Source organism: Leopardus geoffroyi, chromosome A1 (assembly GCF_018350155.1).
Source record: "Leopardus geoffroyi isolate Oge1 chromosome A1, O.geoffroyi_Oge1_pat1.0, whole genome shotgun sequence".
Taxonomy (NCBI): Eukaryota; Metazoa; Chordata; class Mammalia; order Carnivora; family Felidae; genus Leopardus; species Leopardus geoffroyi.
In genome coordinates, this window is record NC_059326.1 from 190,627,699 (window position 1) to 190,699,787 (window position 72,089).

The 72,089-nt window shown below is 40.6% G+C and overlaps 1 protein-coding gene and 1 long non-coding RNA gene across 4 annotated transcripts; both read left to right on the top strand.

The window, feature by feature from the left end:
• Positions 1-11,213: 11,213 nt before the first annotated feature.
• LOC123605057 lies at positions 11,214-15,865 on the top strand. Its single transcript, XR_006715570.1, has 3 exons — positions 11,214-11,403; positions 11,766-11,859; positions 15,801-15,865. It is a non-coding gene; the product is annotated as an uncharacterized LOC123605057 (long non-coding RNA).
• A 3,075-nt stretch (positions 15,866-18,940) lies between these two features.
• On the top strand, positions 18,941-50,939 carry TIMD4 (T cell immunoglobulin and mucin domain containing 4). Of its 3 annotated transcripts, none has more exons than XM_045436297.1 (9): positions 18,941-19,064; positions 23,267-23,605; positions 25,934-26,161; positions 27,513-27,596; positions 28,948-29,031; positions 45,746-45,828; positions 47,301-47,394; positions 48,678-48,717; positions 49,616-50,939. In XM_045436297.1, the coding sequence occupies exons 1-9, from the start codon at positions 19,007-19,009 to the stop codon at positions 49,698-49,700; spliced, it is 1,095 nt and encodes a 364-aa protein (XP_045292253.1). In that variant the 5' UTR covers positions 18,941-19,006; the 3' UTR covers positions 49,701-50,939. The 3 variants fall into 3 exon arrangements, with proteins under 3 accessions (XP_045292253.1, XP_045292262.1, XP_045292270.1); XM_045436306.1 differs by having other exon boundaries at positions 45,782-45,828; XM_045436314.1 differs by lacking the exons at positions 45,746-45,828; positions 47,301-47,394; positions 48,678-48,717; positions 49,616-50,939 and adding an exon at positions 38,997-39,155.
• Positions 50,940-72,089: the final 21,150 nt, after the last annotated feature.

Below are 72,089 nucleotides of genomic sequence, written 5' to 3' on the forward strand. Positions count from 1 at the left end.
ATAATGTGCAACCAATACTGAAGACATGAAGAAATATTCAGTAAGAAGAGTGCTTGAATACAAATTTGAGAATGTGACCCATGTTCATATTGTGGTAAATGAGAAAAGCTGGTCGCCAAAGCTAAGATACGCCCTGCGTGAATATGGGTGGTAGGATCTACATCACAACCCTGTTGATTAGTGCTGGGGTTCAGTAAGCTATTTGTCCTGTTTTTCCTTTGTAGGAAATAAAGAAAAGAAAGATCTGTAACGATCTTTCATTACTTTGTAATAACACTAACATAAAAGCAATGGAAGTCATCTTCCAGTAGATAATCAAAAGAATAATAAAAATAATAAAATTTAAAAAATTTAAAAATGTAAATAAATAGCTTAAATGTACACCCCAGAAATAAGATGGTGTAAAGAGGATGTGAACCTCTGCGGTTTCCTGTAGGTTCCTCAATGCCTTTAAACCACCTTCTTTAAAGAGGGAATGCAGAGTGAAGCAAAGCAGCACATGACTGGCTTTAGGAGTCACTTACACTTGAAGCCCAGAACGTGGGAAAGGAGGCAGACAAGACACATGAGAAACGAAATGTAAGGCACATGGGTGGCTCAGTCTGTTAAGCATCCGACTTGGTTTTGGCTCAGGTCATGGTCTCTTTGGGGGTTAAAGCCCCACATCAGGTTCTGCGCGACTAACACGGAGCCTGCTTGGGGTTCTCTCTTCCCCTCTCTTTCTCTCTCTCTCTCTCTCTCTCTCTCAAAATAAATAAAGAAACTTTAACAAAAGAAACAAAATGGAAACATCCCCCAGTTTAATAAGTAGGGTTGGCAGCTGCTCCTTCTCAACCCGGAGCTTCAGCGAGCCCTCGGCATGTGAATGCCCCACCCTATGACTGACACACACTGGGCAGTCACCCTAGGCACAGTCCAGGCCATGTCATGTGGACAGCCCTCCCTCATGCCCATGGTAAGGGGCACTAGAGGCCAGCCAGGCCACAGCTGTGAAAGGAAGGCCTGACTTCTGAGGCCTCACCGTTTCCTCTCTGGGGTCCTTCTTGTATGCCGCCCCCACCTTTCTCACTTCCTAGTGCCAAAGAGGTCCTCCTCTGGGACCCCAGCACCACACCCACATTGGTTCTTACTGTGTATTTATTTTGCAGGAAGCATCTCTGTGAGGCAGGGTGGGGTGGTGCCCTGGTGTTCAGGCTCTAATCCCCTGGAAGAGTCTGGCTCTACCTCTTGCTAACCTGAATCCTCAAGCAAGTAATTTACAAGTCAGTTTCTTTACAGTGTCCTTAGAAACACAGCATGTGAGCTTGAAGGGTTCCCAAATATTTAACATCCGATGGTTGTTTCGTTAGGTTCCCAATGGCACGTTTTGGGGTTGAAGCTCAGGAACTTTTTTCTCTACTTTCTCCTCTCTTCTTTCCAACTAAGTATTTAGCAGAGAAAAGAATTAAAATAACTTAAAGGATATGTATTTTTTCCCTGATTTGTTATGTAAAATTTAACACAGCTAAAAAAAAAAAAAAAAAAAGAGCAGATAACAATTACTCTTTTTTCTCTTTGCTTACACCCACTCCCCCATTTATCAAAGGGAAATCTTTGTTAGCTGAATCTGTTCCAAGGTTGTTTCTTTGTCCTTGGCTTAGTTTTACAAGTGCTTAAGAAAAATTCCTTACATTTCTATAGAGCTTTACATTTTACAATGTGTTTGTACATACTTTGTGTAATTTTCTCCCCTAGCACTTTTAAAAGCAGCTATATTGAGGTACATTTTACCTATAATAAAATTCACTCATTTTAAGTGTACATCGTATCGGCAAATGAGTACAATTATCTAAGCACCACCACATTCAAGATGCAGACATTTCTTTTTTTTTTTTTTAATTTTTTTTAACGTTTATTTATTTTTGAGACAGAGAGAGACAGAGCATGAACAGGGGAGGGGCAGAGAGAGAGGGAGACACAGAATCTGTAACAGGCTCCAGGCTCCGAGCTGTCAGCACAGAGCCCAATGCAGGGCTCAAACCCACGAACCGTGAGATCATGACCTGAGCCGAAGTCGGACGCTTAACCGACCAAGCCACCCAGGCGCCCCAAGATGCAGACATTTCTATCACTCAAGCAAGTTCCCATGTGTCTCTTCTCAAGCAATGCCCTTCCTTCCCGCCCCAGCCTCCAGCAACTACTGATCTGTTTCCTTATCTCTACAGTTTTGCCTTGTTTTAGAATTTCCTTTGGATGACACGGTAGAGTATGCGATCTTTTGTGTCTAGATTTTTCACCTGGCCTAATGTTTTTGAGATGCATCAGTGTTGTTGCACGTATCGATAGTTTGTTCCTTTTATTGACGACTAGCATTTTGGTGCGTGAACATTCCAGTTTTTGACTACTTAGGGAATAATGTTACAGACATTGATGTACTTGTATTAACATAGTTTTATTTCTCTTGGGTAAATATCGAAGAGTGAAATTGCTGCGTCTATGGCAAGTGTCCATTTAACTTACTCCTAATTGTTTATGGGAGGATGTTTTGACTCATCACAAAAACTCTAGACCAGCGGAAGGCAGCTCTTCCTACTTTACAGATAAGGAAACTAAGGCACTAGGAAAGTTTTGTGCTTTACTCAAACTTCTGCTGTGAAACTTCGGACATGCTAAGATTAGGACATAGACACCTACTATTCACTTGCCTTTTCATTTTTTGTTTTCTTTCTCTTTAGATCTTTTGTTTTAATGTGAGAATGTAAGTTAATTGTACACAAAATTTAAAAAAATGTAGATATGTAAAGAAAAAGGAGCCAACAATTGCCTGTTTCCTCCACTCAGAGGGGACCATTGTTAATGCTTTTTGTATCATTGCAGGCTCGTGTCTGTGTGTGTGTGTGTGTGTGTGTGTGTGTGTGTGTGTGTGTGTGTTTCTTCCTGCAAAGACAGTTAAGATTGTGTGTAATCTTTGTGTCCTGATTGCCACATTCAGTCATGAAGATCATTCTCCCCACTTCTATCCTGAAGATCTTTTCACATTAATAAATACACACCTACAACATCCTTTTAAGAGGTTGCTGAATCTTTGTATTGATGAGTCAGTATGAATTTTTATATTGATGGCGCATGACAGTTGGTTATTTTAGATTTTGTGCTATTCTTAACAATAATCTGATATTCAGTTTTAAGAACTTATTTGTATCTCCACCTATTTGTAAAGCATACCTATGCATTTTGAGATGAATCATTTGATTTTAGATTTGCTGTTCTTTAAAAGTGTAACTTTGATTTCTTTCCAAGTATACCCTAGAGATGTGGGTGAGGGGATTGGTCTCGCTGTGGAAATGAGAAATGGAACTCATCTGAGTGAAGAAATAGGTCTGTTATGTAAGACGCTTAGGTGGTGAGTTTTGTACTTTGTCTCAAATATTTTTTTGATATGAAAAAAATCCCTCCTACCTCCCAAAAGAGGAACATGGAGTAAAAATTTGGCAGCAAAGAGTCTGCAAGGAACAAGCTGCCTTTAGCAATGCAACTCCAGAAGTTTCACTTCTGTCTCTTCCTCTTCTCTGCCCAAGAGGGAAAACTCTTAAAATGCATGGAGCCAGTTGAAAAGAGCTTCAATATTAGAGTGGGGACAGAGCTGATGTCAGAGAAAGAGCCAATTCAGTAACCGGCCAAAATGACAGTGGTAAAAATAATCCAGTTCCTCTCTAAAAGTGTCCATTCCCAAATGGTCTCTGTGCAGTTATATGAACTAAACTTATTCCCCTTGAGTTCCCATAAAGAATTACTCTTCTCAAATCCTCTTTGCCAGAGAAAACAGTGGAATAAAAAAGTCAACAGAGAGATTAATTCACACTTAAAATTATTTTCCACTTCTGTTGCTTCATTTTCTAAAAAAAGTATTTTCAGAGACCTGAGGTAGAAGGAAGTTTGATATCATTGAGTTCGGTCTCCTCATTTTATAGATGAGGAAGTAGGTGGAGAATATAATGTTTAGATTTCACTTTGATCTTTGTTTTCTTTTCCTCTAAAGATCGAGTTCTTCAGTTCTGGGCTTCTGTAATGCTTTTTGAAAAGAGTTGTTTCCCTACTCACTCCTTGATTTCCTTGACTGGACTGGTTTTCCTAGGAGAAAAGTATTTTCTGTCGTTATGGAGTACAGTATAAACCTCTCAGGACTAGTTCCATTCAAGAAATGACCTGTTCAACTTCCTTCCCTCAATCCGCTCCCCTTTTCTCTCTCTTTAACCTTTCTTGTTTCTTTCTTTCCTGTTTTAGAGAAAGAAATAGTCTTGTTCCTACAAAGAAAAAAGTTTTCACATGTAGTCTCTTACCCCCTTTTGTTTCATAAAGTTTTTTTTTGAAAGGTAATCCATATTAACTGAATACAAAATAGAAAGTAGTCTCTATTTTAGCAAAAATTGTCTGAAAAATATAAAAGTAAGGTATAAATCACATTAGCAAGAAAGTATGTAGTAGTTAATAAAAAGTGCATGAAACCTTTATGAAAAAAAAATTGAAACTCTATTAAGGAACACAGGACAACCTGATGTGCCGAGCTAATGAATGGAATGATTTAACATTTGTAAATATATCCATTCTTTTTTAATAAATCAGGTCATTTAGGCCAGTTGCAATAAAAATCCAACACAATATTTTTTCCTGATTTTATTGAGATATAATTGCAATGTCAGATTGTATTAATTTTAGGTGTACAACATACCTTAGTATGTGTGTATATTTCAAAATTATTACCATAAGAAGTTTTGTCAACATCCATCACCTCACAATTATAAATCTCTTTCTTGTGATAAGAAGTTTTAGGATTTACCCTTTTAGCAATTTTCAAACATACAATATAGCATTATTAGCTTCAGTGGCCATGTTGTAAATTACATCCCAGAACTTATTTATCTTATAACTGTAAGTTTGCACCTTCTGACTACCTTCACCTATTTCACCGCTCCCCCCATCCTCCTTGTGGACTCTATTTAAGCACTCAACAATTGATTCTAGAGTTTTCATGGAAGTATAAAATATAAAATAACAAATTTAATAAATAAAATAAAAGCCAAAGGTAGCGGGATGTTCAGAACCATTCTTCTTAATAGTAGAGCCTCCTGCCCAGCCATCATATTAAATAATGTAATAAGAGCACAAGGACAAGAACACCAACAAAAAGCCCAGTGAAACAGAATAAATAACACAGAACACACACACATCCACATACATTTATCTACCTGCCTAATATTCTACATAACATACAATAGAAATGGCATCACCGACCAATGAAGAAAGGATGGATTTTTAGGGGAAAATAATGAGAAAAGTAGCTTATTATATAGAAAAAATAAAGTTAGGTTTCTATCTCATACCATAAATAATAGTGACCTCCAGAGGGATTAGAGACCAATTGCAAAACCAAACTATAAAGCTAGTGAAAAAAACTATAGACAAATATCATAGTGATCTTGGAGTGGCAAAAAGGAAAACCTCTTAAACAAGACCCTCCCAAGTAGACGTCACAGTGATAAAGCTTGATACGTTTTAATAAATCATTATTAAGACTTTCAGTTCAGTGAAGTATTCGATGGACAAAGCTGGTAGAGGGTTGATGGAGCAGAAGACATTACCTGTAATGTTTAGAGATGATACTGAACATACACATAAACACACACAGACACAAAATAGAAAAATGGGCAAAGATAAGAGAAGTCCATTCACTGAAGGAGAAGAAACGTTAACAGTTAACCAGATGTGAAGAGGAGACTAAGCTCATAGTAGTAAAAGAAATCTAAAGGGAACAAAGTAAAACATTACATTCATCAGCTTGGCAAAAATTATAAAGAAGGATATAGTTACTCACCCCTCCCTGAAGCTAGCTGTTCCTGAGCAGAGCCCAGAGCCGCCCAGATATTTATTCTGATTTGCAAAGTTTGATTCTTTGGTCCAGGTTATAAGAGATTCAGAAGTTGTTTATTTACTGGAGGAGAAAAGGGCTCCCTTTGTTGGTGGTACCTTCGTTTTTCTCCAGATTTCCATTTGGTTTCTTCTGGTTGGATCATTAACAAATGATTCCCTAGTATGGATTTGTAATCTGCTTGAAAAAAAGGGGGGTGGATATCATTAGGACGGATGTGGGGAACAGAATTCTCATGCAGAGCTGGTAAGAGCAAAACTGGTCAGTTGATTGGGAGAAAGACTTGGTAGCACTTACAAAAATTAAGTGTGTGACTAGCCTAAGATTTAATAATTCTTTTCCTGGGTACCTATCTCTAAGAAACCCTTTCTCAGGTCCATGTAGAGATAGGTGTGAGATTGTTCATTGAAATATTTGTTTGTGTTAGTGAGAAGTTGGAGGCAAACAGATATTCATCATTAAGAGACTGTATGGGTGTAATAAGGGATATGCCTACAATGGTATAGTCAGCAATTAGAAGCTATAAGATAAATGCACATACAGTAATACAGATCTTAAGAACATGGGGTTAAGTGAAAATAGAAGCAGAATGAAATCTATAGCAGAATGTTTTATAAATTAAAAAATAACATTCAAATCAATACTATGCATCTTTCAAGGATACTTACATATCTAGGATACTTATATATACTCAATACATTAGAGAAAAAGTTAGGATAGGTATGTAGATAACAGAGAAAATAGGAGGATGTGTAACAGACCATGTTGATGTTAAGCTGTATGGTGGACTTAACTCTGCACCTGTGAAAAAGTGCACATGTTTACTCACACAAAGAAAATGTATTCATTGAACAAATACTTATTGAGCACGTGCTAGAAGTGAAAGAAAACATATCACCTGGATCGCAGCATTTAGAATAGCCACTCAACATTCTGTACACCAGTGCTTTTCCCCTACCCCCTCCTTCTATTTCTGAATCTTTGACTCACAAAAATTAAACTTTTCTGCGGAAACACATTTCCCCTTTTGAATGATGCTACAAAACTGCTTTTTGGCCATCCTAAAAATAACCCATTCTACAAAACTGCTTTTGTACAATGCTACAAATGCTACAAAAACTGCTTTTTGGCCATCCTAAAAATAACCCATTCTCTTGACCATCATCATCTTGTCTTTCTATTTCTTGTGTCAAGACAACATCTTCAAATAGATAACCAAACTTTTTTTTTTTGGTATGTATGTATGTATGTTACATATGTATGTATTTTTCCTTTTTTAATTTTGTTTCATTTGATTGTACGTATATGCCACATATTCTTTATCCATTCATCAGTCAATGGACATTTGGGCTCTCTCCATAGTCTGCCTGTTGTTGATAATGCTGCTGCTATAAACATTGGGGTGCATGTACCCTTTTAAATCTGTATTTTTGTATCCTTTAGGCAAATACCTAATAGTGCAATTGCTGGATCATGGGGTAGTTTTATTTTCAGTTTTCTGAGGAACCTCCATACTGTTCTCCAGATTGGCATTCCTACCAACAGTGCAAGAGGGTTCCCCTTTCTCCACATCCTCACTAACACCTGTTGTTTCTTGTGTTGTTAATTTTAGCCATTCTGACAGGCATGAGGTGGTATTTTATTGTGGTTTTTATTTGTATTTCCCTGATGATAAGTGATGTTGAGCATCTTTTCACGCATTTGGATGTCTTTTGAAAATTGTTTATTCGTGTCTTCTGCCCATTTATTTATTTTATTTTCTGAGAGAGAGAGAGTGCAAACAGGGTAGAGGCAGAGAGGGAGAGAAATCCAAAGCAGGTTCTAAGCTGTCAGCTCAGAACCTGAGGCAGGGCTCAAACTCATGAACTGTGAGATCATGATCTGAGCTGAAACCAAGAGTTGGATGCTCAACCATCTGAACCATCCAGGCTCCCCATCTTCTGCCTATTTCTTAACTGGGTTATTTGGTTTCTGGGTGTTGAATCTGATAAATTCTTTATAAATTTTGGATACCAACTGTTTATCAGATATATCGTTTGCTAATATCTTCTCCCATTCTGCAGGCTCCCTTTGAGTTTTCTTGGTTGTTTCCTTCACTGTGCAGAAGCTTTTATCTTGATGAAGTCCCAGTAGTTCATGTTTTCTTTTGTTTTCCTTGTCTTTGGTAATGTGTCTAGTAAGAAGTTGCTCCAGCTGAGGTCAAAGAGGTTGCTGCCTGTGTTCTCCTCTAGGATTTTGTTTGTCTCACACTTAGGTCTTTCATCCATTTTGAATTTATTTTTGTGTATGGTGTAAGAAAAGGCCCAGTTTCATTCTTCTACATTTCATTGTCTGGTTTTCCCAACATCATTTGTTGAAGACTTTTTTTCCATTGGGTATTCTTTCCTGTTTTGTTGAAGATGAGTTGACCATATAGCTGTGGGTCAATTTCTGGGTTTTCCATTCTGCTTCATTGATCTATATGTCTGTTTTTGTGCCAGAATCATACTGTCTTGATGACTATTGCTTTGTAGTATAGCTTGAAACCTGGGATCATGATACCTCCAGTTTTGTTTTCTCAAATGGATAACCAAATTTACCTTCACTTCTCAATGTAGAATTATTACAATTTATTCTATCCTTCTCTTACAGATGATTTCTCAAAGATTACCAATGGTTTCTTAGTTTTAATCAAGTGGTCTTGTTTTCTGTTTAAATAAATAAGCATTTATTGGGTATATACTTTGATATATAGTATGATAGGAGGTAGTGGCATAAGAAGATTCTAGTACAGTCCCTGTGTTCTAGGAGATTTAACACCCAATTAGAAAGTAAATATGGACATGGATAATCTTACTATGATGTTCTAATTACAGAGATAAGATGTGCCCATCTTACTACTGAAACTCAAGTGGGACCTTTGAATTCAGGAAGACTTTTTATAGACTATTCAGTCTGAGTGTTGAGAGATGAATGAGGTAAGTAAAATTAAAGACAAGTGGTTCTCAATCCCAGCTGCACATTTGATCTTCAATATTAATGCCTCAGTCCCACCCAAGACCAATGAAATCAAAATGTCTGGGGGTAGAACCTGGGCATATTATTTAGAAGTTTCTCTTTTGATTTTAAGACGCAGCCAGATCTGAGTGCCACAGATCTAGACTGCTACAGGAACAAGAGCAAGGCTACAGCGGGGTAAATGGTAGCCATATGGCTAGTAAGCATCAGAGCCTCCTAGCGTGGATCGCCTCACCTGAATGTTCTTACCCACTTCTCATTGCTGTTTCCACAGGACTGAGGTGATATTAGGATATGGTGCATTATGCTATGATTAAGCAAACAAACAATTTAGTGGATTAGAACAATGAAATTTTGTTTTTGTTTTTGCTTGCTTTTATTGGGTGTCCTTGGGGGAGGGGTTCCTGCTTGATGTCATTCTCACTCAGGGACCCCCACTTGTGGAGCTTTCACTATTTGGAGCCAGTTTCTCTGTCAGGGGAAGGGAAAATAGTGAATTGTATGCCAATTCATAGAGACTTCCACCTATAAGTGACCCACGACACTCCTGCCCACAGGCCCTGGCCAAATCAAGTCCTGTGGCCATACCTAACATCATGGGGGTGGGTGTGCTACTTCACCATATGCCTGGAAGATAACTGGAATATCTATAAAAATATCACTAAGCTGTATGAAATTAAATTGAATTCAACTGCCAAAGGCAGCCAGTTATATTTATGTGAGCTTCTACAATATAATGTGACCTGGAAATAGTTATTTCTTTATATTTGAGCCAAGTAGGATATCCCCAGTGAAGTTGAATGATGTACTTTTTTCATTCTTACATCTAATTCTCCCACTTTCAATTTCTTAACCTGTGTTTTGGCCTTACTAGAAAAAACAAGAGTTGGGTTTCCAAGATTTCAGCACTTTCCATATTATTCAGATGGAAACTTTCTTTCATCTTTAGAGGATAAAATCCATGTAACAATGACTTTTTGAACCAGTCAGAACATGTATCCACCCAGGCATCATTTCTCCTTTTCTATTTGTGAGGATGACTTTATAAGGCCAATTGACTCATGCCAGCTTCCTCCTATCTTTGTTTCCATAGCTTATAAATCAAAACAGTATCTTCATAATTCTTCATGATTTCAAAGAACTTGCCCATAAGTAGTCTCATTTAATCCCTAAACCAACTCTGTGGTGAAGAGATTATTCAATCCTATTTTAAAGATGAAGAAATTGAGGTTCAGAGAGGTGAGACAAGGTCTCATGGAGATTTCTGAAATATTTTCGTCTCCTGACAGCCTCTCTCATCTTTTTTTCTACTTTGTCATCAGTTTGGCCCTTTAATAAGTCAAAATATTCATTCGTTCACTCAACAAGAACTAGTTATCTACTGGAAGCCTGGCATGGGGCCAGTTGCAGGGGGTGTATATACATAGTCCCTTGTCCTAGAGGAGTGCTCTGTTGAAGAAGATGCTATCTGCTGTTCAACCAACAGCCTTTCCTTCTTTTAATTTCCTTCTTTAATTTTTTTCGCAGGACACCAGTATATTCAATTTCTTGATTTCAGAGACCTTAGGTCCCTACCAGAAGCTCAGCAGATGGCCCTAATTGGTTGAAACCAGTCATAAATATGTAATAGGATAGATTTGAGTGTTGACTGGTGGTCTCGTTCTGGATAATAAGTTATAAGGGGGATTTGCTTAGAAGAGCATTCCTTTCCAAATAAAAGTCAAGGAATGATGATTTGAAAGCCACTATGACTCTCCTTTCCCTTTCCCAAATGTGAATTCGATGTTTGGAAGTATATTAACCCTTCCATGACCTTGTTGTGACAAACAACATGGGCCTAAGTCCTTGAGATATTTTTGAATTCTTGGGTTGCCTACATCCAGACTTCTTGTTATGAGAGGAAAAACAATCACCTTAAATATTTAGGCTTCTGTTGATTGGAATTTCTGTTATGCGCAGTTGAATGGATTCCCAGGTGATTCAATGGACTATTTTGGTGACCAACTAATACAGAAATTCTTATTTGTATTAGAGTTCTTAGTCTTTGCCTGTCTACCCCAGCCACTTCTGAGGGACTGTACCCCATCCATAGCTCCAATTTCCTAAGTTACAAATGGAATGACTGAGTTCTGCACAGTGGACCCTTTCTCCTCATGGACAAGGCTGATCCTAGGATAGCCAACTACCAATCTGCCTTTGAACTATAGCCTGGGACTACCATAGAAAATGAGAACTTAAGGGACTGGAGTTTTCTTTCAAGAATTTGGAATGTAGAATTGAGATAATAAGTCAGTGAGCTCAGAGAGCTGAGTTGAGAGTTTAGCTGAAAGGATTTGGGGCTGGGTTGTATAATACATACCATGAGCAAGCTGAAATCATGAGGAAGTTGGTCATGGGGAGAGTTTCAGAGAGAGGCAGAGATACCTAAAAGAAGAACAGAGAAAGTGATGCCTTGGAGATTCCTAATGGGGTATTGATTCCAGACCATGTGTGCTCTTGTCGTGAGTTACTTCTTCCTTGGGGCAATATTAGTGAACCTCTGTTCTTGTCCTCAAATAAGTTCTAACTAACATACTAGACAAGAAGAGCTGTATTTTAATCCCTTTTTCCTTGTACTTCAAAAGATATATTTTTTGTATTTATTGGGATTATGTGTGAACAACACCCAGCACAGTGCTTAGCACATAGCCACAATTTAGTGAATATTAATTCCTTTTTATTTCCCTAACACCTAGGGCTGTACAGAAGTAGAACTGACTACTTGGAAGGAAGTATGAAAGCTGAGGTGTGACCACACATATCAAGCTTTAGATTGATGAGTAAATTAGTGATCCTTTCTTTACTTGCCTTTTTTCCCCCCAAGATTTCAAGATTCCATGGATCTGCATGTCTCTGACTGAATCAGCTTTGACAAACAAACCAGTCTATTTTCTTTGCCTTATATCAGTCCCCACAAGGTAATGGGTTAAAATGAATGGCTATACCTAAGGCATATGCCCACCCTAATCATATGCCAGACTGGATCCATATAGATTCAAAAAGGGTTGGTTCCACAAAGGAAGGGATGTTGAACAGGCAACAATAAGATATATCCACTACAATAGGTCATTCTGTCTTTTGTGTTCTTCTAACTCTACCTGCATAATAACTACTTGAATAATAACTAATATTTTTGGGGGTTCACTATCTGCATGGTACTCTGCTAAATGCTTTCCATAGGCCATCTCATTTAGTGCTCATAGCAATCCAAGATATAGGTACTACCATCTCTATTTTATAGAAGGTTAATTGAGCACAGAGACATTGAGTAAATTGTTCATAGCCATACAGCTAGTATGTGGTCAAGATGGAACCCAGGCAGTGCGATTTCCCATCCCATAGAAAATAAAGAAGTTGATGCAGGGGTCATAGAGTGAGAGGAAGCTTGCTAAATAGGCTCCCATGGTTGACAATGAGCAAGAGAGGCTGTCCTTCTACCTCAATAAAAGAAATCAGAAAATATCCTTTCCCAGGTTGAAGTCATTTCCTGACCTAACAGAATATGTAGTCATAAACTGCCAAAGCTGGAGGAGATTTAGAGATGTGACAACTTAGTTCTAGGCACACTTTAATGAAAATGCTCCCGTTTGTGGAATTCTTTCTTTTATAGGTTTTACTAACAGGCTCAGTAATCATCCACAAAAGATGGATTCCTCTTGGCCCTCAGACAGTGCCCTCCTTCATGTGGCTTATCAGGTCTTTTATGATCTGCCCTTGGCCTGTGTCCCCGTCCCCTCATTTGCACTTCTTCCCTCCTGATTTGAGGTCCAGCCATAGAGAAATTTACACACGCACACCAATCATAATCCTCAGATCACTATATTGTCTCAGTGTTAGTCTACACATAGCCCTGTTTTATTTTACCTGTTCATTTATTTATTTATTTATTTTGGTCAGAGCATTTAAGTTTTACATTTACTTTTAAATACTATGATAAAGACCTGTGAAGCTTAAATTCTTCAGTTAGTCTAAAATGCCTCGCTGTTCTAGTCACTGAGCTTTTACATGTTCTTTGTCCTGCTGGAAATTCTTTTCTATGCTGCCCCAATCCTCTCCAATATCCTTGAGGTCTATATTTAAAAAGTGTTCTTGACTCTCTTTTTCCATCTTCAAGACTGGGCTAGGGATCTTTTCTCAACACTCCCTTACTATTCTGTCCTTTCCTTATCACACCGTGCTATATTGTCTATTAACTTGCTTGTCTGCCAGTAGGAGGCACCAGCTTGTGAACTTATTGAGGATAAGAGTGGCTGGTCTCATACTGCTGTCTCAGTGTTTAGCACAGTACATGGCACATAGCATGAATTCCATATATAGTCCAAAGGTTGGTGAACTCTTTCTGTTAAGACCAGATGGTAAATATTTTTAGCTTTGTGGGCAATACAGTATCTGTTGCATTTACTCAACTCTGCCATTGTAGCGTGAAAGCAGCCATAAACAATATGTAAACATATGGGCATGGCAGTGTTGCAATATAACTTTATTTACAAAGATGGGTGGTGGGTGGGATCTGGTCAATGGGCAATAGTTTGCTGACCTCTTCTATAACTGATGAAGAAATGAACAAATAAAAATGAATGAGTGGGATTACATTTAACTTCATTTACCATAAAGGAAGTATTGTTTACCACAAAGAACTCTTTATTAGAAAACATGGATTCTGTTTTCTTCATATCACTTAACAGTCTTTTATCTTTTGGCTTCCAACAGCCTTATCTTTAAGTAGTAATTTAAATAATACCTCCTCTGCTTAAAATTTGAAACTGTCATATTCTTAAGAGTAGGATCTATGCCTTATTTGTCTTTATCCCCAGAACCTAGCAGAATTCCACATGCCAAAAGTAAATAGATTGACAAGCCACTTGCTGAATGATTGAAAGGTCAGGGTGATAGCAGGTATTTGGTGAAGCACATAGTTGAGCCAGATAATTGTGTAAACTCTTATGATTGGAAAAACCTTAGCCATCCATCTGAATTACCATGATATAGAAGTTCTTCTAGATTTAAGAACATAGGTCTTTTTGATTCCAAATGACTGAAGACCCCACACAAACCGGCTTTATTTCAAAAGGACATTTGTTGGCACATTGACGTGTCTTGTTTCAGAGGTTCAAACCTTGTCAAGGACCTAGGATTCTCTATTTCTCCACTTGCCTTCTGCCTAATTGGTTCTCTCATCAGGCAGGCTTCACCCATTAGTGGCATAATGGATAACTTTGGATCCAGGCCCATATCCTTATAGCTGAAAAATCAGTGGAAAATAGGGAACTAGAACTCAAAAATTCTAGTAAATGTGTCAAGGTTGTGTATCCTTGGCTTTATTCAGATCAATTGTTCATCCTTGATCCAAACACCATGGCCATGAATGAAATCAATACCATCTAAACTGCACTGACTAAAAATGAGGGAGGACCAGCTCTCCAGGTGCAAACCTCCATATGTAGAGGAAGGTGGTAAAGACATGAATTACCTAAAACTGCTATGGCCCTCTCTGAAGAATAATATACTTTAATACAGTAATACAAATTGAGCATCCAATATTAGGATGAAGACCGTCTAGGGACCCTAACTTAGGAAGAGAGGATAACCAAGCTTAGCCTCTCGTTCCAGTGTGTGACCCTTTACAGATACTAAATTATTATTAAAATTTGCATTTCTAAAATAAAAGCATATGTGCATTCAAAATGCTTTATTTTAGAATAGCCTTAGGTTTACAGAAAAATGATGAAGATTGTACAGATAGTTCCCATACACCCCACACTTAGTTTCCCCCTACTATTAACATCTTACATTATGGTAATGGTATACTTGTAACAGTTAATAAGCCAATATTAACACTATTAATACTATTGACCAACGTCCAAAATTTTCTTAATTTTCACCTAAAGGCCTTTTTCTCTTCCAGGAGCCTATGATACCACATTACATTTAGTTGTCATGTCTCCTGAGGTTCCTCCTGGCTGTAACATTTTTTCAGATTTTCCTTTGGTTTTTTAATGACCTTGGCAGGTTTTTTAAGATTTTTAAAATTTATTTTGAAAGAGAAAGAGAGAGAAAGAGAGAGAGCATGCACAGGAGAGAGTAGGGAAGGGATGGAGAGAGAGGGGGAGTAACAGAATCCCAAGCAGGCTCTGTGCTATTAACTCAGAGCCCAACACGTGGCTCAATCTCACAAACCGTGAGATCATGGTCTGAGCTGAAATCAAGAGTTGGATGCTTAAATGACTGAGCCACCCAGGAGCCCCATGACATTGGATATTTTGACAAGTATTTGTCAAATATTTTGTAGAATCTGCCTCAGTTTGGCTGTGTTTGATGGTTTTCTCATGAGTGTACTGGGATGATGTTTCTTGGGAAGAAAAATTTACCACACGGGTAAAGTATCATTTATACCACATCATGTCAAGGGTGCAAACCATCAACATGACTTGTCTCTGTTGATGCTGGCCTTGATCACCTGCAAGAGGTAGTGTTTGCCAGATCTCTCCACTGTAAAGTTAGTTGTTGTTCTTACTGTCTTTACTGGAAGTTTGGGAAGGAAGTCACTGTGTTCAGCCTACAATTAAGGATAGGAGTTATGTTCTACCTTTCCTTTGAGGAGGAAGTAACTACATAAATTATTTGGAATGTTTTTGGACAGAAGATTTGTCTCTCCTTTCTCGCTTATTTATTGATTTGATCACTGTATCAGTATCGACATTTATTTTATACTTTGGGCTATAATCCAGTTCTAGTTTATATTGTTGCTTGGGTTGTTCCTGCTTTGGTCATGGGTAGCTTTTTTGGTTGCCTCCTGTGTCCATTTAACAATCACATCATTGTGGATTTTACTTTTTATTTACTTTTTGAGCACTTTCAGACTTTCTAGCACAAGATGCTCCAGACTCATTTTAAGTATTTCCTGCCCCAGTCCTAGAACCAGACATTTCTCCAAGGAGCCTGGTTCCTTTTATTGGTGAGTGGTATTTAGAAACTAAGATCTGGATGTGAGATGTGCTCAATATACACATTTTTTAAAGTAAAATTATTATAAAAGGCTTATAACTAAAAAAACAGCCAATACCTTTCCTATTCCTTCCCATAAAATGTAAACTCTTTTGAGTTTTTTTCTTCTGTTTTTTTTTCCTTCCATATTACTAATAATGTGCTTTTACTGTTACTGTTTGATTGACCATTTTGATTACCGTCTATTGACCTCCTGAAGGGTGAGTACCCCATTCCCCTTCCTCTCTGCCCATCTTCCCAATGTACTCCTATCATAATTTTGTGTTAAACTAGTAGCTAGAGTTTACATTATCATGACTGTACAACTATCTTTCCAATTGAGCAAATGTACTGTAATTTCATATTCTTTCATGTACAATATTTAGTGTTTCCTGATTGTAATAATTGTCTACTGTTTTCCTTTTCTTAATTTCCCAAGTGTTTATCAAAATTCTTCTTAAATGATTCAAGCCCTTTCTATCAAAGACCGACTTGATCTATTTTCAAAATACCTAAATGCATGAGATGATCTATCAGTTACACTCACCACTACCACCGCCAGCCTTACTCCTCTGTCCTTTTGCTCCAGCATGGTTTGCTTGTTGTGGTAACAAGTCTGCAAAGATGCTTCCCCTTCACCTCCAATGAACTTCCTGCTATTCGCACCCTTGTATTGTTCCTTCTACTTGAATCCAGGATGGCCTTCTATTTTTTTTTAAATGTTTATTTATTTGATAGAGAGTGCATGTGAGTGGAGGAGCAGGGAGGGGTAGGGATAGAGAGAGAGAATCCCAAACAGATTCTGCACTTTCAGCACAGGGCCCTACACAGGGCTCAATCTCACATCATGACCTGAGCTGAAATCAAGAGTTGGATGCTTAACCAACCAAGCCACCCAGGCACCCCTGGGATGGCCTTCTTCTTGACCAATAGAATGCAGTGGAAATAATACTGAATCACATGTCAGTTTAGGTCATAACCTTTGCCCGTTCTTCCTGAGTCTGTTGGAATGCTCACTTTTTTTTTAATGTTTTTATTTATTTTTGAGACAGAGAGGGACAGAGCATGAATGGGGGAGGGTCAGAGAGAGGGAGACACAGAATCCGAAGCAGGCTCCAGGCTCTGAGCCGTCAGCCCAGAGCCCGACGCGGGGCTCGAACTCACGGACCGCGAGATCGTGACCTGGCTGAAGTCGGACGCCTAACCGACTGCGCCACCCAGGCGCCCCTCACTTTTGAGAAAACCATATACTGTGTAAGAAACTCATTTACTTTGAGACTGCTATACTGAAGGAAGCCCAAGATGCCTGTGGAAAGGCCATGTGGAGGCACAGGGGTACCTGTCCAGCCACTAGGTCTTCTAGTCATCCCATCAATTTCCTAGACATGTGAGTACAAAGTCATCTTGGGTGTTGTCTTTGTATCTTTTTCATATTGAATATTTCCCCAAATGTCTCTGATCCTTAGTTGCCTATTCATATTTAAAAGACACACTAAAAACTAATTAGGAATGCTGCATACATGACTGAGGCTCATGAACTGGTAGCTTCATTGAAGGGGAATTGTGTTGGTATTAACGGGGAGCACCTAAATATCAATATCTGTAAGTGTTTTATTAGGGCTATCCAATTTGTCCGGAGACTAACTCTCCCAGCTTCCTAGGAAGAGGATCCCACAGTTCAGTGGGTAGTCAGTGGGAACATTTTCTCTGAATCCTTCTATTTTCATCCCTTCCCCCTGTTTTACTAGATTCTCTGAGTGCAGAGACTCATCCAGTATTGTATTTTCACCAATACTTTTACTATGAGCAATGTTGAAGGTCTGAGACTCATTTGGCTGGTTACAATCAAATGAGGATTTTTTTCTTAAATCTAGAGCATTTGTGCATCCTTAAATTCCCTCTCTGGAGCTGGGTATAATTTGGCTGGCCACTGGTATGGTGTGTCTCATAGCTTTGGTTCCCTAAGGACCACAGGTTGAAGGAGGGTGTCATGATCAAGAGCATGGATTTTGGGATCAGGGACACTTGGGCTTGAGTCATGTTTTCACTTTCTTGACTGTCAATGTCATTTATGTAGCCCCCTTAAGCCTCCATTCCCTTGTCTGTTAAATGGGAAAAAATACCTATTTCTTAGTGTTGTGAGAATTAAATAATACATCTGTATCATGTAGTAGAGTGCCTGGAATATAACTAAACATTCAGTAACCAATGATGATGACCTAAATCTATGTTAGAAAACATATCTGTTTGATTTGATTCCTCCTCTAACTGGTTCTGTGGTCTTGGATAGATCACTGAAGCTATAGAGTCCAGAGGTCTATCATCTCACCCAAGCCTTATAGTCTGGTTCATGAGCTATCTTTTATGCTCTTCATCATTAGGTGATGAAGACTTCACTAAAAACTGGTAGAACTGGGTCTTGACCTTGGGCTTGTTTGTTACCTGAGCATGTCCTGTAATGGCCACGGTATGCTTCCTCTATTGAATTCTTCTTTCCCTGTCTAGTAAATTCTAATGGTGATTTTGTCTTATGTGATGGTTGATTGCTTTTGTTTGCCAGTTATCAGAGTAAAGGGGCTAAAGTTCCAGGTGATGGAGAACCAGGTGAACCAGGTAAAGGGAGCAGAGCCCATTTCCAGTCTAACTTTTCTTTGGCCCCTATGAGGAGTCCATGTTTAAATAGAAGCCAATGAGGTGAGTTCATTGCATTTTACTACAAGCTGCACAGGAGTGGGAAGGACTGTAGCTCATTCACAGCTTACACATGCACATACACACAAGCACATGCATGGATGCTAACACACAGGGTAGGAAATCCTTTGATATGTATGGACAAAGGAATACAGGTGCAACCTCACTATCAGTCCACACATTTCCACATACACTGGTGGTCAGGAGAAAGAGCTCAGCACATTTTATCATACATCTCTTGAGGGAGACTATTCAGGAGGGAGGAAAGGGAAGGTTATGAGGCAGAAAGAGAAATGAAACTAAAAGGTCCTGCCCTGTCAGCACTAACCAGAGTATAAGAAATGGACTTTGGACAGACAGACTGACTCCTGGGGCCTGCCAACAGTCAAAATGTCCAAAGGGCCTCTTATTCTCTGGCTGCTGATTGAACTTGGGCGGCTTTCTCTGAGTAAGTGTTCTGAATCCTTCCATGCAGGAGTCCCTGCAGAGCTTGGCATCCTGTGATAGATTTTCACAGCCGATCAGGCCTCAGTAGAGCAGAAGCCTGCTTCATTCTTGATTCCTCCCAGATTTTTTTCTTTGGAGGGTCTCTGCCTTTCTAGTTACATAGGGTTTTATCCTGAGACTGGTTTTAGAGTTTTACAGTGGGCTAATTTGTATTCAAATCAGAAATGACAACTTAAGAAGAAACACAAAATAAAGGGTCAGATGAAATGGGGAAAAGAAATTTCCTCTGCAGGTATTATTAGCATAGTTGGAGCCAGGGGAATTCTTCTGCAGAGCTCTTATTATAATTTGTATTTTTCTCTTTATTTTCAGTGGTTTTGGTTTGCTTTTTGTTTGTCTTCTTTTGCTGGGTATGACGCTTCATCCCTCACCAGAAGGTGAGGTTTGTTGTGTCCAAGTTTTGGGTGATGCAAGTGTACACACTCATCCTGGGCCAGTTTAGACTTCTGTGTCCTGGCAGCCTTGGGCAAAATGCTCCTCACTGAGCTGCAGTGGTCTCAGTCACTAGTCATTAACAATGGAAACATGTCTAAATTGCTCTGGCTCTTCTATGTATGAAATGAGGGAGCCAGATAAGACCAGTTTGAACAATCCATGATTCTAGAACTAGACAGTATCTAATATCCCTAGCAGTTTTCAAAGTTAGTAGCTATTTGCAAATGATTTCTCAAGTGTGCTGCCTGCAAAAGCACTTCCATTCCAAGGAAAACAAATGTGTTCTCTCTACCCTTCAAACCTTTGCCATGCTGTTTTTCATCCTGCCTTTCTTTTCTCGGTAACTACATGCATTATCAGGTCTCCACCCAAGTCAGGCTTTTCCTGAGCACTCTGAGCCTCTGGACGGGGTGAGGTGTTTCTGCTATGAATTCCTATCTTCCATGAAGTCATCCATCAGAGAACTTGTCACCCTGTAGTAATTGATCATTTAACTGCCTCTCTTCCTAGATACTCTGTAGGAATTAATGGAATGAAGGCAATCCCTGTCACTTTCTTTATCAGTGTTTTCAGTGGTCTTTATCTTGTCCTGAGTAGTTGAGGTGTGGAGGTTTACGTTGTGTTGAAGGTTGCTGGAGTCTATGTTCCTGCTCCTGGCTGGACACTGATGGGGTAGGCTTCTCCAATCCTATGTGAAGGAAGCAGCACCTAGAGAACTGTCTTTTGTTCATTTTTCATTTGTACTTTTTCTAAAATGACCAATTTAGAAGAGAGTGATTGCTCAGAATCAACAAGGATCAATCAGGACTGGATATGCTCTTAAAAGATGCAGAATGAAACCCTTTCCTCAGTAAATAGTGAAAATGAGACCCTGACTGGGGAAGGGGCCTTTCCTGAGGTCACCACCTGGAGAAGGAACAAAGCTGGGAACAGAACCTAGGTTGTACCTACCGTCCTAGGTAATTCCCAAAAAGGGAATTTGATTATCAGTGATTCTTCTGCTCCAAGATACTTTTGTACCAGCAGGGAAGAGCTTCTTGTCCTATTTCTAAATTCTGAAATGCTTGGTTACTTGTACTAATACTTTATTAATTTCATGTGGCATTTGATACTTCATTGCGTATAAACCTCCGAAATACTTCTGAAGCAAGTATTATATATCCCCCTTGCTTTCAATGATAATGAGGTCAGGATTATTGTGGCTTTCCCCCAAGAACACAAAAGCAGTAACTAGCAGAATGAAGTTTACACTGTAGCCTAATGGGTGTTTTTCTGCCACACCAAATTGTCTGCTTCCTTTTTTTAAATATTAATTTTTAATCCAGTCAGTAATACAGAAACACCCCAGGTGAAAAAAATAACAGCATCATAAAGCTAAAATCCCTTTGACTACTCCCTCCTTCTCCAGTTCCTTTCCTCTGATGGCAAAAGCGACTGGAACAGTGAGTTGGGTGTATATCCCACCAGACACTTTTCTATGCATATACCTTCATACGTCTGTGCCCACAGACAAAAAAAAAAAAAAAAAAAAAGCTAACTGTTTTGTTTTATAAGATGGTTTTGTATTTTATGTGTTGTTTTGAATTTTTCCTTTTCATACATTAATAAGCCTTGGAGTTTTCATGTCAACTGATAAAGATTTACTTCTAATAACCTTGGAATGATTGCATGGAATGAATGATTCATTATGTTTACAGGGAATGCATATGCCATAGTTTTGCTGTTCCCCACATACATTGTTCACTTCATTCACATATATATGAAAGCTGCAGCAAACTTTTGCAAACAGATTTCCCTGTGCACATGTCTTTTTGTAGGGTAGATAACAAAGCACGGAATTGCTAAGGCTTAGCTATGATACACGCATGCTCAATATTAATGGAAACTGCCAAATTGCCTCACAGTGTGGCTATACCAATTAAACTCCCATTTCATTCCAGTGTACTCCAATAGTCTATGCCATTTCCTGAGTCCCTGTCTGGCCAACTTTGATATTATTGGCATTCTAAATTTTTTGCCAGTCTTACAGATGAAATTTACTGGCTTCTTGTATTTCTTTATCTATGCCTGTTATGTCTTCTGTCAATTTTTATATTGGGTGTTTTCTTACTGAGTAGTAGGATGCCTCTTTCTATAGTATGATACTGGAAAAACAAACTGTTTAATCTCCAGCAGAAATAATTCCTGCATATATTTTTAATCAATTTTCCAAACATTCATAGGAATAAGCTCATATTGAGAAAGTTACTAGTTTTAGGTGCATATGTTCTGTTGGTAATAGAGCTGAAGGTGATGACAATGAATTTCTTATGTATTTATTTTTCCTTGTTTCATGGTAGGCTAAATGGACTTCTAGAGCATTTATGGTCACTGAAACATTCCTACTACAATGAAATGAATAAACTGTGATTTCAGGGTCTGAAATTTCAGGGCGTGTCTGAATTTGGTTTGTGCTTACCTTATTTTAGAGAGGGTTATGGGAACCTTCCTGATACCTGGGTCAGAGAGGAACCTGGTACTCTTGGCCATGTGCTATACAACTTAGCCCAATGGGCCAACAAAGTCAGTGAATGTAGAGTCTCACAAGAAAGTACCTTGGAGAAAACAGAGCAGGACCTACGTACCCTAGAGAAAGCAGGTGGAGTCCTGATGATCTGGAGCTTCAGCCTGTCTTCAGTAGCATTTTTTGGGAGTGGAGGGTTAGAACCAGCAATTGTTAGAACAATTGTTGATGCTCAATTAACCCAGTGAGCTTAACATTTGCAGCAGTGAAAATGTTTCGCAGATTCTTAGCAATGGAAGTAATCTTAGAAGAGCTTGTCCACTGGTCCTCAAATCCTGGGTGACTAGCAAGTGATATCAGAATGACCTGGAGAATTTCCATGGGCCTTGGCTTCAAACATTCTGATTCAGGGTTGGGCAATAAAATTTGCACTTTCAACACCTTCCCCAGGTCATGCTGATGAGCAGGCAAAGCTGGGAAATAGGACTGCTTCATTTCAGAAATAGCGATACCTTCCATCTCACACAACTAATATAGTAAAACTAATCCTTGGCATTTTTCTATGCATAGGTGCCATTCTTTCTAATTCTTGTGGTTCTTTCCAGTTTTAACATTAAAAAAGTGTTCAAACTCCACCTAACTTCATGTTCTCTAACAACAAATAAATGGTCCAGAGCAATCAATTTCTAGATCCAGTACTGAAAGGAGAGAAGGACAATGGAACGTAGTTCAACAGCCTATCTTGCTGCCACAGCATTCTCTGGGTTTGAAAATGGAGGGAGTCCCAAGCAGTCAGGTCAGCAGTACATGGCCACTGTTTATTGAGGATACACTGGGTAGAGTGCTAGTTCTGGATGTGTTTACATGAGTTAGTGGAATTAGATTAAAGAGTTGGATTTTTCATTGGAAAAGTTTTTGGCTTATTGGAATGGTACTCAAGAACAGATTTTTTAAATCAGCAAAAAGGGCTTGTTATGGAGATGAGTTCAGACCATGAGGTGGGTCAGCTATCTGTAACTGGGAGACAAAAGGGTGTGGAGTTAGGGACTCAGCAGTGGCTAAGGGCACATCAGAATTTAGGCTAAAAAGTATACATAATGACTCTTCTCATCTTCCTGGAAGCATCTAGCTGCACAAACATCATGCAGTATATTTGAGAGATTTTAGTACTGCACAGCCTTAATTTTTCTCATCTTTCCTCACAGTTCCAGCTGCACCAGAGACTGTGAGAGGGTTTTTGGGTCAGTCGGTGACCTTGCCCTGTAAGTACTCATCCTGGTCTGAAAACAGCAACAGCATGTGCTGGGGCAAGGGCCCGTGTCCCAAATCCAAGTGCAACAATGAGCTTCTCCACACTAATGGGATGACGGTGTTGTCCAGAAAGTCATCAAAATATGAACTTCAGGGCAATATCCGACAAGGCAATGTCTCCTTGACCATCTTGAACACCAACGAAGGTGACAACAGTGTATACTGCTGCCGCATAGAGGTCCCTGGCTGGTTCAATGACGTGAAAAAGAACATTCGCCTCCAGCTGAGGAGAGGTGTGTACATGAAGGGGCTTGTGTCTGTGGAAGGATAGATTCAACAGTTAATGGGGAATGGATGTACTGGGTGGTGTTGGGAGGCTGTAGGTGCTTAAGCACGAGGGGGCAGATTAATTTTAAGATGTGTTGCTATGACTAGAGGAGGCACAGTATGGAGCAAATACCCATGGGGGCCAAGAAGACCACAGAAATGAGTGGGCAGGGGGTGCATGGGAAGGGAACCAGTGAATTGGAGGGTCAGTCTACAAAAGACATCTGCTTCTTATTACAAGATTGTTGCTTTGTGCACAGTGTTTTCAGATTTCACAGTTTTTACGTGTATGACATTGATTTTTATATGTTGGCAAAGATTTTTTAAAAAATACCATATAAATTAAATAAAATGTGTCCATGGGTCAGCTTCAGCCCATTAGCCAAAGTTTGCAACTTCCAGCAAAGGGGAAAGGGCATGAGACTTGGAGACAATCACAGCAGTTTTCAGGTGGCCTTTCCGTCTGTTACTGTCAGTTGCTTTTGATGAAACTGGAATATGGTGGGATTCTTAAAGATTTGAGCTGCATAGAAGGCAGCCTCTGGTTGAATTATGCTAACAGTAATCACCTTTCCTGCTTGTTGGGAATGGTGTCTCTCAGAGTAAGCTCTATGTTCAAACTGCATCAAAGATGGAGGGTTATCGGGGCACCTCAGTGGCTCAGTCAGCTCAGCGTCCAACTCTTGGTTTCCGCTCAGGTCATGATCTCGTGGTTTTGTGAGTTCAAACCCTACATCAGCTCTGCACTGCCAGGATGGAGCCTGCTTGGGATTCTCTCTCTCTCTCTCTCTCTCTCTCTCTCTGCCCCTCCCCCACTCACGCTCTCTCCGTCTCTCTCAAAATAAATAAATAAACTTAAAAGAAAAAAGATGGGGGATTCTTGTGCTTTGTTCCTGACTGGGTAGGCATCTTGGAAGGCAGGATCATATGCTTATAGCCACATGTTTAACAGGATTCTCAGGTGACACCAATGCACTCTAAAATTTGGGAACGACTTATGTGGATGCTTCTTATTTCAGAACTTTCATATACTTTAGTATATTTTTCTTTAAAAGCGACTTTGTGATAGAAAAGGTATTTTTCTGATTTACTGAAGTTTTATTAAAGTTAAATGAGGCTAATCCAAGTCTTCTATTTTCAAGCCTGATATAACCAGCTATTATTTTATAAAATACTTGTTGAACTCAATATCTATGGGTCATTTCTAAGCTCACTGAAATCTGTTAGAGTTAATCAAAATTTGACATATTTAAGAGATGGTAGCATATGTAGAATAACTGTGGCTGATGAACCCAAACTCAAATGTTAGGGGGTGAGTGGTGTCGGCATGAACTTGTTGTTAATATATGAAAGAGACTACATTCTCATCCCATGTTGAACACCTTGGATTCATTTTTATTACAGATTTTAATTTTATTTCATTGTGGAAAGAACACCTATGGTGAGTTCTGCTCACTTAACAAATTTTCAAGTATACAACTTATTGTTAACTTTAGGTATGAGTTGTACAACAGAACTTGAGCTTCTTCATCTTGCTTGACTAAAATTTCATGTTTGGGCTCACTTTTGATGCAATTGTTCATTTGCTCACTGATGCAATCTTTTTGGAATATCTACCATGTGCCCAACATTGTGGTAGGTATTAGATTTGTAGCAGAGAACAAAATAAATAGCAGATTTTCCCTTACGGAGCTTACAGTCTGGTGGGAGAAGCAGGTGTTAAACCATAATCATAAAATAAAAGTGAGGGTAAACTATAGAGTACAAAACCCAGAAACCTAATTGATTGCAGAATATGTGTGACCTCCTTACAACAGTGTCCTTTTAGCTGAGACATGAGGGTTCAGTAGGAGTCAGCCTAATGAAGAGAGAGGCTCGGAAGCAACAGGTACAAAGTCCCTCCAGTGTGAGGTCACTGTTTAGAGAGGTGAAGAAAAGCCAGTGGGCTGGAGACAAGTGAGAAGAGTAAAGTGGAGACCTGAGATTGTAAAGAAAGAGCCAGATCAAGTGGAATTTTTGTGGGCCAACTTTGGGGTTGGGTCCTTTATCTCAAGGGCAAGGAGGACCCAGTAAAATCTTTTAAGTAGGGGACCGACATAATTATTTGTCATTTTAAAAGATTGTTCTAGCCAATGTGTAAAAAGCATATCAGAAAGGTCAAGAGTAGGGGCAAGAAACCCAACTTTCATGGGCATTCCAGTGGTCCAGGCCAGTGGACCAGGTGAGGGCAGCAGAAACAGAGAAATGGACAGATCCCACATATATTTGTACCATGTATCTTATATCGGTTACAGCTCCAACAACCAAGCGCCCAACAACAACTACTGCCATGACAACAACCATAGCTATGCTTCCAACAACAGCTGTGACTACACCTGAACTCACAACCAGAACACCACTTCAGACTACCCTCACAGCTGTGGCAACCACATGCCCCCCAACAATATCAACCTTTCTTCCTGAAGCAACCCCAGCTCTTGAGACCACTGAGCCTTCAATGGGAGCACCCACCTTCACTACAGGTACATGGTACATTTGGCCATTCTTTCCCTTCTGCCGGTCAGATGTATCTTGGGTCCCTTGCAACAGGGTTCTTTTACTGAATGGGGCAGTTCAGAGACTTACCCTTGTGTGTGTGCCTTCTGGTTTGCTAGGGTTGTCATAACAAATGCCACAGAGCAGGGGGCTTAAACAACAGAAATTTATTTTCTCATAATTCTGGAGGCTAGAAGTATGAGACAAAGGTGTCAGTACGACTGATTTCTTGGCTTATAAATGGCTACCTTCTTTCTGTGTCTTCACATGGTCTTCCCTCTGTGTCTCTGTCCTAATCTTATCTTCTCATAAGGCCACCAGTCATATTGAATTAGGGTTCATCCATATAACTTCATTTTACTTAATTTTTCTTTCTCCAAATAAGGGCACAATTTCCTGTATTGGGGGTTAGAATTTCAACATTTGAATTTTGGGGAATATAGTTCAGTTTATAACTGTATGTATGTGCGTGTGTGTGAGTGAGGATGTGGTTTCATCAATCTGTTCCTTTTCTTTGTTTTATGGTTTCCTTTTTTGCCCCCTATTTTTTGAAAGTCAGATTTTTTGGTTCTCCAGTTGACCTTCCAGGAATCTTAGAGATATTTATGCAACAGCTAGGATATGTCACCTGGGGTCAGACCCCAGTTTTATTCTTCCAGGGGTTAAGTCTCTGCCTTGGCATTAGAGATTGGTTGAGGAAAGGCCTCCAGATGCCTTAAAATATCCCTTGATGATGAACTAGTTCTACCTTTGTTTCTTCCTTCCTCTTTCCTTCCCTTCTTCTCTCAATCCCTTCCTCCCTCCCTTCCATTCTTTTCTTTTTCTTTCCTTCCTGCCCCTCCCCCCCAAGTCGTTTTTGATCCTCCATCTTGGACCCTCACTGACTTACTAGCTTCATTACTTATAGGGCTTATCAAAGTGCCCACCATGTTTCAACCTCTGATACCAAGGTAATGCTATTGGAAACTCATTAAGAGATAGTGTGAAGGCTTTCTTAGTTGTCTCAGCTGCCTCAGTAAGGCCTGGATAATTTAAATAGCTTTATAATATTGAATCAGCTAATTCTGTTATACTCTGGGTTGTCACCTAAAGTTCATGAACCATAAACCAGCCAATTTTTGTATGTATTTTTAATTGTTTTTGGTGTTTAAAATAATCACCTTAAACTATGACATTTGTAGTTTTCTTGATCCTAAAAAATTACTTGCAATCCTTGAAGAAAACCTGAAATATATAAAAAGGAGCAAAGACAAGTATAAAAATAGCCCTGGATCCCACCACTCGGCACAAACACTTATTTTTGCAGCTCTCTTTTATCAAACTTTTTTTATATTCCAGAATCAGAAAGTTTCTTTCTCTCCAGTGACTCTGAGAGAAGCACCGAGGTGACCTCTGGAAACATTGCCTTGCTTACATCCAGAGGTATGAGGACACTTTCTTTCTCTTTCTTTTCCTCATTTCTTAGGTTGAGGAGAGTAAAATGCTATTGAATGAGATAACTGAAGATGAATTTTGGGTCCTGTGTGCCATGAACCCTATCTAGGACAAATTGGACCACATTTGTGGTTCATTCATTCTTGTGGCTTTGAGAGAGAAAGGGGGGTGGGGAGAGAGACTGACCTTGATTTGTTTAAGCAATTCCTCATGGTAGCACATTTCTGGAGTATTTGCCTTTCCATTCCAGGTGAGGCAGTGCTTAGCTGTCTCATCCTAATTCCCAGTACAATGATCTTTGTTGACTTCCTTGAGGGACGTCCTCACTTGATCATTGGCTTTCTATAGTAGAGAGAGAAATTCATTCATGTGATCTTTCATCCTTCAAGACTTCTTTAGGTATTTAATAGGGGTCCAAGGGCAGAGAATACCCTAAAATAAGGCACGATTTACATCCATGCGGGGGAGGGGGGGTGCTAGAGAGAAGTGCCCAGGCTGGGCTCTCTGTTTTATTCCTTTTTGCCAGGGGTTTCTGGCCTCGGCTGATACCCAGGTGAGTTGGAGAGTTGAATAACTTCATGGATATAATGGCTTTAGGTGAGTGCCTGGCATGTTAGTAAGTGCTCAAATGGCAGATTTTACTTAATGGGGCTTATAGTCAAGTAGAAGAAAACAGATATCTATGGGGTAAATAAATGAATCGGTTCTTGTGTTAGTACAATATAGGGAGGCAGTATGGCACAGGGTGTGTGCTCTGGTGTTACACTGCCTGGGTACAAGACCCACTTCTTAACTGTTGTACGACTCTGGGAAAGTTATTTAATCTCTTTGGGTCTTGGCTTCCTCATTGATAAAATGGGAATAATAATAACACCTATCCTGTGTCTCTTTCTGAAGATTAAATGAGAGGATACTTGTAGATCACTTAGAACAGCATGAACTGAATGCTCTGTAAACATTAGCTCTTCTTCTTCTTCTTCTTCTTCTTTTATTATTATTTTTTATTTAAAAAAGATATTTTTTTAATGTTTATTTATTTTTGACAGAGAGAGAGAGACAGAGCATGAGCGGGGGAGGGGCAGGGAGAGAGGGAGACACAGAATCTGAAGCAGGCTCCAAGCTCTGAGCTGTCAGATGCTCAACCAACTGAGCCACCCAGGCGCCCCATTCTACTTTTATTTTTTTTATGACAGAAGTTAGTTTAGGGGACAGTGGGGCACCAAAAACAAAAAAGACAAGTTTTTACCTAAGTTTGTTTTCTCTTTTCCTTTGTTTTTGTTTTGTTTTGTTTTGTTTTGTTTTGTTTTGTTTTTGTTTTGTTTTGTTTTGTTTTTTTCAGAATCTGAAGGTTGGGGTCTCCAGTCAACGTCCCAGACGTCAATGTGGGAAATGAGTGAGTCAGTGACTTTTCCTCAGCCAAGAGGTAAGGGGTTGTGCTCGTGAGGGTGATTTTGCTTTGACCGTGGGAACAATCTGTCATCTGCCATCTGCCTGTTTGTCTTGGGATTTGGCTATTTTGGTTCCACGGTGGTCACATCCTACATCTTCCCACAAGCTGGGAAAGTGAAACCAGCTAATAGCAGTCATGTTTGCTTCTTCCCTCTTCTGCCTCTTTTCTGAAACCCCTGTGTTGGGATTCCCCTTCTTCCTTAGTTGTTTCTGTCTTGAAGCTAGAATTGCCAGAAAATCATCCATTCATTTAAAAAAAAATAGTAATTTATTGTAAATTACACAAATATTACACTAATGTATTTTTGTTAGGGATACATAAAAAGTAGGAAAAAAATCTCTTTGACTCCCTGTCTTTAATCCCAGCCCTTCCTGTGATAAAATCACTGCTATTAGTTAAAGAGGACCATTCCTAGATCTTTTTCTATTTCCTTATGTGTGTGTATAGAAATATGCAGTTTTGTTCTGTTGTGTGAATTAAAAAAAATTCTATTATACTGTATGCAGCCTTCTGTATTTTGTTTATTTACCTAGCATTATATACTGGACTACTTTCCTTTCCAGTCCATGTAGATATATATCATTATGTTAAATTGCTGTATAGAATTTTATACTGTGGATACTTATAATATCCAATGCCCACGAAGGGACATTGAGGTGTTCTAATATTTCATTACCATAGGTAGTTTGCAGGGGCATCCTTGTATGTGAGAGCTTCCTTAAGTGTCTATGTCTAACGGTCTAGGGTGGTGACTAAGAAGGAGAAATCCTAGGCTGAAAGAAATGTACACTTTAAGTTTACTAACCATTACAAAATTGTCTTCTGGAAAGGCTTTGGCGATTTATTTTCCCACCCACAGTGTCTGCTTTCCTACATCTCCCCTATACTTGATATGACCATTTATTTAAATTTTTTTTCAATCTCCTGAGAAGAAAATTCTGTCCCATTTTTTTGTTGTTCATTTTTTCTTGTCTCATTTTTTGTTGATTAACAAGGCGTTTGAGTGTCTTTCCATATGTATAGCCAAATAATGGTGCTGTAACTCTGTGAAGGAGGCAGTGTAACATCACTCACAAAGGCTCAGCAGATAGAATTGGAGAGGATGGGCAAGAGTAAGTGGAAAGAGGATACATTTTGAAGGAAGACTATAAATCAAGGTGAAATGCAAGGGTGACCTAATGTTGAAAAGTTTTGGCTTTTTTTTTTTTTTTTTTTTTTTTTTTTGGCGCTACCTCATTCAGCGGGAAGACGGGAAATTTGGACTAGTTGTTGTTAACTTAGGTGAAGCTAGATGCCAAAGATCCAAACCTTCTTTGTCTGTGGCGTGGGGTAAAAGTGGGGGCTGTTTCCTGGCAGAAGAGAAGGTAGCAACGAGAAAAATGATGGAGAGTGGGCAAGGAGTTCTCAAAATGTTATCATTCATTCCATTTAAATCTCAGGCTATTTTACATTCAACTGCAAGGAAACAAGAGGTCATCTTGATGTTTCACCCTCTTCTGTAATATCCCAGATAATTGTTATTTTACTCCTCCTTGATAAATCCTGGAGGAGAGAGAATACTTGCAGCAACATCTAGAGGCTGCATTGCTGAGAAGGAGCTTGCTGTAAGCAGGTCTATCTCTGTGTAACCTTTACTCATTATGGAAGAAACCAGGACTTATTGAACGCATATTATATGTGGTGCAGTGCAAAGCTGTTCTCATGGGCCACTTCATTCAATTCCTTTTTAGCAGATGCTCATACCCCTATTTTGTGCAACTTTTCCAAGGCCACACTACTCTCAGGTTCCTGATGCAGGAAGTCTAGCTCTGAGTCCAAGCTCTTAGATATTATTTTATTTTGTCTTGCCTTCCTGTCTGAAATAAATGGTGGTGTTCTTTCCGTTTACTGTCCTCTCATCCCACTGGTTGTAATGAAACATTTGTAACAATAATTGCACTTTCTATTGCCGCAGACTTAATTATGTGTTAGGTGCTGTACTAAGTGTATTTAATGTGTATTTTTTATGTGTAACTTATCTGGTAAATGATGACACGGGTTTAACCCATGTCTGTTCAACTCTGCTGCCATTCTGACATCATACTGTGCTGCTTCTCCCCACCCCTCACTCCCCAGTCTGGAGCCATTTACAGAATAAGTCAGGATAAGTGCTTTCTTCATTCACATGAAAGTGCTTTCAACTCCTTTCAGAGAGCTCACGTGACTCTGTGGGGTTTCTTTCCCTGGCCAAATATCCCTGATTCCTTCCTCATTTCTTCATGTAATTGTGGATGGCAAGCCTTCCGTGGATGACAGCTGGTTTCAATTCTTCAAGAAGATCTGGTCAAAATTATTATTCCCTAAAGTCAGCATTACCCAGAGTGATAGTTCTTCGCCCCCACTCCATGGCTCCCTAGAATGGAGTTCGGAGACATGGAGTGACTTACCCAAGATCATAGAGCTGGGCAGAGGGAGAGCTGGGACTCACACCAGGCCTCGGAGATTTTAAATTTTAAATGTCTGTGGTCTCCTGGGTGGAGTTGTCTGTGGACGGGCTGGGGGTGGTATGAACCCCCTGAAATTACATATATAATTATGTGTGCATATGTGCACATGCATTTTTCTGAGGGAAAAGTCTAGGACATATCTTTAGATTCTCCAAGAATTCTGCAAAGCTCCAAGTGGTTTGGAACCATCATTCAAACACAAACAAACAAACAACAATAAAAACTTGCATAGGTTTCTCCCGTCCCCCCACCCCGGAGCTACAGAGTCTGTTTGAAGAATGCAAACTCTGACCCCTCCAGGTACCTAGGAACTCAAAGCATTCCATCCAGCCTGAGGGTTCATTTCATTTCTTGCTTGGCAGCAGGAATTTGTGAAATGGTTCCAATTTGTTCCCTCAAGACAAATTTGTTCCCTCCCTCAAATTTGTTCCAATTTGTTCCCTCTACTGGGGAGGGACTCTGAAGTCATAATCTGATGGCCTGGGATTAAGTCTGCCATTGATTATGCCTTCCGTTCTTTTACTGCCTCAGTAACGTCTCAGATCCTTTCTTTCTAGTCTTTTATCCTCACAGCCTCCAGGGTAGCTCTGGGTGGGGGGTTGAAAAAGCTCACTGGGGAGTCTGAAGGCTCAGGCTTATATCCCAGCTCTGCCATTTTTGTGTTTCTGTTTTCTTTTAGATCCTCAGGTGAGTTATTTGTTCTGTTCTTCTCTAAATCTCAGTTTCCCCAAAACGTACAGTGATGATGATATTAGTACTTATTTCATAGGACTGTTAAGTGAGGAAACGCCTAAGAAAAATACCTGATATCTAATTACTGGCTAGTAAATGATAGTCCTTATGCCCTATCCCCATTTCCTTTCTTCTTCACACATCTATTATTCCTACTCACACACCTTCATTTATAGGTCTCTCTGGCAGGGTAACAAGAGGCCACTTTCACCAGCTCCCAACTGACTTGCTGTTCCTTATAAGCACACAGACACTTTTGGTTTTATGATTTTTTTTTAATCTGTTAATTGCACCAGGGAAACAGCCAATGAGTGACAAAATTACAAACCTGGGAAAGTTACAAGAGCTTTTAAAATCTCACGGTAGTAATTCTCTACTTGTTACTGGAGTAAATCTGAGATTCTGAAAGCTCTTCACTGACTCCCTTTTAGATGGCTCTACAGAATTCTTAATGATTGGTTTTATTCCTGCTTATGGACACATTTCATCTCCTGCTGCCTCTGAATTGTTTTGTCCTTCTCATACTGCTCAGTCTGTAGAGGCTCCACTCTACAATGTAGGCGTGGAATTCAAGTCATGCCTGAAAAAGAGCTGTGGTTGAGTCGTGCCAAGCAAGAACTTCCAGATTCATGTTATTCATTTCATAGGACAACTCCAAGTAGGTTATCTCCTGCTTCAGTGCTCCCTCTACTTTTAAGGCATTTGCTGTAGACATCATGTGTAAAGGCCTACCTAGGGTGGCAAATCCTTGCCTCCACTCTAAGACTGCCTAGAAATGGAGCTCAGAGATGTGAAGTGACTTGCCCGAGATCGCACAGCTAGACAGAGAGAGATCTGAGACTCACACCCAGGTTTCAGGGGGTTTAAACTTGTGTTCATTAACTCCCAGGGAGGAGTATTGTCTATGGAAATCTGGGAAACTGAGAAGATTAGAAACTGGGGCCCAGAAAATGGGAGGGAATGCTTTCAGAAACAGCTGCTCTGTTACTGTGTCTTTCTGTTTGACAAAGTCATCCAAAGCTTCATGGTCCAGAGCAAGCTGGCCTTTCCAAGGAGCCAAGGGATTCTCAGGGGACAAAGTGGTTGGAGATGAGACTTTTCTCTTTATCTTGGAATTTGTTTTGGGTACTTGGAAATAGGTAATATGATTTTTTGGTAAAGGCGTTTCAAATCCGTCATTACTTAAACATGGCTTATTGAATTGATTTTCTATACATGGCATGGGAATAAATAAGTCATGACATCTGTCCTAAAAGGGGTCACACTTTAGTAAGATAGACAGGCTATGTATAGCAAACAGTCATCCAGTGGGTTTAGTTTTGGGATAGAAGTATGGAAAGTTTTCCTGGGGGCCCAAAGAAGGGAAAGATGGATTCTCTCCTGGAAAGGATGGCCAGCATAATTTAACTTAATGATCTTTGAATTGGTTCTTCAAGGATGAGAATATTTCATTGTGCAGGGAAGGGTGAACAGGCAGGAAGAAGAGCATGAACAAAAAGAAGGGAACTTGATAAGAGTATGAAATCTTTGGAGCTTGTCTAATAGTCTAGTTTAATCTAATAGAGACAAGAAGCTGGGAATGGTCTAGGTTCTTAAGGGACTTGATTGATAGGCTGAAGAATTTAGATTTTATTCCAGGGTCATGAGAAACCATTCATGTTTTCTGGGTAGGGAATGATATTTCCAGTTCTGTTTTAGGAAACATTGCTCTGGTAAGAGTGTGGGAGATGTATGAGAAGGAGCAAGCCTGGGGGCAGAGAGGCTACCCAGGAGCCTTTTGTAATAATTCATACCAGAGATGAATGTCTAGAGTAGAATAATGGCAGCAGTAACTACAGAGAGGGGACAGAGTCAAAGCCACATAGGAGTTAGGATTGGGAGGACAGTGACCAGAGTAAGAATGAAGGATGACTCATTCTCTGTACTTGGGAGGTTAGATTGATGTGACAGGTTAACTAGTAAGGAACCCCAGGAAAAAGGGTGAATTTGTTTGGGAGAGCTGGAGTTTGAAGGGCCCCTGAGGAATGTCTAATGGGCAGTTGGGAATATGGGGCTGGGTTGACTTACGGATGCCTGGGTGAGAATGGGTGTCTTTGATGATTGGCACCTATCTCTGATCAAATAATAATTACCATGATTCAGGTTACAATTGCTGAACAGGGACTTAAAAATACACCAATAATTTAATACATATTATCTCATAAGGGACAGTTCAGGGCTCTAGATACGATTTGGGGAATCACTGATAATAAATGACACTTACCAAATGCTTTTTATATACCAGGCTTGGGCACAGTGTCTCATTGTGAGGCATTGTCTGCATCTGTGAGAAAGATGCTATCATTACTTCCATTATAAAGGAAAAGAAACTGAGGTTTGGAGAAGTTAAATTTGCCAGAGTTTGAACCCTGGGTCTCTTGGCTCTTGAAACTCAGCTCTTAAGCACTTTATTATATTTTCTCATTAGGAGAGGGAAAATGGAAAGCTTCTGTGAAATCACCTAAAGATATTGTGTGAGATGGAGGGAGAAATGAAAAGGTACAACCCCATAAAGGGACAACTACATTGGAAGAGGAGGCAGGGATGAAGACAGAAAAAGTAGGAAGGGATCCAGCAGAGCATGAGTGCAGAGAGGGCTGAGCTGACAAAAGTTATGGAGGGTATAGTCAAATACTGGGAAATTCAGAATGCTGGTCAAGAAGGATGAGGCCCTTAGGTGGCTGTGAACCATTAGGTGAACAGTGTTAGCTCTCTGGGTGGATGCTCTGAAGTCCAAGACAAGCAATTGTTAGAGAGTGAATATTAGGTGTTCTTTCAAGAAGTTTGAGGATGGATATTTAGAGAAGGAGATAGTGAAGGGAGCAAGGTTTGTCCTGGTGTAGCAGAAGGGGATCAGTCAAAAATGAGAGAGGTAGGGTTTGGTCTAGAAATGGAGGTAAGAGAAAAGGGAGTGAGGATAGAATAAATGAAAGTGTGGAGCAATCTGATCTCATGTTGACCTCCCAGGGGATGGAACCAAGACCTTGAACTTCAAGGTCATCCAGTTCATGTATATACCAGACCTGGCCATGGGTTGAAAACACAGGGTGCTTAGTAAAAATATAGATTGCCTTACTCTACCCAAGGCTTGAAGAATTAGAACCTACCCTGGGGGTGGGTCTAAGAAATTGTATGCTTAGCCAACTTCCTCAGGAGATTCTTTTTTTTAAATTTTTTTTTTTCAACGTTTATTTATTTTTGGGACAGAGAGAGACAGAGCATGAACGGGGGAGGGGCAGAGAGAGAGGGAGACACAGAATCGGAAACAGGCTCCAGGCTCTGGGCCATCAGCCCAGAGCCTGACGCGGGGCTCGAACTCCCGGACCATGAGATTGTGACCTGGCTGAAGTCGGACGCTTAACCGACTGCGCCACCCAGGCGCCCCAGGAGATTCTTTTGAAGCCATCCCATCCCTGGCCCCAAGAAGACATTTAGGAGTTGCTGGTGTAGTGTGCACTCTTCGTTCTACATAGAAAGAAACTGAGGCACACAGGCATAAAAAAGTTCAAAGAGAAGTGGGAAGGAGGCCCCAGATAGGACTCTCTTCTGGCTCTCAAATCAGAGCTCTTTCCCCTACATTGCACTATTTTATTAAAGACAAAGCTGAGCCGTGTTAGAACTTAACATTTTTTCTGGGTCCTCAGTTGATCAAGGACATAAAGAAGTTGTAGGGGGAATTGCTGTTTTCAGTACAAGTTCAGCAGAAGGAACAGAGGAAGGCAGGGGAATGAAGCAAAGCTCATTTTCACTCACAAATGCCGTTGTTAGGAGGAAAGAAATTGGATGCAGTTGATTTCAAAGTCAACATCTTTCGTGAGGCATTAGCCGATTTGTTTTATCTCTCATGCCCACGCTGTTCACAGGCTTGAATCAGTTGTAGGCTGGCAGTCTGGGGATAAAGGCAAAGGACAAAAAATGGATTTTCATGATTCTTCTCACAATAGCATTATATTCTACCAACCGTACAAATGATATTTTTTCATTAATAAAGCTGGGATTGAATCTGTGTAATTCTAGCATCTAACAGCTCACCTTCAGAAAGGTCAACCAAATAAAAACAAAGGGAGTTGCCAAGCTTTACGAGAAGTATGTTTGTGGTAAAGCAAACAAAGGGAAAAAGAAGTAAGGTGTCTATTTCAGCCACTGAAATAGACCATGGAGCCAGTCCTAAGATGGGGTCTCGTTGACGGATAACCCAGTGAGCTGGGTGACCACTCTGCACACCGAAATATTCCTCCGACACTGATCTAGGCCCTGGAGAGATCTTTGGTGTCACAGGGGGAAGGGTAATGACATACCTCGGCAGGTTCTGTGATGAGGCAAGGTATCGGTTCTCCCACTGTGAACAAGTCATTGACTGAAGCCCTTTGGCATGGCCGCCTGTTGAACTCTGGGGTGCTCAGCAGCCCAGCAGAGGGGGGCAGACATGGAAGGTGGAATCAGATAACATTGCTCTAACATTGTGAAGAGTTTTCAATCAATAAGAATCGTGCCTCAGATAAATCTCACAGGCTCTGATACTGCCACTGCTTGACTGGTGACCATTACTAGCTGTGCAGTCCTGGGCAAGAGATGGGACCTCCCTAAGTTTCAGTTGCCTCCTCTTTCAAGCACTCTGCTGAAGTTTACTTCCCTCGGTAGATTTATTTTGAAGTTCAAGAGTGATAATGTGAAAGTGTTTTGTGCACTTTCAGCTGCTTACATTGTGCTCATTATCATCATCATCAATAATAATAGTTAGAAATATATAGTTATTTATATATTAATATTATTATAATAAATTATAATAAATTGCAAAAATTATATTATTAATATTAAAATATTAAAGTAATAGTTAGAAAGATCTCCTTTCCAAAAACTGCACCCATCAAAGCAGCAAAAAAGGTTAGGGTTCCATTCCAAATGGATTTCTTCCTATTTTGCCACAAAATAGCAAGATCATTCACTCTCCACCACTGAACTTTCTATGGCAACTGTATGTGAGCATTTGCCATATTTTCCAAAGACTGTAGAGCTCAGAGGATAAGAGCTTGGCCTCTGCAGGTAGATAATCCTGGCTCTGAGATTTGCTCTTTCCTTTCCTAGCTACGTGACTTGGGCAAGTCACCTGACATCTCTAGGCCACAGGATTCTCACTGGGCAGTGAGAAAACCAACGGTGTCTATTGCAAAGCATTTTCTTTAAAAAAATTTTTTTTTTAAGGTTTACTTATTTTTGAGAGAGAAAGAGAGAAAGGGAGACAGAGACTCTGAAGCAGGCTCCACACAGTCAGTGCAGAGTCCAGTGCAGGGCTCAAACTCACAAGCCGTGAGATCATGACCTGCGCTGAAATCAAGAGTTGGGTGCTTAACCGACTGAGCCACCAGGTGCCTGACTGCAGAGCATTTTCTGAGCTCAAACATGGAAGTGCTTTGACATGGAAGTACTTGGCATTGTGTCTGGCATGTAGTATAGTTAAGTGCTTGGTATATGGTATCCACTTATTATTATTGTTGTTGTTAGCATTTCTGAGGTTCCTTGGTAAAGTGAGGACTTCGCCACCTCCCTCAACCAAAATCAATCAGCTGGTGTAGGAAGAGCAGTGCCCTGCAGAGAGGAGTCCGGGGTTGGGGGGGTGGGGATGGTGGATTAGGGATGAGGTCTTAGCTCTGCTTCACTTCATATTGGCACGTGAGAGTAGTGACTTGAGGTGACAACTCTGGGCTCTCATAATGATGACGACATTTTTGTTGGTGGGGCATCCTTGGAGGCAGTGGAAGTTTGACGCAAAGTTTGGAACTCAGTGACTTAAAAAAATATATATATGATATAAAATTCATATCACATATATAAATATATAAATATGTGATATTAATATATAAAATATATAGATATATATGTGATATAAAATTTATATCATATATATAATATATATATACTTTTTTGAGAGAGAGAGAGTGAGCAGGGGAGGGGCAGAGAGAGAGAGGGTGGGGGGAGTAGAGGATCTGAAGCTGGCTCCATGCTGACAGCAACGAGCTCAATGTGGGGCTGGAAGTCAAAAATTGTGAGGTCATGACCTGAGCTGAAGTCAGATGTTCAATCAACTGAGCCACCCAGGTGCCCCGGAACTCAGTGACTCTCAAATAATGGTGTTCTAGAGTTTCCTTCTGTTAACTCATCTGCATGAAATGTGAAGTCATCTTACCATTCCTTCTTCTTTATGAACCACATTGGGTGCCAACCCAATTTGCTGTCTGTTCCCTTTCAAAATTTAAAAAAAAAAAAAAAAAAAAGGTCCTTACCCAATTTTGCCCTTGGTGCTAAGGAACACCTGACTCACATATGGAATGATTGATTTATTTCAGCATATGGTGCTCTTTTGATCATTGCACATATTAAAAACATTCAGAGGTCTCCAAAATTTTAAAACAAGTATGTGAATTGAAGAAAGTTGTGTTTCTGTTTTCAAAAGCCGTTTTGAAATTCCAGATCTGCATTAGTGCTGCCAGGCAAGTACAAAAAATATGGGTTCTAGTCACTTCCTTCGTTACTCATTACTGTGAAACCCTGAATGAGTGAAACTGTCTCTAGATTTTAGTTTTTCCTTAAAAAGGGGGGGATCAGAGGAGATAATTTCGAATTCTTTTCAAATCTAAAATACTCTCAGAAGGATCTTTTTTATCTTGCCTTTGAATTTTTAAGGCCATACCACCAGTGGTCCAGAAGGGGGCAGCATAAGCCAGCTGCTACCTATGGAAGAACACCTGAAGGCTTGAAGTTGTCACTTTTAAAGTCCTAGGATTGTGTTAAGATTGTATCATTGAGTTGACTTATATCAGAACTAAATTTGCTTTAAAAGTACATACAGATGAGTCCTGTGTCTATGAATTTAATGAGTCAAAATACTTAGTTATCAGTTTTTAAACAGACCCACTGAGAATATAGAGTGCTTTTATTTCCAGTTGATTTCTGGCACGTAGCCCACGGGCTAGAGTTTGTATTTTCAAATAGGATGCTAATATGCTCTTTTTCTTTCCTCTCAGAGTGGTTATAATCATGATTTTTTGAGTCATTCAGAGTTGAGTTCAAATTTCCTTTATTATCTGTGCTACCTTGAAAGAGTGATTTAAACTTATTCAGCCTCAGTTTATGTCTGTAGAATGGATGGTATAAGCATGAAGTGAGATAATTTATATGAAGTGCTTATCGCTCTGCCAGGCATACTGTAGTGCTCAATAAGTTGACTTTTACAGGGAGTTCCAAGTAATTTTGAAGCAAATTTCCACCAGTGGGATGGCAAACGGGGTGATGTTCAAAATGGATTTTAAAAGATTTTCTTAACTCAAAATTCAATGCCATTCCAGATCTGCACATAGCATGTAGTTTTATTTCAGTGAGTAAGTTCAAATCCACTACCTTAGGCATAACCATCTTGAGGGGAAGTCTCATCACTCTAGGGTCTGAAGGTCTGAAGGTTTTAGCATTAAAATTGTGCTCTGATATAACACATTTAATTCCCTGACTCCATGGGTGTTGTTTTTGCATCCAGGGATTAACTATACCGGAAGTCAGCAAACTCTTCTGTAAAGGGCCAGACTGTACATATTTTAGGTCCTACCAGCCATGCTGGTGGTCTCAACTACTCCGCTCTGCCCTTGTAGTACAAAAGCAGCCCCAGATAACACATGAACAAATGGGCACTTCAATAAAACTTTACTGATGGGCATTCAATATGAATTGCCTGTAGTTTGCATGTGTGATGAGTTATTCTTCTTTTGATTTTTCCCCAATAAAAAAATATTAAAATGATTCCTAGCTCTCAGGCTGTACAAAAACAGGCAGCAGGTTGGATTCAACCCTTGGGCTATAGTTTGGCAACCCTTAATCTATATCATCCAGATACAGGACACATTCTTTAGAAAGGGCAGATGTGAGTCTCCTTCAACAGAGCTCTTCCAGCATATGCACTGAATACTGCTTCCTATCCTACTAGATGATAAAAGTCAAGGCAATGTTTTTATGTTGTGGTTTTAACATTTACACTTTATATTTTTATGTTATAAAATAAATACATGCTCTTGTAAAAGAAAACAGCAAAACACTATAAAGTGAAATGTCCTTGTATTCTAAACATTCTTCCCAAGCCCTCACCCCAAATGAACAAGATGAAGAAATAATTACCATAACAGTTTGGGCTATATCTTTTCAGATCATTTTTTTTTTCTCACGACAGAGTAACGTCTATCATTTTTTTTCACACAAAAAATTTACAAAATCATTTTTAAACGTACTTTAAAATGTATTCAACATTTTTTTCAATAAATCTTTATTACAAAGTCACTATGTATCATGCATGTATTAGTTTGAACCATATGAAATGCTGATATTTAAACCACTTTTTAAAAGCTTTTTATTTTGAAACAGTTTTAGACTCAACACAAACTTGCAAAAATAGTACAGAGAAATCTATATGTTCCTCCAGTTTCCCCCTCCTCCCCCAAAAACATCTTACATAACTGTAGCACGTGGTCAAAGTAGGAAATGGACATTGGCATGATGCAATTAACAAGTCTACAAACTCTACTTGGATTTCACCAGTTTTTACATGCATTCATTATCTAAAAGCAAACAAACAAACCATTTTTGATATACAGAAAAGTCTCTCTGCCTATATATAAGTCTATATCTTGCTCTAGAGACTTATATGTATTACATATATATGTATATTATGCACATATTACACACACACATATAATATGTAATATACACATATATAACATGTAATATACATACATACATATTACACACATACATATTCCATACATATATAATATGTAATATACACACATGATATATAATATGTAATATACACATATATATGATATATAATATATAATATACATACATATGTGTGTGTGTGTGTGTGTGTGTGTGTGTGTGTGTGTATATATATATATATATATATATATATATCCTGAACATCTTTGTACACCAGTACTTGCATCTAGGGGGGGTGTCTTTTACTAATAGCATCACTGAGTTCTTTTTCAGCTGTGAGTTGATGTGTTTCTAACAGTGATCTTCAAAGTGTCACTTAGAAGGTCACTGTGGCAGTGCTTCAGCGAAACCTTGAGAGTTTGCTCTTGACTCAGGCATCTTGGAGAGTTTTCAGTAATTAACATATGATATATATTTTACAGTTAAAATTTTCTCATTTGAGAAAATCTAGAAATTATAAAAAAGTACTAATTAAAAAATTTTTAATTGCCTATAATATTTACACTCAATGTCAGATGTATCTAGTCTTTCAGTATTTCTTTTCAGTTTTCCTTGTGAAGCAAGAGGTATGCATGTGTTTGTTGTATATTCTTAAGTATTTACATACTGATTTTCTATACTAAACATAGCTTTACATCCTTTTTAAAAAATTACCATGAAAAATAATCATTTTCTCAGGTCATTCAAATTCTTTTTTACAAAGGCATCCAGAAATTTAAAGGTTGAAAAGGACATAGGAGATTGGTTGGGGCAATATCAGCGTTTTAGGATGAGTAAACTGTGGCTCAGAGAGAGCAAATATCATGCCCAGGGTCACACAGCCAGGAAGCCTGGGGTAGATACATATTCAGAGACGGCAGTGCAGCGTTGGGGAGACCCAGGTGTGTTCTCACAGTGCTCCAAGGTCTGGGGTGGAATCCCACAGGAATTCCACTTTGCCAGAGTACCCATAAGCCAATTTACTGATTTACAATGACAACTCTGCCAAGACTGTCCATATTTTCGTATTTTTTTTTTAATATAAATGCATTCTCACCCTGTAGGGAAGTCTAATATTAATCAGAAGTATCAGTGAGTCCATAGACCTGGGAAAAGTGTGGTTAAGTTGAAGATTCTTTTATCGTTGTTATGGTGATGAATTTCTTTTAGGTAGATAACCATACATACATGGTGAAAGTACAAAGCGTACAAAAACATTTTAAATGAGGGTCAGTCTTCCTGTCATCCCTTGTGCCCGTCCCCAGAGCCGCTGTTCCTGTGGAAGACCTTAGTGATCACTGTGTCTCTTTTGAATTCCCAAGGATGCTGTAAAAATTTACCAGAAATGTAGTGGCATAGACCAACACAAATTTATCATCTTATTGTGCAGGAGGTCAGAAGTCCTAAAATTGAGGTGTCAGCAGGGCCATGTTCTCTCTGAAGGCTCTAAGGGAAGATCCCTTCTCGTCTCTTCCAGCTTCTGGCGCCTCCGAGATTCCTTGGCTTGAAGCCACATGCCTTCAATCTCCGCCCATCTTTACGTGGCCTTCCCTGTGTGTTTCTCTGTGTCGTCTTCTCTCCTTACAAGGACGCCTGCCATTGGATTTAAGACCTATCCTAAATCTAGGATGGTTTCATCTCAATATCTTTAATTACATTTGCAAAGTTGCCCTATTTCTAAAAGGTCACAGTCTGAGGTTCTGAGTACACATAATTTTGAGGAAGACCATACTTAATCTACCACAGTTCCCCTCTCACAGAATTGCTTTTCTTGCAAGTTCGGGGGGGCTCCTGCCTTTGCCTGAATGTGCTTGTGTAACAGGTCAGGGTCTTGAGAGTGGAAGGACCAAGGTAGCACAGAAAACACAGAAGTGAGTAGTCTTCACTTGCCTACCCCATCCCCTAGCTGTTAGCATCACTGCGTTTCATGGGAAACAAATGTCGCCAGCCATTTATTCGGTGTCTAACTCTATCTAACACTGGGTTTGGAGTGCCTCCATTGGGGCTTTTGGCATTTTCTGAAGAAGAGAAGGAAGATGAGGAGAAGGAGGGGAAGGAGGAGGAGGAGAAGGAGGAGAAGGAGGAGTATTGTTTGGTATCACTCAGCAGTGTTTGTGTTTACAAAATGTCTCTCCCATTAGACAATTCCAATTTAAAATACAGATTAGCTGTGACAAAACTGACCTGGGATGGCTTTTCTCTTTGATGGTTTCAATTTCCAGCTTATCCGTCACAAATGATTGTAATACTATAGGATTTTGACAAAACAGGGGTAGGAGATTTGAATTCTTACCTGCAATTTCCAGCTGTAGGGGATAATAGCAGAGAGAAAAACAACAATAACTGAGTGGTAGGATATGAAAACATGCTGAATTTTCTCCTCAGAGTTTATGCTCCTAGGCATTCAACAGGTCACTTTTCCTGTCGAAGAAATAAACTCTTGTACCAAATTATGAGCCTTAGAAAACCCATCATGTTTTTTCTTATGCCTTGAGTGCAAGGAAGGCTGGGAGAAACAATGATCAATTTCAGTAATTATCGGCCTAGATTTTTATTATATTCAGGCCTCGTCTATGTGTGGCTTTATGTTCTATCAGCAGGTTTTGTTGCACATGTGATTTTGCATTCTTCCTTGGCGTTTTCTCCTGGCCTGGATTCCTTGACACAGTTCTCACTTTCTACTCTCTGCCATTTGTTTCTTCTGCTTCCTTCTCCCTCACCTTCTCTGCCCACCTTTTAAGTGCTGGGGTTTCTTAGGATTCCTGCTCTTCTCTCTCTGGACATGCAGCTCTTGGATTTCTTATATGCTCTGAGGATTTTAACTCTCCTTGGAGACCGATGACTCCCAAATCAGTATCTGCAACTCCAACTTTTCCTGAGTTTGATTCAGATTTAAATCTGCCAACTGCACGTTAGGCCAGTGTTGTGTGTGTGTGTCCCTCAGGTGCCTTCCTCACCGACTATAAATCTGAACTCCTCATCCTTTTCACTGAGACGGACACTTCTGCTCTGCTTCTTCTGTGCCCAGTCTCAGCAGACAGCTGGGCAATGGCCCAGAGTCTCAAGAAGGAATTTGCAAATTATCTAAGACTTGTTTCTTTCTCACCCTCCCGTTCAACGTCCACTTCCTCTTGACCTCCCTAAGCATTTCTGGAATCTGTCTCTCTCCCTTTGTTTCTACTGGCTCTGAATTTCGGACCTGGGACCAGATGATAACTGATCATCTCATCTGGTTATTTCCTTATCCTCTTAACTAGACCATAACAAGCTTAAGATGTTTCCATAGTTTCCCACTGCCTACAGCATTAAACGGAGACTTACCAGCATGACTGGTTCCTGCCCATCTCTGTGTCATCCTCTGCCACTCCACATTCCTCATTTTCTACCTTCACAGCCTCTTGCCATCCCACTTGGAACCACACTGTTCCATGCTTCATGGCTTTTCTGATGCTGCTCTACCTAAAAGGCCCTTGCTATCTTTCATTGCTAATTCTTACCCAACCTTAACTGAGTTCAGGTGTTACTCATTCAACAAACACTTACTGAGCAACGAGTGTGTGCCAGGCAGTGTTGGGGTCCCATTGTTGAGCAGGCAGAGGGACACTGTCCTCATGGAGCTTAATTCTAGAAGTTCTCACTGAACTATGATGGTAGGCTACATGCCTCTCCCTGTGCCTGCCCTCATCAGCAACCTTCCATGGTCCATCATTACCTCGGCCCATGGGGCCACTGGTCTTCCTTCTGTAATGTACTATAAATTTCATGATGGTGGGGCCATGCCGTGTTCATCTTAGCATTCTTAGTGCCTGGAATAGTACTTAGCATTTGGTAGATTTTCAGTATGTTTTCCTTGATGAACTCAATTATTGTTTATACATAAAAACATCCATGTCTCATGAGACCTTCACCTTCTGGAGAACACTTACCCTTGGTCCTCCAGAACAGGTCAGCCATCCTTGTGATATGCCCCTACATCTTGAATTATTTATTCCCAGAATTTTGCACAATTAGGACATTATTTTTTCAACCACTCCTTTTTTTTTTTGTTTGTTTCAGTTTGATTTCCTGAGGGCGCCTGGGTGGCTCAGTCGGCTAAGCATTTAAATTCGGCTCAGGGCATGATCTCACAGTTTGTCAGTTCAAGCCCCGCATCAGACTCAGTGCTGACAGTTCAGAGCTTGGAGCCTGCTTCAGATTCTGCATCTGCCTCTCTTTCTCCCCCCACCCCACCTCAAGCTCTGTCTCTCTCAACAATAAAACAAAAAATTAGAAAAAAAATTGTTTACAAAAATTTGGTTTTCTGCCTTAAGTTGTAAATTTCATCAACCAGGTTGATGGTCAGGCTAGCACAGTACATGGCCTATAATAAATGTATAATAGATATTTGTTAACTAATGGATTGGCACATTTTTTGGCTGGATAAAAATCCTGAATGTGTTGCTGGGACCTACAGAAAATGTAGACCTAATTGCCTGCTGACCTAATGCCCCACTCTACCCATCTATAAAATGGAGATGTTCCTGTGGCATAATGTTGGATAGCAGCTGAGTATCAGATAAAACCATCTCAAAACAAATGTGTTGTAAATAAATTATACAAAAAGAAAAGATGGGATTGAAAGACTAAACACATCAACTAAAATTCCAGATGAGGTTTGAAATGCCTATTTCAGGATGTGGTATTTTATTCCACAGAAAATATAAACATTTCCCCCCACTTTTCCTCCCCAGAATCTGAGACAGCAATGGTTGTGCAGAATGAAGCTCAATCAGAAGAGGTAAAATTTTTGTGAAGTATTTGAAGCATGTGACTTCCATTTTTAAAATCCACAATAGAGGTTTGCAGAAATGAACTGGGGAGGACAGATCTATCTAAGCAGCAACGGTTGTGAGTTAGCTGAGGAATCTGTAGACTTGTGCTCTTGGCAGAACTAACATTCATATTGTTACTTCTATATGTGCAGATGCTTTGGAAACCAATAAGAAAAAAAAAACCATACAAAAACATGGAAAGATCAATATGTGTTCCTTCTGCATGGCCCAGGGTTAATGACGTCCTGCAGAATCAACCCTTGCCACCGGCATATTTCTTATTTGCTGACCGTGCCTTTCATTAATTTTCATCATCACAAAAGTGGTTCAAGCTGCATCAAGTAAAAACTGTCAGCAGTATAGACACTTATAAGGGAAAAGGGAAAAGGGTCCCCATCCCTTCTTTCTTCCTTCCCTTCTCCCTCTGCAGAGAGAGATTGTTGTCCCTCCTTGCTGCTGTGTTGGAGAAAGGGACAGGAAGGTGAGGAAATGGAGCGTGACCTGGGCAGCAGAGGTGGCATTGAGGCCCTACCAGAACTAGATGCTGCCTGCAGAGCAAAACTCCTCAAATGATTTGGTGTCAGAAGTCCTGTACACTCATAAAAATTAAAACAAATTTAAAGTGATGTGAATTCATTTAAAAGCAAAGAAAGCAAATCTATTACTTGTTGACCTAAATAACGTTTTATGAAAAATAACTCTATTTTCCCCGAACGAAAAAATATTAGCAAGAGAAGTGGCATTAGTGGCATTGTTTGACATTTCTGCAAATCTCATTAATGTCTGGCTTGCTAGGAGACAGAAAGATACTCTTATCTGCTTGCATATTCTATCATCGGAATGGTGACAGTAGTCCATTACTTGTCACGTAACCTCTGGGAAACCCTACCTTCCATCTTGTGAGAGAATAACAGTGAAAAGGGCAAATAATGTCTCATGAAAATCGTTTTGATCTCATGGGTCCCCTGGCTACACTTTGAGAACCACTGCTGTCAAAAAGTTGAAATTGAGTTCCATTTTCCTCTTCTATCTTGTTGCCTCTGGAGGTCTAAGTCTGCTGAGGTCCTGAGCTGCACAGAACTGGGCAGAACTCAAAGGATTTAGGTGGTAGCCAATGAAGAGACTTGACCATGGAGAACACAGGGCTCACAGTACAGCTCTTTCCTAGCTTCAGACCCCTGAGCCCCACAGCTCATATGCCTGATGTCAGAGACAGGAAGATTTGGGGGTCTGGGAAAATGTTCCAGATTTTCGGAGATTATTTTTAAAAACTTCTGATTTGTAAGGCTGCCTTGTCTTGATCTTGAGACATGTCGGGCAAAATGGGGTGAGAAGCAGTGAAGCTGCTGGTGGAGGGAAGATATGATTGGGACCGGAAGCTGTGTGAGTATGAAGTTCAGAAACGAGTGGCCCCATCACCTTCCCTGTGTCTCACCAGGTAAAAATGGTCATCAACCCTGACCTGCTAATGATCATTGCTCCCTCCGTGGGATTTGTGCTGTTGGTGTTGCTTGTGGCGTTTTTCCTTCGAGGTAAGGAGGGCAGGCCCAGGTGGGATGGAGCCCTCAGAGCTGTGGAGGCTCCAGGAGGGCCTGGGAGTGAACAGATTCTGCTTTCTGGCCCTGCCTCCATCCCCCTGAGTCCTCTTTCCATCTGGTCCCTATCCTGGTCAAGGGAAACTCATTCTCCCTAAGATGCTAAAGCCTTCATGTATCATCTTCCTGATGGAGTTTATATTTTGGAAAAGAAAAAAAAAAAAAGAGTACTTTCATTTACTGGATGCATAACCTGTGACAGTTCTGATGCTATGCTCTTGATGTGCCTCTTTTCTCCCTCATTACTGCCTTAAGTGGAAAGTGCCATTATTATCATTGTCTGGGGTGGAGGAAGTTGTGGCCTGGCCTCCTCCCCTGACTAGGACTGCCCCAGGAAGAAAGCCATGAAGGATCTTGGCCTTATTATCTCCTTAAAGCAAGCTTTCCTTACCTGGGTTCCACAGAGAGACCTCGGGGGAAAGTGAATCCCTTGAAATCATGTGTAAAGGTACTTGCATGTTGATATCTGCATTTTTCAAGGGGCAGCGTCCATAATTGTTACTAGATTCTCCAGCCGGTCTGTGACCTTGCACCCCTCCTTCCCACCACCACTCCTCACTTTCAAAACAATAGTTTTGAAACACAGCAAAAAGGAGTCATGAAACAGGGTTTTAAGTTGTCATGCAAAGTATAGGCATGTGGCATCTGGTCCTGTTGTAAAATGGGGGAAAACTGTTCTGTAGTCACCAACAGAAACTGTTTCGAGGTGGTAGATAAGGAGATAAGACTGGTAACCATCTCAACTGCTTTGAGCAGCAGTAGCGAAACTTGCACATTTCAGCACCTGTCCCTAGTGAACACCACCAAAGGGAATTTGAAACTCAGTGGAAGCCTGTCTTTAGCCTTCATGCAAAGCCCTCTTAAAGGCAGAGGCCATTGGTCCTCATACAGTTTTGGAAATTCTGAGTATGTCTCATAAGGAAGTGTTTTAAAACTTGAGTGAGTGCTTGAATTATGAGTGGGCAATGACTTAAAAATGAAGCGGCTTAACACTATTGCCCACACATGGGAACAACTGTGTAAGTGATGGGCACTGCCTCAGGACCCATAGAGGCAGTCACTAGATCTGGGAAAAGGAATGCATTTCCCTGCCTAAACCAGTCCCTAAATTCTCACCTTTGGTCCACCTCTGCTCTTGGGAAGGCAGCTCCTGGCTTAACCAAGCATTTCACATGTCCTAACACAGCAACTCTGCTTATACCATGGCTTTGTCTTTTCAGGGAAAGTCATGAAAACCAATTGTTTCCAGAAACACACAAGGTAATTCATCTTGCATGACTGATTGTTGTAATGATTGTACAAGCTGTTACAAATGATTAGATACTACTCAGTGGTTTAATGACTTGTTCTTGTGTTCTGATTAAATACAGGGTTGGAGAAATGTGGCATTAGAGGTGAAAAAGATGTGGGATTTAGCTCACATTAACCTCTGTCCTGGTTAACACTGTGTTATGTTTGTCCGAAATATAAATACAAAGGCAGGTTGCATTAATAGAAGCATGGCATGCAAAAGAGAGAAGGTGATATGTCACTATCCTCTTTGTTCAGAATTTTTTGTTCAACTCTGGGCAATTCATTTTAAAAGGACGTTGTTAAACAGGAGTTTCCAGAGAAGAGAGCTGGCAGTGGGGAAAATGAAAACATGTAGAATATCATTCCTGGGATTTGGTGCCTCTGCCCAATTAGATCATTATAACAGTTTTTTTTTTTTAATAGTCTGAAGAGTCTCTGGAAAGAGATTTTGAATATCTGTCCTGTTTTATAGCTTTTTGGGAAAGAAATGAAAAGATTTGGTGTCACCTGATGAAGACTGTGCTTTCATTAACAATTATGTCAAAACCCAAATATCAGTTAACAAATAAATATTAACAAGTGGGGCTTCGCAAGGTGACTTTCCAAGGTCATAAACACATTTAGATCACAATTTTATATTTTGCCAATATAGAAACTTTTAATTCCGTTATTAGAATAGATTTGCAAAAGCCCTTTATCTCCTGAGGCCTCAGTTTTCCCATATGTGAATGGAGAGGCTTGGACCAGATGGAGTTTGAGCTCTTTTAACTCTAACAGCCATGGTTAGTGGCCTTGTGATTTAGCAGCATCCGTTTATTCCTGGTCCTGGTGTTTCCCATTTTCAGCCTCTCTTTTCTCTTTACAGGCTTGACAATGTTGGAGAGTGTAAAAACACCTCTGAAGATATGCAGCACGGAGGAGAAGTTGAAGATGGTCTTTTCACACTCTAACGGGCCACCTTTTCTTAGGATTGAGGATGGGGGCATCATGTGGGAATTGTCAAAATAAGTCCTAGAATGTTTTATTTTTAAAGCCCCATCTATTCCATTGGTGTCATCCATTCAGTCTTGCATTAATTTCACAAGTGCAAGGTATTTTAGAGACCGAACCTTCCCTGCCAGGTGCTTTAATCTCCTCTGTAGCATCAGGCTAAGGGTTCTTCCAGACTATGCTTGAATAATTTCAGTGATGGTGAGCTCACTACCACACCTAAAGGAGATCATTCAATCTCAGGGCAGTTCTGAGACAGAAATATTTAAAACAAAGCTGTCTCCAGAAAGCACCTGCCTGGCGGTCCTAGTTGAATTTACTGTGTTTACCCAGAACATGTATAATCTCTCTCCTCTCTGGCAGTGCTCCAGATATTGGAAGGAGAGCTTCATGTCTCTCCAAAGTACCTTGCTCCTGGGACATGATTTCTGGTCCCTTCTCTACTCTAGTTGCCTTTGCCTTGTATGCATTTGTATCTCTCTCTTTATGCCCAGCTTACGGAGTTCAGTGCCCCACTCCAGGTATGGTATGAGCAGCCCTGGGTCTCATCAATAATTCAGGAAGTAATGTGGAACCACACCATAATTTCGGCTCACCCCCTGTTTTGTTTTGTTTTTTTTTTTTAAAGAGAAGATTCTCCCTTAAGGAGTGCTCTGCAGTGGTGGGTGTGTGGTCGCACAGAGTCGGGAGTTTCCTGCAACAGGAGGCAAAGGTCCAGGTGGAGGTGGTTGTCAGAGACCTCATTTAAGCTGGAATTTCCCTGGACTCGTACAGTAGCTTCCAAGCTGCCTCCCAATCTATACCCCTTCCCTTCTCGATTGGTTCTCCATGCTGTGGCAGAGATATCCTTTTCTAAACACAGATCGTAGATTCCTGTCTCCTGACTTCTACTTTTGGCATAGAGAAAGCATGTGGGCTCTGCCTGAGGCTGGGTGGCTGGGTGGCCGGGACTTCAGAGGCTAGGCAGCTGACATAGATGAGTGAGGCAAGGGGAAGTGCTGGGCCGTTACAAAGTGGAATGTGTCTGTGTCCACTTGAAGGCATTAACACTCCAACTTAGAATAATGACCTGGCCAAGCAACACATGGCCATGGGCTAGAAGAAGGCAACTGGTCTGAGACTCCAAAGTCCAGGGGGTAGGGTAGGGTTTTGCCAAATGATGACTTAATAAATATACAATTCTTATGCTGAGACTTCCTGATCAGAAGAGATCGTTGGTCTAGTTTTTCCTCTCTCTCCCTCTCTGCAATCAGGATGAATTGGCAGCCACCTACAAATAACTTCCTAGTATCTTGGGCCCAGGAGAGAGAATCACTTCCCTTACAGAGCTTAAAAATCTAAATGAGACAAAACACATATGGGAAATGCAACAGAATGGAATCAGTGTTGATTTTCCATTTGCACAAGGAAGGGCTTTGATGGAGACATCGTTCTTACAGCTGATGTTTACATAGTGGGTCCACAATCAAACCTTGAGGATTTAGAACAACCTAATTCTGCAACCTGGACCTTGGTCTTTCTAGGCTAAATGAGATAACATCCAGTCCTTAAAAAGCATTCGCTATGGTCTAGGTACTCTACCAAGTGTTTCAAGGCAATTTCTCATTGGGTTCTCACAGCAGCCCAGTGAAACAGGTAAATTACTCCTGCTTTTGGAGCTGAAAAAACAGAAGCAGGGAGAGGTGAAGAAACTTGTCCAAGGTCACATGGACCAACATCCCTATGACAGAGCAGGGCTTTGAACCAGGCTGGAAGGACTCTACACTCTTAACCACTACCTTGTGCTTCACAGCGAGGGCCTTAATTTAACACTTTGTGCATACAGAATTGCGATATTGGCCTGTGTTGGTCCCAGATGGATTTTAGTTTGCTCAAATCCATGGCGACCTGGGTGTTTTGATGGTTCTCCAATCCCCAATCCTTTATAGCTCAATCTTCCCTGGTCCCCATATTATTTACTCGGAATCTTATTTGCATTTGCAGAGGAAGCTGCAAGTGGAGAACCTGGCAGGAACCTTAATGAAGCCAGGTGGGACACATTTAAATGGGAATGTGTTGAACTAACTCATGAAGAGTTGGAGCCAAGCTGTCAGCAGGCTTAATGAAAGGTTAACAGGAATCCAGCAATGGGTGGCTGGGGAGACTCTTTGTCTCTCTAAAGAAAACAAAAAGTTGAGAAGTGAGTTCCCTGGGTGGAGGCAGGATCAGAAGGAGGAAGCCACTTGTAACCAAAAGCCTGGGTCTCAAAATAGAATTTCATTGGATTTGTAAACATGTATAGTCGTTAAAAAAAAAAAAAGGCTCTGTGAGTTCTCGGCTCTCTGAACATCAAAGGACAGCGAAGAGAAATGTACTAGATGGAGTATGATTAATGCTGATGTTTTTATGAGGGTCTTGGAATGTGCTGGAGGTGGCTGCTCACAAAATGGAAGTGGGTTTACTTTCCAACTGAGCTGGAAAGGTGCTGTTCTGCAGTTGTATGCTTTATGAGGTGCTGCACGTGGAGTGGAGGGTGGGTGCAGGAAAGACACCCACGTATCCAACAATTCAACTCCCATGTTTTAGCTGATGAAACCGAGGCCCTGACAGGGGGCCTTCGTTACCCCAGGCTACACAGTCAACCAGTGCTAGAGCACAGACCTAAACCATCTCGCCTGGACTTACCTCTGTGGCCATGTCACAAACCTGTCATTGGAGATTTCTAGGTCCACCTGGATCTGCCTGCTTATTTACCCTTCTGAAGTAACACTACATTCTTGGTGCATGCATTTCTTTCCCTTGACCCATCTTTCCCAGCAAACCCTTGACCCTAGGGTGACTGACACTCCCACAAAGAGGAATCAGAATGTAGAAGTGTAAAACTTGGCCGTTCTGTTGCTCTTTGAAGAACACTACCATAACGAGGGCGACTTGTCCTTGTCCTGCATGCTGGGAACCCCCTCAGTCCTGGACAAACTGGGATGATTGGTCCACCTGAGTCCATAACTAAACTAGAGCGGAAAACAACCACCCTTGGAGTTCTTTCAATCACCTGCTCTTGGCTTTCTTGCAGCGATGATGTTTTCACCACAGTGGGACTCAAGTGGAGTTTAATTTGTTTAGATCCCCTCTTAAAATGGACTACTAACTCTAGATTCTAGACCTTTGTTATTCAGAATGTGGGGCTCAGACCATGCTGTTGTCATCACATGGGAGCTTGTTAGAAATGCGGAATGTCATTCCCCCACCTCGAGCCAGAGAATCAGAATCTGCATTTTAACAAGGTCTCCATGTTATTCATACGAACATTAGGTTGAGAAGTACTGGCCTAAAACATTGATTTTCAAAGTCGACAGCACATTGAAATCATATGGGGATTTCAGTATTAAAAACTACTGATGTTCAACTCCCCTCTGAAATCCTGATTTTAATGGGCATGGGGAGGGGGGAGAGACCTGGCTATCAAGAGTTTTTATGCCACCTCGGATAACGCTAATACTCAGCAATGACTATGAGCCACGATTCTAAAGACAGGGCAACTTTGCGCCACAAGGTAATGTTGCTAATTAATCAGGACAGCTCTTGGCCTAAGTTACAAGTTTATGTGGGTCTAGTACCCCCACATGATTTTGCTCAAAGAAATGATCAATAAAATTGTCCAAGAAGATCTGAGGAGACAAGATAATGACCTAAATGTCCCAATTACTATGGATGAGGCCCATTAAAGTAATTAAAAATCAAGATATAATATTTGGTCTGTGGAAAGTGATAATGAGAAAACAGAAAAGATAAACGGAGAAAGAATGTCTAGGGGTCAAGGTGGTGCTATTAATCTTTCAGAGACATCAGGGGGATAATGAGGAGATGATGCTAAGATTATAAAAGAAACATGGGAGATTGGTTAAATGGAAACCTTTGTTGCAGAGTAAGGAACTTGGTAAAAAGGGAACTATCTGCCCTCTTGTACCTAAAAATAATGGGAGACCCTCCTCAGGGCACAGTTACTCATTATCTTAGTAAGAATGTATTCAGCTGCAAGTAAGAGAATACTTAAAAGTAGTGACTTAAAGACTTTGAATTATTTCACGTACCTAGAAATCCAGATTTATGTTGAGATAGTAGAGTCTCTGTGACTTCTTTTGGCTCATTCTTCATGGTTGCAAGATGGCTGTCATTGCTCTAATGTGTCTCCTATGTGCCAAAGAGCCATTTTGGGTGCTGGGGTATAGTAATGAATTGGACAGACCTAGTCCCTCTTCCCAGATAGCTTACAGTCTCCAGAACCATTTCATCTGTGTTACGCATTTCATGATTCCAAATATTTGGATCGTCTTTAATGTATCCGAGAGGCAAAAAGATTGAAGAGTTTAAAAAGGATAAAAGTTTAGAAATTCTGCAGACACACCTTCTTGAAGCTGGGGAACTGTGCCTTTCATGTGAGTATCGGAAGTCAATAGAGGAATGAGGCAGAAACATTTCAGCCCTAGTAGGTGAAAGAAAATTATAGCAAAAATTCTTAGCTGCAGTGAAGCTTCATAAACATGGCAGAGAGTAGGTAGTTTGGTATAAGAGCAATGGTGCAGTAAGGGAAATAACCTCTTGTGTATTTCTGTGCCGTTTCCCATTTTTGTTTCTAAGCATCTCCAAACCTATGGTACTCTGTGTCAGAAGAGGAGGATATCTCCATTTGATAGGGGAGAAAAATGCAAGAACAGAGAGACAAAGTCACTGCCTGCATTCCCACAATAGTGGGAATCAAATGTCCTGATTCCTCCTCAATCCAATGGATAAGTATTTTCATGTGTGCACCTAGCTTTGTGCTTGAACCTAATAACAGGGCTGGCAGTCATCACTAATATTATTTGAGCACTTTCTGTATGTCAGGCACTACCCTAAGCACTTTACATGCATTATTTAATCTCTCTATGAGGGGGGTTGCCAGTTTCACCCTGTTGGACAGGTGAGGAAATGAAAGTTCAGATTCATAAAGTAGACAATCTGCAGTTGAGCTTGGATTCAAACTCTGAAGCAGCTTCAGAGCTCATGTCCTCAACCCCTGTGCTCTGGCCCTTCCAGGTATATAAAGTGCCTTAGTGATCTCTTCATGATGGTAATCCTGTGTAAGGTGGATGGGGTTGGACGGAGGGTCTTAGGGTTTCCCCTGATCACCTTAGTGAGGTTCAATGTCTTCCCTCTCTAAGTTTGTCTGACTAGACCAACCTGGAAATGGATGGAACGGTGTGGAGGGCATGAAGCTCAAAGAGTCTCCCATTCTTGAAGGGACTCAAGTTTAGCTTTACTTTCAATGGGGCTATCTGTTCAGGCTCAAAGATTGACTAATCAGAATCTGGCACTTAAAATATTCTATGAATCTGGCTCCCTTCCCCTTTAAAAACATACCTGGATAAAAGAGAAAGCAAAGGGCCTGGGTTCTACTCTCCTGCAGAGCCTCTGGTCCTGCCTTCCTCTTCTCTGCCTGGCCCTCAGTCCTCATGATGCCTCTTATCTCCTCTCTCTACCTTGTTTATCTCTGTTCCCTCCTCAGCTTCTTTCCTTCTCTTCCCTGGTCCCTCTGAGATGCGTCTTATCTCCCTTCAGCAGCTCCATCAACAAAGTCCTATCATTTTTTCCTCCTGCTTCAGGATGCCTAGAATCATTTTAATCTGTTCCTCCGAGCTTTGGTTTTCAATCTCCTCCCAAACTTAATCTCAGACCCTTCTTCACTTAGATGAAAAAAAAGGCCAGAACGAGATTACATTACCTGACAAAACCTTCTGGCTCGGGGATCAAGATGATTAGAAAAGACAGCAGAATCTTTCTTACTTTACTACCATGCCTTTGGTACGTTGTGCTGAGAAAAGTTTTTTAATTAACCAAAGTCTCACCATCAATTAATGCTACAACCTCCACGACCAGCCCCCTGCTTTTTTTTTCTTTTTTTTAAATTTAAACTATTGTTGAAAATTTTGTAACATGTTGGTGTATGGAAAGAACCCAGCTCTCTGGGTCAAACTGGCCTAGAACCTGAAGCTGTTCTTGCCCACCTGGGTGGCCCAGGACAAGTTGCTTTGGCTTCTCTTAGTCTCAGTTTTATCATTTATAAACATGGAATAGTAACAGGACCCTCATAAGTAAGCATTCAATGTAGCAATGCCAGTAAAGCAGTTGGCACAGTGCTTGGCACAGGGTAGGTGCTCTAAGACTAGCAGGCACTGTTGTTAGTTCACTCTGCAGCCCCGGCAAGTTTAGAGTTACCTGTCTATGTTAGTTGAGAGTTGCTGGCAGGACCGGCAGAGTCCCCCAGGAAGGTACTTACAGTGCACTTGGAGAACAGGCATGTCGAACCTGTGGGCTTCTGGTCTATCGCAGAAGCTGCACATATGTCCCCTGATCTGGGGTTCTCATACTTCAGACACCCTAAGACCCATCTGAGAACATGTTAAAATGCATATACCTGGGTTCAACCCCCAGAGATGCAGATTCAGTGACTTGGAATTGGGCTCTACCTGAATTTTTTATGACTGTGGTAGAGTTCTGAAGCAGTTCTGAAGCAGGGAGCAGTGGACCCTCTGAGAGTGTGGTTCAGAGGCTCACATTCAAACAGTGCTCATGGCAGCTAGCCTGATTGCTAATCACTCTGTCCTGCCACTTTCCTCGATTCTGATCCTGCTTTACCTTTGTCTTTGGACCCTGGTCTCAGCTCCAGTTTTGCTCTGATTTTGTTCTTTCTTGGTTCACCGTGGTCAACCCCAGGGCATTCTTACCCTCTGGTTCTTAGCCTCAGCTTCCCCCACCTGCCCGGGGTCTGGCTCTGGCTGAATCCTGCATTACATGCTAAATTGTTCCCAAGTGATGCCATCACTCACTCCTACAGCTTCTGTGCGCCAGTTACGGTTATCATTCGCCATCCTCCCCTGCCTTTCATTCATGCCTTTGGTACCAGACACCCCTTTGGACTTCCAATGCGATGAAGAATCTAGGAAGATGGCAAGGGCACCATTTTGAATTTGAATTATGATTTTAAAACACTGGGAATGTGGAGAGTGGACCATGTACTGAATTTTTATTGCCCTTAAAATATATGCTGGGCTATTTTTTATTTCATTTTTAAATCCATCTCATATATCTTGGTTCATGTGGGGGTTTTCCACCCCTGCGAAATGATGAAGAATATAAGAAGTATGCTCTGAAAAAACAAAAAAAAAGAAAAATGCTCTGGTTTCTATCTGGATTTCTTCTCCTTTCTGAATTGTGGCTATATTAGATAGATAAATAGATAATTTTTAAAACTATGGATATATAAGAAAAAACATGAAATTCACCATTTTAACCACTTTCAGTGTGCGACTCCGTGGTATTAATTACATTTATAATGTTGTATAACCATCACCATGATCTATTTCCAAAATTTTTTCATCATCCCAAACAAAACCTCCGTAATTATTAAGCAATAACTCTCTATTCGCCCTTCCCTCAGCCCCTGGTAACTACCATTCTACTTTCTGTCTCTATGAATTTGCCTCTTCTAGATATTTCACGTAAGTGGAATTAAATCCTATTTGTCCATTTACGTATGGCTTATTTCACATGGCATAATGTTTCCAAGGTTTGTCTGCGTCATAGCATGTATCAGAACCCCATTCCTTTTTTAAGGATGAATAACATCCCCATTGTATGCATATACCACATTTTGTTTATCCATTTATCCGTTGATGGACAATTGGGTTGTTTCCATGTTTTGGTTGTTGTGAATAATGCTGCAGCAAACATTGGCATACAAGTATTTGTTCAAGTCTCTGCTTTTGAATTTTGTGGCATATATGCCCAAGAGTGGACTTACTGGGTCATATGGTAATGCTACATATTTAGTTTTTTGAAGGGCCACCACGCTGTTTTCCACAGTGGCTACCTTTTAAAATTCCCACTAGCAGTGTATGAGGGTTACAATTTTTCTGTATCCTCACCAACACTTGTTATTCACCTGTTTAAAAAACCTTATAGCCATCCTAGAAGGTATGAAGTGGAATCTCCTGGTTTTGATTTATACTTCACTAATGACTAAGAGCGTAGAACATCTTTTCATGTGCTTGTTTGGTCATTTGTATATATTCTGTGAACATATGTCTATTCAAGCCCTTTGCTCATTTTTAAATTGGGTTGTTTGTCTTTTTGTTGTGAGTTGTGGGAGTTCTTTATATATTCTGGATATCGATTTCTTATCAGGTATATGATAGGAAAATATCTCCCATTCTATACGTTGTCTTTTGATTTCTTGATAATGTCCTTTGCACAAAAGTTTTTAATTTTAATAAAGTCCATTTTATGTATTTTTCCTTTTGTTGCTTATTACCTTAGTGTCATATCTAAGAATCTATTTCTAAATACAAAGTCGTGAAAATATACCTCTATGTTTTCTTCTTTTTTTTTTAACGTTTATTTTTTTTTTATTGAGAGACAGAGAGAGACAGAGCATGAGCATGGGAGGGGCAGAGAGAGGAGGAGACACAGAATCTGAAGGAGGCTCCAGACTCTGAGCTGTTAGCACAGAGCCCGACGCAGGGCTCCAACTCACAAACACAGTGAGATCATGACCTGAGCTGAAGTCAGACACTTAACTGACTGAACCACGCAGGCGCCCCACCTCTATGTTTTTTTCTAAGAGTGTTTTGGTTTAGTCTTATAGGTCATTGATTCATTTTTTTCATGTTTATTTATTTATTTTGAGACAGAGAAAAAGAGAGAGAGAGAGAGAGAGAGCATGAGCAGGGTGAAGGAAGGGCAAAGAGAGAGGGAGAGAGAGGATCCCAAGCAGGCTCCACACTGTCAGCACAGATCTTGATGTGGGGCTCGATCTCAGGAACCATGATACCATGACCTGAACTGAAATCAAGTGTCGGATGCTTAACCGACTGAGCCACCCAGGCACCCCAAGTCATTGGTTCATTTTGACTTGTTTATGATGTGAGGTAGGGAGTCCAACTTTATTCTTTTTGAATGTGAAAATCCAGTTTTGCTGGCACCATTTATTGAAGAGATGCTCCTTTTCTCCATTGAATGGACCTGAAACTCAAGCTTAACTTTATTTCTCTGAAAATATGAAGCATGCTTGTCTGAAAATTCCACTCCTTTGGGTCTTTTGGGCTGTGTTTCTGTTGTCCTTTGTCTCTGCATGTTCTTGCTCATGGTGTCTTAATTTCTTGTGTGCCTGGCTACCTTGATTGTATAAAGGTTATTGCATTTGAAAATTATTTGCAGGAATAATTTGAGTCCCAGCATAATGTGATTTACTCCAGAAAGAACTTGCATTTGCTTCTGCCAGGTGCTTTTGTGTGTCATCAGTCTCGGACCACCAAAACTCTAGTTTACTGCTCACTGTTCCATGGTTTACTTAGATGACTTGAAGCCAGGTTGCAAGTTCATGAGAGACCAGAGTTACTACTGGTTCACCTTTAACCTGAGGGGACAGCCCTTTTTGACCTAGCTAATGCTAAGTAGTGGTTCATCAAAGTCCCTAACTTTGTGAGTTCCAAACTTTGACACTTTAAAAAAGATTTTTTAAAGTTTATTTATTTATTTTGAGAGACACAGAGACAGTGTAAATGGGGGAGGGGCATAGAGAGAGGGAAGGAGAGGATCACAAGCAGGCTTTGTGCTGCCAGCACAGAGCCTGATGTGGGGCTTGAACTCATGAAACTGGGAGGTCATGACCTGAGCCGAAATCAAGAGTCAGTTACTTAACCGACTGAGCCACCCAGATGCCCCTAAACCTTGACACTTTTCATCTAACTTCATGAGGTAGCCAAAACCACCATTCAACTTTGCAGATATTCCTTCCAGATTAGAAAACACTTTCAAAACAAAGGCAACTTTGAGTTCTAGACTTACCTTTCTGATTTAGCATTTTCTTTGGGTTGAATCCTAGTGATTTGTCATCATTTTGTTAGCTTTTTGACATATTAAAGAACACTGAAAAATATTTTGTTGAGGCTTCTGTGTCTTCAATGGTTAGTCTAAATTACCTAATCAACATGGTCAGTACCAATTGTTCTTGAAAATGTCTATTTTCCCAATAGCCTTGCCAATGCTAATCATTATCAAATTATTAATAAAACCATTTTATCTGAAACAAAGGTGAATACAAAAAAAAAATTTAGTTCCATGATACAATTAGTGTCTTGTAAGTGTCAATAAGATTAGTGTCTACTTAATAGCCTGCATTGAATTGTTTCCAATCCCAAAAGTATACTTCCTGGTATGTACATTTAACCTGGAGGAGAACAGACCAAGGGAGATTTGATGTCCGTGTACAAATGGTTGAGGAACTGCCACTGGAAAGAGAAAGTAGTCTTGTTCTATGTTACTCCAGAAGGCAAATTTAGGACTGGGAATTTTAAATTCTAAAAATCAGTTTCTAAGCAAAGGAACGCTTTGCCAGAATAATTTAGAATATTGCGGTGAGTAGGATTTTGGTTACCTAGCATTCATTTGTTCTGCCTTTCATTTTGGACTGATTTCTTTGATACTTGTCTTCTGCCCTTTAATTATTTGTAGTTCCCTTGCACCTGACTCATCCCCTATCCAACCATGGCATGTAAACTGAGCCTGGAGAATCAGAGCACTACATCGCCCTACTCCCCACAATAACGAGTCGGTCAGGGATGTACACAAGGCCCAAGTGATGCCAACTGGAGCCAAAAAGACCCGATTCTAAGACTTTTGTTTCCGTTATGCAGGATGTTGATCTTTTCCTGCTACGAGAGAATAGGTGGCCACTGTTGTGCCACCACAAAAGGAGACTATTCAAGAGGAAGTGGAACCCAGATAGGGGAATAAAAAACAAACCCTGGTGATATTGGTTGAGTCCTGATCATGCCAAGACTAAAAGTATAAAACTAAAAGTAAAAGCTAAAAGTTTAGCATGAACTTAAAAGATTTTTCATGCTGTGTGGTGAGAGGAAATAAATTGCCATTTTGCTTAAGCTAGCTTGATTTGGGCTTTCTGCTCTTGAAATGTTAAGAGTTTTAACTCAAATGGGTAGTAAACTCCTCATTAACAGTAGTGTTTATGCAGAAGAGGATGACCAGCCTTTGGAGTAGTTTTGGAGGGGACACCAGAATATCTGGAAAGTTGGCTTTGAGGACTTCCAACTTGAAGTTCTTGGTTTCTCCAAAAGTCTCCTTTACTTGGTGTTTGTTCTGCCCAGGAGACCTGGTAAATTCAAAGAGAATCCAAAAACACTATGTTGGCCATCCCTCAGGGCCAAGCAATACAGAAGTTAATACATGTCCAGGCCTGGGATGCATATTTAATGGACAAATCCATAATGTTGAATCCCAGAATGAATGATTTAGAGTTGGATTATTCACTTTGCACTAAATTAAGTTGTCTTATTTAGCCAAAACAAGACTTCCTGACAGGATTTTCGTCATAACCTTGGCTGAGTAATGAGTTTCTTTGCCAGGATGAATTATTGATTGGACCTTTGTATCATCTGCCTGGCAGATGAAGGAAAACGATTTAATTTTAAAGATGTTCGTATTCAGATGTATATGCAGAAAAGAAGTTTTGAGCACTGTACTTTAATGCTCCATCACTTAATCTTCCCAGGATTATTTATGGAACAGGATCTGAGTTATATGACAGTGTCGGGTTATTTTTAGGCCCAAATAACTAATACTCCCCATCTGTGGATGTAAATGTTTTCCCTCCTTTTGTTGTTATAATTCTATGTGTTTAGATCCAGATGTTTAATTTATTTTAAGAAATGGGGAACTTTCTTTCCAAGCCAACTGAAACACCAAGTTCTTAATGATGATGATTTACGTTTTTATGATGTGTTGAATTTTGTCAAATGTTTTCACCTCAACTTCGTCAGTGTATTATAGTTAATTAGGACTTAGAATGCACCATGCACATTGCTAGGAGCATTACATGGATTATATTATTTAATTTTCACAAAACCTTACAAACTAGCTGCTATTATCATCTCCATTTTATAGATAAAGAAATTGAAATGTTGGCAGGTCACAAGCTCACCCAGAGTTAGACAGAGTCAGAGTGTTAACCCAGATGTTCTGACCCTGGAGCTTAAGCTTTTAAACCATATCCTAAGCAATATATCGCATGGCTACTGAAAATTTAATATCACTATCTGCATGGGATGCCACATCTTTTCAGCACCACATGGCAAAGGACTTCGCTACTTTATGGTTTATCTCCATCCCCTTTCACTCTTGGATCATCCCCTCTTTTTTATCTTTTGCTTCAACCTTTCTGCTTCAAGGGCACTCCCTTCTCTCTGTTCTCCGAGTTTGTCCAGGAGTATAAGATCCTGAAAACAGGGGCACCTGAGTGGTTCAGTCAGTTAAGCATCCCACTTGGGCTCAGATCATGATCTTGCAGTTCATGAGTTCGAGCCCTGCATGTCTGCTGTCAGCATGGAACCCACTTCAGATCCTCTGTTTCCCTCTCTCTAGGTCCCTCCCTGGCTCACTCACTCTGTCTCTCTCACAATAAATAAACTTAAAAAAAAATCCTGGAAAACAAAAGCCAAGAGTGTTCTGAGAGCAACTGCTGTTCTGAACTTTGTAATACAAACCTCCCCAGAAGTACAGGAGCACAAAGGTCCCACTACCTGGTCTGGGTAGCCTGGTGAGACAAATAGGAAGAACAAAACATAAACCCTATCTCAATAAATCATCCTGCCACAGCATGTGCCTTTTCACTTCCTTCTTGAAAAAGAGAACCAGCAACACAGCCACAATGAGTCTTGCTCTGCCACGTCCAAAATACAGATTTCAAGTCCAGCTGCTGCTCTTGAAAAGCTACATGAACCTACTAAAGAGATTTGGAGCAATGTCTTGGGAGGAACTGGGAATTCTTAGAGAACTGTAGCTGGAAGTCTACCCTGAAGAAGAGGGGTTACAGAACATTATGAGGAAAAATAGTCCGAGGAGGCAGAGTGACAAGATGTCAGATCTATGATGCATAAGCTGAGGGAAACTTCTAGAAGAAAGCAGGTGGAATGGTATGGGCTGCCTTAGAGGTCATTAGTTTTCCTTAAAATAGGGATATTAAAACAGAGACTGAAAGATGTGTTTGTCATTGTGTTGTAAAGGGGATATTTAAATATAATTTGGGGTGCTTGATCTTTAAGGAGACCTTTTACCCTGGGATTCTGTGTAAGGGTAATCAGCTGTGCTTATGTGGGTTGTGCTAAATTGATCTTAGTTATCCCTACATAGCAAATACCAAAGAAGCTAAACTATTCATCTTCATAAACTCTGTCTCTCTCTCTCTCTCCCTGTATATACGTTATCCTTGTCCTGAGAGAAGCTTAGACTTCTACATATCTGTGTCTTTGAGTGACTAAGAGGAACCCCCTAGAAAAGAGTCTTGGAAATGCAGACCAGGCTGGCCTCAAGGTAAATCTGAGTTCTGGCAGACTGATAGGCTGCTAAGCACAACCAAGAAAGCCTGAAAGATCACAACAGGCTCTGGCAAGAGGGCCTTGTCTAATCTAGGGGTCAATGAAGGGGAGAAATTGGAGGACATTTCTTTCTTTCTGTGATCTGAAGACTTCACAGCAGACACTTCTTGTCATGGATAGAACTATAGACTGTCACTGCCCAGGAGGGGGCTGAGAAGATGGTCTACTTCTAAAGTCTTCAGGTCCCAGGTGGCGAAAAGGAGAGGCAGAAAGGGCAGTGAACTTGCATGAGATCAAAACAAAATTAGCAATTCAACCTAGAACAGAACCTTCACTGCAGTCTTATTATACCTTCTACTCCTTGGCACAGAGTAAACTAGGGAGGCCATGCTTCCCTGCAGGAGTATCTTCCCAAGGTCATCAGTGTCATGCCAAAATTTGAGAAAATAATAAGTTTTGAATATTTTGCAAGTCTAGGCTGAAAAGGGAGGGATTTGTTTTTTTTTTTCCTCTGCTGCTTTGTATTCAATGCAGCCAGTATTTCTCATTACCTACTTAACACTAGTGCTACTCAATTGTGCATATGAATAACCTGGGGATCTGGTTAAATTGCAGATTCTGAAGCTCTGGGGTAGGGCCCATGATTCAGCATTTTTTAACAAGCTCTCAAGGGCTGCCATGGCTTTTCCTCGGCTTGCCGGCATGGTGGGGCTGCAAGCAGAGCCCAGCCTCAGCCTTCAGACACTCCTAGGACTGGCTGCACCCCCTTTTGCCTCTCAATGATCTGCACCTGGCAGGCTCACCTGAGGGCCTCACAGATCTCCTGTGAACTCAATATAAGGGAAAATGGCGCAGGGTAGGCGTTTCCAGACTGATTCCCATTCTGTGTAGGGAAAGCTGCTGAGGCCAGAGTTTGGTAACGAATCCTGTTTTGGTGGAAATTCCAGAGGCTCTTCCAAAGGTAATATGGCAGCAGGCACCATTGCAATTGGTTCCTACAGCATTTGATTCTGAAATCTCCCAGAACGGTGGCTTGATGTTTGTTGAATGGAATTAGGGTAAATTCTCAAGAGGCTCTGGAGACTTTCTCACTGCTTTATAAAATCAAATTGAGTACATCAGAACTTCGCACTATTAATAGTTCCCTTTCCTCTCTTTGCCCCCTTCCACCCAACCAAGAAAACCTATTTGAAGCTTACAAAAGTTCATTCTGAGAATTTCATTATCATTGTGCCATTCATAATTCATTATTTAACCTCCGTGGATGGCAGGAAGTGCAATTTTGAACAGTCCTGCTGGAAGAATATCACAGGGTTAATCATCTCTGCTCTTTGTGAGTAATTGGAAAAATGGTATCCTGGTAACAAGACATTAACAGAAAACTTGTTTTTACCAATTTCCATAGGATAGAAGAAGTCAAGTGGCGAATAGAGTCCTTTCATTGTAAATTTGTTTTCTCCTGACTCACCCACTCCTGGGACAAACCTATGGTACTATATTCTGAGATTGATTGCTTGTAACTTAAAAACAGTGTTGGACCCGCGTGGTAGAGGGAGAGCCCCTCCCTAAGGAATGTGGTGGAGGCCTCCTCAGAACAAAGGAAGGCAGGGTGGTCCCATCAACTCCTATACACCAATGCCTAGCTCTGACATGACCCTGTAACTTGGACTGTGTCCAATCAGACTCTATGTGTCACTATATATAGGTGACAAAGAAGTAGAAATTGCATTAAAGGCTACACCCTGCCGCACCTAGGTGCCCCAAGTTTTGAATTTTTAAGTGTCAAATGGTGCTTAGCTGCATGAAGGATCCATAATTTATTGACCAGTCACATATTGACGGGCACGTAGGATGTTTCCCACTATTGTTAACTTGCACTTTTACTATGTAGGGAGTGGAACAGAGGGAAGAAATTTCCTGCTTTCCTGAAGCCAGAAGAGTGAGTGAAACAGGCCTGAATGTTAAGGTCTACTTTAGTCTTTTTCCTGAGAGGAGGACTTTTCTCCCAGATTGGGGGCCATGACAATGGGGGATAATTTAAGAAGGCTATTATCAAGGCAGAGGAACAATTTACTCTTGTTCAAGTTCTCTGAGATGCGCGGAAAGGAAGCGGCAGAATACACACGTTTCTTGGGGTCAGGGTGAGCCTGTGCCTTGTTCCAGCGGCAGCATTTACGAGCTAACAATACTCTGAGAGACACCATGGGCTACTGGATTAACCCAGAAACTGGCCAGACCCTGTGGCTAAGGAACCTGAGTACACGGGAGAAAGAATTTACCAAGTTGGGGAGGCATATGTGAAGCCATTTGCAGTCCTAGCTGACTGAGCAGAGCTGCTCCTAAGCTCCATTTGTGCTTTTAGGTTTGTTTTTGCAGTATGCTGGGTATGTTTAGCTGTATAGACGAATTTGCGGTTTCAATACCTCATATATAGGTCAAGGGGTCTGGCACCTGGCAGGAACTCAATGAATATTAGCTGGTTCTGATTCTCTGGTTCTTGCCGCCCATTTGTGCCCTTGTGTCCCGCTGTTCCAAACAGCTCTGTTCCAAAGGCCATTCATGGAAGCCAGCATGTTCCAAACTGGGCCTGTTGTTGTCTTGCTTCTCTTTCCAGGGCTTCCCGGTATCCATCATCTCCCATCCCTACTGCCTTGTCCAGTTTAGGCCCTCATTATCCTCTGTCTGCACGGTCACAATAGCCTCCTAACTGGTTTCTCTGCCTATGGTGTTCTTCTGCTGTCAGTTCATCAAGGACCAGTGCTTCCAGGGAGTTTTGTAAATCACAACTCCAATCAAGGCCTTCCCTTTCTTCAAAATCTTCAGGTCACTGTGCCCAGAGGATTCCATTGTCATTCCTTGGCTGGGCGTTTAGTGGGTTCTGTGGGCTGTACATCCCCTCCCCCTCGCCCCCCACCTCCCTTTCCACACGGAACTCCTGCCATTTCCCATGAGTGCCCTCTGTTTTGCCAAAAAATAGAGGCTGGAATCCAGATCCTCATCACTGCCTTTCTAGTTTACGTCACTATATTTTGCCCTTTAAGACAATTTCAAACACAAGCTCCACATCACTAAGAAAACAGAATAGAAAGCATGGGGATTGGCATTTTCTGGGGTAACCGCATTTCCTGTATCATTAATTTTTTTTTTCCTTGACCCACCCTGAAATCACAAATAACTCCCCTGGATTTTGTTAAAACTATTTCCAAATGTTTGTTTCTACTCTTAGTAATTGCTAAGATGAAGAAGAGAAAGTGTAATTAGGGTAACATTCTGAAATTCACTAGTCACTGAAGACTATAGGCTGAAGAAAGAAAGTTGAGCCAGTTAGGTTCAAAGTGACCTGACCACCTTGAAAGTTTCTTTTTAGATCAGTTACTCAGGATGGTAACTTTTTTCCCCCAGTCTGGCTCCCTTTCTGATTAAAAGAGTCACTTTTACGACTTGGTGCCTACAAGGCACAGGAATCCCTGAGTGTGTACAGCCAGCACCCACGTTTGTGGAAGAGTTAGAAGGAGAGAATTTCTGAGCTAATACTTTAAAACAAAAAGAAAAGACACAACTGCATTCATGCTTGAACACGAAAGGTCAATTGTTGCAAAACCAAAACCCCACAAAAGACAGGAGGTGCTCACAAACATGCAATCCACCCCCAGAAATGCCCTCCCATGGACACTTTTTATTATTTGTTGTGCTTCTGTGATTTTTGTCAAGGTGAACCAGAGCTGAACAGCGGTGAAAGTGGTAAAAACAGATTCACTCAGGAAGTATTGCAATAGGGGAATAGAGACCTCAATACAGAACTGGGCTCAATTCCAAATATAACATGAACAAGAAGGGATTTAGAACCAAGGAGCAGGCTGGGGGTCAGTGGATGGGAAATTGCTAATGGGGAGTTTCTAGTGGAGCCAACATCCCAGGAGTCTTGCTGAAGGTGGGCCAGAGTGATGGGGTATCCTGGGGATGGGGAGGGATGAGGAATTTGGTCAGATTATCAATTCCCTTCTGACAGTAGGGGATTCTTGGATTCAAAAACAAGGCCCAACAAGGAAGCCTCATCAAAACTTGTTTTGAGAAGGCTAATGTTTGGTTAAGGAGAGAATCTCTGTTAGCTTCTTGTCGTTTTCATCTGCAGCATTTCTGATGACCTCTCTTCCAAAATGTCTCTGCCCTTAAGATTTTTTAAACAATCATCCCACGTGTGTGTGTGTGTGTGTGTGTGTGTGTGTGTATTTTTTCTATTGCTTGAGGATTTTGACTATTTAGGATCAGAGGATTGAGATTCTCCTTTATTGGCCAAAGAATATTGGAGCCAAAATAATCAAAGTTTATTCACTTCTACTTTGAAAATTCTCCTGTCTATATTGTAGTCAAGATTTTCAAAATAAGATCTGTTGCTTCTTTACCATCTGCAGTTTATGGCAAGACAACAACCTTCTCCCTGAATATTTCCTGGTTGGGACCTCTTGAGGATGAAGGTGAGGTCTTGGGAGAAGAATGAAATGACAGCAAAGACTGAGATACAATGCTACGTTTAAGCAAACCACAAATATACCAATAAACGGGGCACCTGGGTGGCTCAGTCAGTTAAGCATCTGGACTCTTGATTTCAGCTCAAGTCATGATCTCATTGTTCATGAGTTCGAGTCCTGAGTCCTGCTCTGTGCTGAGCATGGAGCCTATTTCGGATTCTTTTTCTCTCTATCTGCCCCTTTCCCACTTGTGCGTGATTTCTCTCTCTCTCTCTCCAATATATATTTCCAGTAGAATATTTACAAATACCTTGTCCTGAGAGCTCCTCATCCCCAGAGGGCAAATAATTGATTTGAAGATTGGTCTTAGTGGTTTTTGCCTGATGCTGTTATTTTGATTTGCTTCCAAGCTATTCCCCGTCCACCCACCCCCACTTTCAGAAAGATCTACTTTGCAAATATGCTTCACAGGAAAGAATTGAAGGTGAGTTGGGGGTGTGGAAAAGGAGTTAGGCATTTCTGTACTGTATAACTTTACTAAATATAATACCAGATTTATAACTCCATCATTTCTAGGCATTTCCTCTTGGGTTTTGTATTTTCCCATTGGGATAACTGATATTTACATACAAAGTAATTTAAAATAGTTATGACTAGCTTTAAGGCATGCCAGATAATTGCATTTTTAGGGTCTTTTTTTTTTCTGTCACAAATATGGTGTTTGCCCCACCCTCTACCCCCCACCCCACTTGCCTTGCTGACAGTATTTCTGCATACATTTTACTTGTTTGCAACAGGTATTTGTTGAAGAATAGATTTGGATAAACACTTTGGATAGCTCTCAGCTTTACAAAGGGAGGGGAGATTAGGAGGGCATCCTTGTTCTTAGCTGCCAGCATTTTTATAGGACTCACCTAGCTTCTCTGGTTTCCCCGGACCATAGTTGTCAAAAAAGGGATTTTGGAACTTCTATTTCAAAATTGACCCTCTTTTGGTGGCAGGGGAGGGGGAATGGCAAAATTAAGTTGTTGTTTTTTTTAAAGGCATTTAATTTTTAAAAAATATTTATTTATTTTTGAGAGAGAGAGCGAGTGAGCATGAGCAGGAGAGGGGGAGAGAGAGAGAGAGGGAGACACAGAATCTGAAGGGAGCTCCAGGCTCTGAGCTGTCAGCATAGAACCCAACGTGGGGCTCAAACTCATGAACTGTGAGATCATGACCTGGGCAGAAGTCAGACACTTAACTGACTGAGCTACCCAGGCACCCCCAAAATTTTAATTTTAAATGGCCAATGTGATATTCAGGAACATTTGGACAGCAACACTGTAATTGGATGTTGTAGAGAAATTAAACGGTAATTGACTCCTAATGAGTTTCTAATAACATTGCTGAAGACTCAAAAAGAAAAACTCTTTGCCCCTACCACATTTATCTTTGAGATTTGTGCATTTATTATCATTTTCCCCTGATCGTTATTAGCTTTAAACTGGTATTCCGATGACATTATATTTACTGCTGTAAATACTTTTGACTAAAAAGTTTACAAACCTAGGACCGTAGCTTTGTTTTTGTGTTAAACTTTTGAATCTATTTTCTGTCTTCAAATTTCTTGGGCAGAAAAAAAAAGCCTGGATTATAAGAGAGAGGTGCTATTAAAATGCAACTCCAGACCTGTTGGTTTACCAAACTATGAAAAAGTGACTGGGCATCACTCGAGCATTGATCATGTGGGCTTGTCTGAAGCACATCTTGAGGAGGCAAATGCATTAAGAGAGCCTCATGAATTGCACTGAAAATACCACGAGAACATAGAGTCCTGGGGCTCTGTCCTCTTTCACCTTCCTGCAGTATTGATGGATCTGCTGTGCATGAGCGTGAGGAGGCGTCTGAGACAGATGATATGCAGGCAGGCTTTTCCGTCCTTGTTGCCAGTGACCCTATTGTAGCAGGACATTGCAATGCAAATACCAGTAACCATAATAATGTAACATCTTTCTTTTCCTATCTATTTATCTCCTCCTCTAGAACTTAGTAATGGGATGGGATTTGGGGAGCTGTAATGGACAGGAGATGAGCGTATTTCACCCTAATACCTTATTACTGCTAGAAACCTAGACCCACCCCTCTCTGAGTATCCTAGGGCACTTGTGGAATCACTCAGTAGGAGCAACTCATGAGAAAACATAAGCATTGACCAAACAGTGCTCCAAATGTCAGAAATGCTAGGATTTTATGGACAGAGTAGCTTCCTCAGTTGCTGACTATCTTTTGATCACTGCCTTCTGGGTGTATGCCCACAGTTCCTCTCTCTGCTCCTTGAGGACCAATGGGCAAGAATTAGAAGGCTGCTTTTGGGTTCTGATAGGCTACTTTTTTATCTGCTAACAAGTGCAAGTATTATGAGCTACTTATGGTAATGAAGACTCTCATGAATATGAAAAAACTTGCTGAACTATAGTATAAGAGTATATCAAATGCAATCAAAGCACAATTGGAAGGTAATGGTTGGTATTGATATTAATAGCTTGGTTGTGAGTTTTATAATAGTACCAGCTGTAGAAGTAGAACCCACAACTATCAGAGATGGGTTAAGATAGGATAAAGATTACTAGGATTGGATGTCAAAATATGTGGCTTTAAATTTATCCCTTAGTCCTTTCTCACATGTGTGATCTTGGGAAATCACATCACATCTCTGGGCTCAGTTAACTCCTTTGTAAAATGAAAGCTTGCTAGGAGGTAATACTTGCCTCCTCAGGTTCCTGGAAATGAAAAGGGGTCTTTGTGGACTGTGCATCACAATGATAGGGGATCGGACTTCTGGCATTTTGCTGGGATGGTAAATGTCTTGAAATGCAGGGGACCTTGAAGCACAAAGAAAAATCTCATTTAAAATGTTAATGGCGCTCCAGCTGAGAAACACTGTGATGATCTTGACCTGTATTATAACCAGGCTAGTCCATGACTAACAGAGTTCATGAGAAAATGCAGCTAAGGGCAGAAACAAAGCATTGCCAGAGATCTTCTTGATTTGTTTTTTCTTTTCTTTTCTTTTGTTTTAAAAAAGGTGCCTTTATAGGAAACAAGAAAAGAATATTTCCAGCCAGTTTTAGAATTCCTCCTATGGGCACCTGGGTGGCTCAGTTGGTTAAGCATCTGACTTCAGCTCAGGTCATGATCTCATGGTTCACGAGTGTGAACCCCAAGTTGGACTCTGTGCTTACAGCTCAGAGCCTGGAGCCTGGTTCTGATTCTGTGTCTCTCTCTCTCTCTCTCTGCCCCTCCCCTGCTTGTGAGCGCTCTCTCTCTCTCTCTCTCTCTCTCTCTCAAAAAACAAATAAAAACATTTTAAAAGAATTCCTCCTAGATCATGCTGCCCTCTAGGACATTTGTAAATCTTCTTTTCATATTTTTTGTTACATTTTTCAAGAAGCACTTGAGGTATTTCATGAGATACATGAGGTAACCACAGTAAAACACAAAGTGTTCCCATTTTCCTCAGCCTGTCACTGCCTTGTGTGAGGATGCTGCCCAAGCTGGGTGGAATGAGAAGTCCAATGTGAATACAGACTCCTGCTTCTATGTGTGGCTCAGATTAAATTTTCTGGAACAAAATCAAATAATGCTATGTGAAAACAGTCACCTTGGTCCCAAAATGATGGGAGAGAAATGCTCATTTTCCTGGAGGAATTGGGCAGATAAAAGCTCAGGAATCAGCACGGGAGTGGTTTTGCACAAAGTCCAATTTCCTCATTTTAACTTGAGGGTATCAAGGACTTACCTGAGATCACACAGCAAGTTCATGGCCAAACCAGCCCCAGAGGTAATGGTAGGCCGAGTACCCTGGTTTTTCACTAGACGCTCCCTACGCCTTCCTTCTTAGCAAAGTCTGATTGTAGGCGAGACTTTAACAGCAAAGATCAAAGTGTAAAGGACCTGTGTGCCCACCAACCAGTCAGCATTTAGTGTACTGGCAATTTGCTTTTTCCTGGGACCAGGCGATACCAAACGGCCTTGACTTGGTCTTCTTTTGGCAGAGTTGATGAAAGCTATTATAATGGTCAGGATTTCTGTTGTAAGTGGCAGAAACTCAATCAGCTTAAATAATAAGGATGTATTGGCTTGTAATGAGTAAGAATGAAAGGTGTTAGGAGATGCAGGGCTCAGGGAAATCCATCATCACTCCCCACCTTGTCGGTTTCTCTCATCACTGCCTCTCCCCTATCAAAGGTGGGCTATTTGTTTGTATCTAACTGTGCACATTTGGTAGGGGTGTTGGTAATCCTAGACTTAGAATCTTTTAGTACCGTCACAGCAAAAAGACAAGAGATGACCTTTTTCACGGGTTCCAGCAGATGTCCCTGGAGGAAAGTTTACGTTAGGGTCATGTTCTATCCCTGAACCATCTGCTGTCACCTTGCAACTAGGGTTCTTCTCTCACTGGCTGAGAGGCTTGAGTGGTACCTCAGAG

Excerpts from the sequence above, each read along its gene's own strand:
- TIMD4 (XM_045436297.1), top strand. The coding sequence starts at position 19,007 with ATGTCCAAAGGGCCTCTTATTCTCTGGCTGCTGATTGAACTTGGGCGG. Across the intron at positions 45,829-47,300 it reads ATGAAGCTCAATCAGAAGAG|GTAAAAATGGTCATCAACCC; the intron begins GTAAAATTTTTG and ends GTGTCTCACCAG. Across the intron at positions 47,395-48,677 it reads TGTGGCGTTTTTCCTTCGAG|GGAAAGTCATGAAAACCAAT; the intron begins GTAAGGAGGGCA and ends TTGTCTTTTCAG.